Below are 72,089 nucleotides of genomic sequence, written 5' to 3'. Positions count from 1 at the left end.
CTACTGGTAGACAAGTGTCAGGGAACTACGCGCCTACTGGTGACACGTGTCCGAAAATAGCTCAACTACAGGTAGGCACGAGTCTTAGAACAACTCGGTAAATGAATGTCATGTGTCTGAGAACTACATCCTACTGGTTGGCACTCGTCTAAGAACTTCCCATTTATTGAAAGGCAATTGTTCGAGAACTTCTCGCCTACGGGTTGGCACATGTGAGAAAACTACACACCTACTGGTAGGCAAGTGTCCGAGAAATACTCGCATACTATTAATCATATTTCGAATAATTATTCGCCTTCCGGTTGGCACGTGCACGAGAACTAATCCCCTACCGGAAGACACGTGTCCAAGAAATACTCGCTTACTTGTAGGTACTCACTGGCAGAAACGTGTTCAAAAACAACTCGCCTACTGGTAGGTACATGTCCGAGAACAACTCGCCTACTGATAGGTTCATGTACAAAAACAACCCGCCTTCAGGTAGGTTCATGTCCGAGAACTACTCGCCTACTGGTAGACACGTGTTCAAAAACAACTCGCTTACTGACATGCACTTGTCCGAGAACTACTCACCTGCAGGGTATTAAGTATCCGATCAATTCTCGCCTTCTGGAAATCACGTGTCCGTGAACGATTCGCCTACTGTTAGGCACGTGATCTACTAACTTACTTCCTGTCGCGTGTCCGAAATTATTCAATTACTGGTAGGTTAGTGTCCGAAAGGTTATCGACTACTGGAAGTCGCGTGTCTGAGAACTACCCACTTATCACTCGTATTAGTATTACTCGTCTACAGGTATGTACATATCCGAGAACTACTCACCTACTTGCAGACACGTGTCGGAGAACTACAGGCCTACTGGCAGGCACGTGTCGGAGAACTTCTCACCCACTGGCAGACACGTGTTGGGGAACTACTCGCCCACTGGCAGACACGTGCCGTAGAACTACTCGACTACTGTCAGGCACGTGTCGGAGAACTACTTGACTACTGGCAATTGCAGAGAGTTGTGGCTTTGTTAGATACAGCTTTATGCTTATATTGCAACTATCAACACTATGAAGATGGAGCTGTACACGCTTGGTTCATTTTTACAGAGAATTGTTGCCTTGTTTGATACAGATTTATGCTTGTATTACAGCTATCAACACCATGATATTTGAGCTGCGCACGCTTGGTTCATTTAGAATTGTGGCCTTGTAAGAAACAGTTTTATGCTCTTCATTCACCTTTCAACACCCTACGGATGGGAGAGCGTTAATTTGGTTCAGTTTAATAGAGAGTTGTGAAATTGCTATAGAGAGCTTTATGTTTATTCTATATTACATTAACTCCATGCATGGTAACATACCAAACCGCTTTTGCCACTATGACCTGTCCAAATAAAACGTAGTTTTTTGTCATAAGATGAGCCAGTTGACCGGCGACCTGACTTCCATACTTTCAAACCAAATACGTTAGCACAACCATGAAGATTTCGCAACAATTTTCTTAATTTTATATTGGAGAAAACCAAATAAATGCAACTAGAAAGTACTACATAAGGTCAAATGCCCATTAAGTCGCGCTTTATAAGAAATGTAAATTTACAAAACAGATCATTCACAGACATTTATTCAATCTATCATAGCAATGTATATTAAATACACACATTGACTCAATCTCAAGTAGCAAAACACACTATATAAACACATTTGTTCAATCTCTTAAAACAATATATATATATATATATATATATATATATATATATATATATATATCATACACTCATCTATTCAATTATTGGCTGAAATTTTAATCAAAATATAGTTATTTATGAACAGCACTAGATATGTTCATTTTACAGTAAAAATACGACTCCACTGTATTGCCATATTAGTACACACACTCCATGAATAGTTACTACACATCGTCCTTACATATACTTATTACACACACTCCATACATAGTTACTTCACATCGTCCATACACATACTTATTACAAACACTCCATACATAGTTACTACACATGGTCCGTACATATACTTATTACACAAACTCCCTACATAGTTACTACACATCGTCCTTACATATACTTATTACACAAACTCCCTTCATAGTTACTACAGATCGTCCGTACATATACTTATTACACACATTCCATACATAGTTACTACACATCGTCCGTACATATACTTATTACACACACTCCATACATAGTTACTACACATCGTCCATACATATACTTATTACACACACTCCATACATAGTCACTACAGATCGTCCTTACATATACTTATTACACACACTCCATACATAGTTGCTACACATCGTCCGTACATATACTTATTACACACACTCCATACATAGTTACTACACACCGTCCGTAAATATACTTATTACACACACTCCATACATAGTTACTTCACATCGTCCGTACATATACTTATTACACACAATCCATACATAGTTACTACACATCGTCCTTACATATACTTATTACACACACTCCATACATAGTTACCTCACATCGTCCGTACATATACTTATTACACACACTCCATACATAGTTACTACACATCGTCCTTACATATACTTATTACACACACTCCATACATAGTTACTACTGATCGTTCTTACATATACTTATTACACACACTCCATACATAGTTACTACAGATCGTTCTTACATATACTTATTACACACACGCCCTACATAGTTACGACACATCGTCCGTACATATACTTATTACACACACTCCATACATAGTTACTACACATCGTCCATACATATACTTATTACACCCACTCCATTAATAGTTACTACACATCGTCTGTACATATACTTATTACACACAATCCATACATAGTTACTACACATCGTCCATACATATACTTATTTCACACACTCCATACATAGTTACTACACATCGTCCGTACATATACTTATTACACACAATCCATACATAGTTACTACACGTCGTCCGTACATATACTTATTACACACAATCCATACATAGTTACTACACATCGTCCATACATATACTTATTTCACACACTCCATACATAGTTACTACACATCGTCCGTACATATACTTATTACACACAATCCATACATAGTTACTACACATCGTCCATACATATACTTATTACACACAATCCATACATAGTTACTACACATCGTCCGTACATATACTTATTACACACACTCCATACATAGTTACTACACATCGTCCTTACATATACTTATTACACACACTCCATACATAGTTACTACACATCGTCCGTACATATACTTATTACACACAATCCATACATAGTTACTACACATCATCCATACATATGATTATTACAAACAATCCATACATAAAGTACGAATGCATCATCCATACACATAGTTCTTACACACTATACAAACATTGAGTTAATGTTAACTATCCATACATACATAGTTACTACACATGGTCCATACATATACTTATTACAAACAATCCATACTTTTAGTTCGAATGCATCATCCATATAAATTGTTCTTACACACAATATAAACATAAAGGTAATGTTAACTATCCATACATATAGTTATTACACATATTCCAAACATATAGTAAGAATGTAATATACATACATATAGTTATATTACACACCATACACACATAGAGCTATTACCCAGCACCCACGCATAACATTATTACACATCATCCATTTAAAAGCGTTATTACACACCATAAAATATGATTATTACAATGATTCCATGCAAGTTATTACACACGGTCAATACATAGAGTGATGAAACATAATCCCTTATATAGAGTTAGAACTCACCATCCACACATATAGTTTTACACACCATGCAAATATAGAGTTACCAATCACGATTTTAATAGAGATATTATAAACCATCCATACATATTACACGCCACCCAAACCGAGAGTTTATACACACCATCACACTAATAGTAAATACACACTATCAATACACAGATTTAAAACTCACTATTCCACTCAATACAAAACGGAATAATTACACATCGTCCATACATAGACTTCAAATTCTTCATCCATGAATTGTGTCTATATCAGAGATTGAAAGCTTCCAAAGCATGGATATTTAATTCACTATTGGGAATATTTGACTTTATCCAATAAAGTTATAGCTTTCTTTTATAAACTGTATAAGACTAAATAAAAAAGCACTTACATCATTCTGAAACTTGAAAACGATTGCGACCTAGACAGTTAAAATTTGGTCATATTTCGAAATAAAAAACCTTTGCCTTTTTTTAAAACACCCTCAAGTCGAAACGCAATAATTATGAAAAGTAAATAAATTGCAGATACAATAGCCTTACGTTAATAATACGTCTTCGTAGTTAAATAAGTAAACAATATCGTTGTTTACTTATAAAAAGTTAATAAATTGCAGACACCATAAGCCTACGTTAATATTACGTCTACTTATTTCAATAAGTGAACAATATCGTAATTGATATGCGAATAGTTAATAAATTGCAGACACCATTAACTTACGTTAATGTTCCATCTACTACGTTCAGTAATTGAACAATAGAGTAATTAACTTATAAAAGTTAATAAATTGCAGACACCATAAGCCTACGTTAATATTACGTCTTCTTATTTCAATAATTGAACAATATCGTAATTATTATGCGAATAGTTAATAAATTGCAGACACCATTAACATACGTTATTGTTCCATCTGCTAAGCTTATAAACTTAACACTATAGTAATTAACCATTGAAAAGTAAATGAATTGCAGACACCATAAATGGACGGTAATGTTATATCTACTAAGTTCAACAAGTTGAACAAAATAGAAATGAACGTGTAAAAGGTAAATGAAATGCATACACCATTACCTTACGTCCATGTTCCGTCTATTTAGCTCAGTAATTGAAAAATACAATAATTACAATTTGGGAAAGCAAATACATGTCAGTCACCATATTGTGTCAATCAATATACATTGATGTAACGTCGACTGCGTTCAGTAATTGAACAATAGTAATCAACTTACGAAATGTAAATGAATTACAGACACCATTAACCTTCTTTCATGTGATTTTTACTTTTTTCAATACATCAACACTATACTCATTACAATGGAAAAGCAAAAATATTTAAAGCACGTTCTTTTACCGTCAACTTCATTTGTTAAGGTGTCTTTCCCTTTAACAAAACAATAACTCATCCAATAACTATGTTCAAAACTTGTACAAAGCAAAATACAAAATATCATACAATGATCAGTACGTACAAGTACCGTCTAATCAGAATAAATAAACAATGTACGATAAACATGGGCATACTACAACTGATATGAATAACCAAGGTTTAAAATAATATGCAGAAATTTCCATAAAAGGAAATTTTAGGAAACTTTCACATATTGATTCCTTTGAGTTTTTTGTTATAAATTCAATTCTTTATCAATACAACAATACGACTTTCCCTTAAAGAAAACAATAACTCATCCAATAACTATATACACAAGTTATCCAAAGCAAAATACAAAACATCATACAATGATCAGTTCGTACATGTAACGTCTAATCATGTGAATAAATGAACAATGTACTTATTTACATGGGCATACTACAACTGCAATGAATAACATAGGTTAATGTATATACAGAGATATACTTAATAAGTTAATTTCAATGAAACATGTATATATTGATTTCTTTCAGTTTTGCATAAAGTTTTTCGTAATGAATTCATTTATGTACACAAACAAGATTTTCACAGGTTATTCAAAGCTAAAAAAATAATCATACAATGATCTTTCATTTCACGTACCGGTTCTTATTACTATTATTTACTTACAAAGGAATACTACAATTGATAGAAATTAAAAATATATGGTTAAAATTCTTGTAAGTAATAGATTTAACACAAAGGTGTACAGAAGTACGAACTATTTTTCATTTCTTCGTGTTTTTCAATTCAAAATATGGTATGTTCATTCAAAAAACATATTTACAAAAAGTACAAAGCAAACATGAAACTATCATTTATTATGTTCAGAACTTATAAATAGGAACATATTGACACAATTATTTCTGTATACATAGATTCTGATTGATAAAGGATATTGAAACAATGTTCATGAATGCATAAATAAAAGAGAAAAAATGAATCATGGCAAAGGGTATTTAACAGACAGTATGTTATACATGTACACGCTTTTGCTTTTCTTTTCCTCCAATGTTACATACTGTATAAGTTATCTTAAAGCACACTATTTTATTTTATGCTATCCGAATGAAGTTAGGAAAGAGAGGTTTTTCAATCGTTCGATTATTCATATCTCTTTCTGAAAGCTTTGTATTATTATAAACGGCCCATGTCAGCCTCGGGATGTTATTGAAACCAATGGTGTATACCAACGTGGATATCCAAAACCCATACATTATTAATTGGTTATTCTGTTGTTCATGCAGCAGGTCAACCAATTCACAATAAATACGTTAAAATCATATCAATAACTAAAGATATGTATTAAACATCGTACCTTCAAATCAACAAACATACTTTTACAAGCATTATGGTTAATACCAAATCAATTATACACATACATCTTACAGTCAATTACTTAAATAAACATATCAATATCAAAAATAAGTATGGCAAATGACTTCTTTGTTACATCAGAGTGATTCATATATAAGATAATCAAAGTAAAATGTATGGCTGTTCCACCGATCGTTTTACTCTTGACAAATGGACAATTGCACTCTTGAAAGGGGCGGGGGCATAGGATAAAGATACCTCTTGATGAAGGGGGAGGCTAAATGAACGGTTAATTTTGAAAAGGGGCCAACTAGAAAAGATAACTCTGATGAAGGGGACCAAATGGAAAAGACAACTATTGATAAAGATGGGGAGGGGGGTGCAAAATGGAAAAGATCATTCCTGATAAAGGATACCAAACAAATTAATTGATTAATGGGTCAAAATAGAAAATATATCTCTTTGTAAAGGGGGCCCAAATTGAAAAGATAATTCTTGATACAAACGGTATTATGTAAAAGATAACTCTTGAAAAAGAGGGCCAACTATAAGAGATACCTCTTGATAAAAAGGGCCAAATTGAAACGATAACTCTTAATAAAGGGGGGCAAATAAAAAAAGACAACTTTTGATAAAGGGGCCGAATGGTAAAGATAACAGTTCATAAAGGGGTCATTGGAAAGGATAACTGTTGATCAAGGGGAACAAAATACACAATATAACTCTTGATAAAGGGGGCAAAATGCAGAAGGTGACTTTTAATAAAGGAGTGGGGGCAAATGGAAAAAAATAACTATGGTTGTTTTCACCGTATGTGCCTGAGTTGTTATAATTTATAACACATATTTGCATCATTCTATCAACAAGAAACTAAGCAATTATCTTTCAAACGTTCTTTTAAAAAAACGATACATATGCTTCAAATAAAGGGACTAGTCTATACCTTGTGAAAAAACTATCAAATGACGAGAATTTATTTACAGAAATTTATGCTCAAATGAATTTGTAATTAAAGTATCTACAAAAGCAATTCCAAATACTTTTCAGTCTCACAAATTGTGTACATTGTTTTTCTTGCACTTTGCATGAGTGTACTCTAGTATCCCCATTGTTGCCAAATCTTTTATTACACTTTGCATGAATGTACTCTAGTATCCCCATTGCAGGCAGCAATTATGCCAAATCTTTTGTTACACTTTGCATGAATGTACTCTAGTATCCCCATTGCAGGCAACATTAATGCCAAATCTTTTGTTACACTTTGCAATAGTGTACTCTAGTATCCCCATTGCAGGCAGCAATTATGCCAAATCTTTTGTTACACTTTGCATGAATGTACTCTAGTTCCCCCACTGCAGGCAACAATTATGCCAAATCTTTTGTTACACTTTGCCATATTAAACTCTAAATCTCCAAAATGAAGGCACAAATTGTGTAAAACATTCTAATAACACTTAGCATGAATGAATTATTCGTGGTGATCTCACGTTGTCAAACATTCCGACGTCCGTTCTACAAGCGTGTACATTCCGTTACTTTGGGCTTCTCTGCTGTAGACTCAGCGAGTGCAGACCTGAATCGAGAGAAACATTTCAGCTAGGTTAGAATTTGATATCCGTTTTATTTTTAAAGAATAGTTATTTTTTCTTCAAACAAACAAGTTATATCATTATTAGCTTATTAAGTCGTTTCAGATCAGTGTGTATCTAAACTATGAAACATCTGATCTGGTATTCATTATTTTTCTAATTGGATTTAAGAACGATGTAGCTAATCGGATTACTTGTTATTTATAACTGCCCAATACAGTGAATGAAGTAAATGATGTATGACCCTAAGATTTACTTAAGTTGCAAATTGAATACCACCCCAGAAGTTAAACTGAGTTTCATCCTTAAAATAAAACATAGTTTTAAACGACATTTTGGTGTTTGGCTGTTTTGAATAATTTTATTTATTTTTAAATCCGCCCGACGCATTCGCATATTCATAACCAGTAGGGCATCAGGCTTACAGACAACGATTGCGTCACTTTCTCTGTCATCATCATGTGTTTCCGGCCCGGATTTAAATATCCGATCAGAGTGCACGCGCTTAAGTCGCGAACGAGGCTTGTCGGAAAAATCATGATTATTTTAGGTTGCATACCTACAGTTATTATTTTACTGAAATGTTGATGTAGAAACTGCATTTTTGCACAATTTACCAAAACGCGCGTGCGGCGTTTCTTACTGAAATCAATACCCGTAGTCAATTAAGATCACTGTTTCTATCAAGTAGATCCTTCCATACTTATTCGTCTGTTTGCGCTTTATTGAAATGACACAATTTCCTTTTTATTAACAAAACATTGAAATCAATAAGAACTTGGGTTGCGCGTAACTCATATGGCATGGGGTGCCAGATGGGATATTCCAGCATGGCTAAATTAACCAGAAATGCCTATCCGGTGTGCAATAAAAACTATATTATAAATGAAATACATTGGTTCGTCAATATTTCACGCGTTTAGGATTTGTACTAAAAATAGATGATACATCGTCATGGTCGTATGTATAATATTTGGCATTTTTTTTCAAAACTGTATCTATTATGTTGTTTTATTTTTTATTGGTGAGACTCTAATGAAGTATTGAAACTCACAAAGATACTCAATACGCTAATGTATTTCACACCTTTTAAAAGGTTTTGCATTAATATTTAAAAATATACCTGCACAAGTTTTATTTGAAAATTGCAAACTCCGAACAGACTTAAAGCGTTGGCTCGATATTGCATGGCTCGTTATACTCGTTGGCTCGATTTTGCATGGCTCGATATACTCGCTGGCTCGATATTGCATGGCTCGATATACTCGTTGGCTCGATATTGCATGGCTCGATAAACACGTTGGCTCGATATTGCATGACTCGATATACTCGTTGGCTCGATATTGCATGGCTCGATATACTCGTTGGCTCGATATTGCATGGTTCGATATACTCGTTGGCTCGATATTGCATGACTCGATATACTCGTTGGCTCGATATTGCATGGCTCGATATACTCGTTGGCTCGATATTGTATGACTCGATATACTCGTTGGCTCGATATTGCATGACTCGATATACACGTTGGCTCGATATTGTATGACTCGATATACTCGTTGGCTCGATATTGCATGACTCGATATACACGTTGGCTCGATATACACGTTGGCTCGATATTGCATGGCTCGATATACTCGTTGGCTCGATATTGCATGGCTCGATATACTCGTTGGCTCGATATTGTATGACTCGATATTCTCATTGGCTCGATATTTCATGGCTCAATATATGCGTTGGCTCGATATTGCATGGCTCGATATACAAGTTGGCTCGATATTGCATGGCTCGATATACTCGTTGGCTCGATATTGCATGGCTCGATATACTCGTTGGCTCGATATTGTATGACTCGATATTCTCATTGGCTCGATATTTCATGGCTCGATATATGCGTTGGCTCGATATTGCATGCCTCGATATACAAGTTGGCTCGATATTGCATGGCTCGATATACGCGTTGGCTCGATATTGCATGGCTCGATATACACGTTGGCTCGATATTGCATGGCTCGATATACACGTTGGCTCGATATTGCATGGCTCGATATATGAGTTGGCTCAATTGCATGGCTCGATATATGAGTTGGCTCGATATTGCATGGCTCGATATACTCGTTGGCTCGATATTGCATGGCTCGTTATACTCGTTGGCTCGATATTGCATGGCTCGTTAACTCGTTGGCTCGATATTGTATGACTCGATATACACGTTGGCTCGATATTGCATGGCTCGTTATACTCGTTGGCTCGATATTGCATGGCTCGATATACGCGTTGGCTCGATATTGTATGACTCGATATACTCGTTGGCTCGATATTGCTTGGCTCGTTATACTCGTTGGCTCGATATTGCATGGCTCGTTATACGCGTTGGCTCGATATTGCATGGTTCGATATACTCGTTGGCTCGATATTGCATGGCTCGATATACTCGTTGGCTCGATATTGCATGGCTCGATATACTCGTTGGCTCGATATTGTATGGCTCGTTATACTCGTTGGCTCGATATTGCATGGCTCGTTATACGCGTTGGCTCGATATTGCATGGCTCGATATACGCGTTGGCTCGATATTGCATGGCTCGATATACTCGTTGGCTCGATATTGCATGGCTCGTTATACTTGTTGGCTCGATATTGCATGGCTCGATATACTCGTTGGCTCGATATTGCATGGCTCGATATACTCGTTGGCTTGATATTGCATGGCTCGATATACTCGTTGGCTCGATATTGCATGGCTCGATATACTCGTTGGCTCGATATTGCATAGCTCGATATTGCATGGCTCGATATACTCATTGGCTCGATATTGCATGGCTCGATATTGCATAGCTTAATATACTCGTTGACTCGATATTGCATGGCTCGATAAACTCGTTGGCTCGATATTTCATAGCTCGATATTGCATGACTCGATATACTCGTTGGCTCCATATTGCATGGCTCGATATAATCGTTGGCTCCATATTGCAAGGCTCGATAAAATCATATATATGGCATAAAACAGTTTAAGAGGACCATTTTTCTACTATGTGTTCATATTAAATTCAATCGGATGGCTCGATATCGTGATATCTTTACACGCTCGGTGTCATTTTCGCGGTACCTACTATGAATTTACATTATGTTTTGTTTATTTGGCTCGATGTCATTTTCGCGGGCTCATGTAAGAATTTCACACCTTAACTTGTTTCCTTGGCTTCATTTAGCACAATGCCATAATTGATTAGAATTACTTGAGGGGAATAATCATTATTATCAAATTTGTGCAAACATGCTAATAATCCAATTTCTGCCAATGATTGGCATAAGTACAAACATCTAAATTTTGTCATTGCATCTGTAAATCTCAATGTATTTTGATAAGGCGTTTTTCACATATAATATAGCTCGGAATGTTTCTACAAATATTAGAATTCACACAAATGTCAAATGCTGAGCAATCTAGAGAATGACCTGGTACAACTTAAGCTATGTTAAGGTGTTTCTCACTGAATAAATATTGCGTCTTTATTGCATAGAGGTATTTATAGTTTAACTGCTATTGCTTAAAAATAAATAAATGCTATTTTCATAATATCGAATGCGTCATATTACGAACTGTACGATAAATATTTCCAGTAAATACTCTTCTCTTGCGGACATAACGTAGCAAGTAACAAACGAGTTAAACAAGACGTTCGCTAATGTACCAAAGACAAATACACATTCAGTAAGAAATTCCGCTTGGCTCGATATTCTCGGGGCTCGAAGTATTTTGACCGATTCTGGGAATAGACACTGAGTTTCGACATTATTTCAATATAGTCTTTGAATGGCTATTGCAAAACGTGACCGTTATATGTGCTTAAACAAAGCATAGAATGGCTATATAAAACATAATTAAAATATATAAAACGTAAACTAACTTACTTTTTTTGCGGTTGCTTTAAAACGGATGTCCCATATTTGGTCCGCTTTATAACGTTTGGGCCATTTCCAGACGTGCCACCAAATTACAGGCTTGAATTTCTCGATCTGAATGGCAGGGTCTTCCTCCATCTTTTCCTTCAATAACCAGACTTCCGGATGAGGCCATACATAACACTTATCTAACACACACTCAACCAAATGTTGAGAAATTTTCGCTTGGCAGGCGAGACGCTCAACTACGTGTTGTGGTATTGATGCCTCATGAAATCTGAGTTTTGCTGTTTGAGCAGGTGAGTGGATGGCAGCCATCTGAGGAAAGTAAAGGTTGTCTGCATGCGGCACTTCACTGGTCAGTATATCACATTCTGATATCTCACACGTGTATCCATAATAAATTGCACTGGAAGCAACATACAAACACAATGTTTCCGATATGGGTTTCATGCGTTTGATCTTAATAAGTTTGGTATAGTTTAGTGACGTGTTTGGAGGAGGCACCATCTTATTCCTCAACGGATTGTACTCGTCTGATATTTCGGTACAACCAAACAATGTTAATGTTACTGAATGGTTGAGTTGATTAATCCTACCGACGATTTGACAAATTAGTTCTGTTGACATCTCAATACCAAATAGTTCCAACTTTGTGGTATAATCAGCTGAGATAGGCTGTGGACCCAACATCGGTAAGACTGGTTGTTCAACAGCAGAGTTTGATTTCAGGGTTGTTGAGTACAAGTCACATTCCACGGAATGACCGCAACTGGTCACGTAGTCAATAAGTCGAATAAACCCCTCTACTGTGATGGTAACATCCCCAAGATAAATGCGTGTTGTACACTCAGATGATACTACCTGCTGCTCGCATTCATTCTGAAGCTGCGGTTCACCATCCCCCGGTTCTATGGAACACCGCCACAACTTCAATGACGTACCTCCCGCTTTTATGAAAGACTGTGATAGTCGTATGAACTGTTCCTCTGACATGCGAATATCTCCCAGGGATAAGTCTTTCAGGTGAGAGAAAAGTCCTTCCCGTTCATTCTGTGGAATAATGTTTTGTTATAATTATGACATGTATCTTGAAGAAGTATAAACATTAGTATTAGTAGTAGTCATAGTAGGTTGTAATAATAATAATAATAATAATAATAATAATAATAATAATAATATAATAATAATAATAATAATAATAATAAATGAAATAAATAATAATAATAATAATAATAATAATAATAATAATAATAATAATAATGATAATAATAATAACAATAATAACAATAATAATAATATTTCTAATTAGAAAAATAATAATATAATAATCAAAATAATAATAATGAAAATAATAATGATAATAATAATACAGTCGAAACTCGTTGGCTCTATATCTCATGGCTCAATATCCTCGTTGGCTCGAACCAGATTAAAAGGACCGATTTTTTATACTCTCTGTTCATATAAAATTCGATCGGATGGCTCGATATCTTGAGGGACGATATTTCTCCACGCTCGAAGTCATTTTCGTGGTCCCAAGTTAGAATTTCACACTTTGTTTTGTATGCTTCGGTCGATGTCATTTTCGCGGGTTCAGTTAAGAATCTCACACCCTAATATGTTTGCTTGGCTTCATTTAGCACAAGGCGCTAATCGATTAAAATTGCTTGACTGGTATTATAATTATTATCAAATTTAAATGGTTAAACATGTTGATTTAACATGCCATCACTTTAAGTTCTGTCTCTAATTGTTATCCATCTATAAATTTCTATGCATTCTGATATACCTTATGAGCTATAGTTGTGTTACCCACTGTTTAAAATTGCTTGTTTGTTGTTTTCGCATAAATGTATTTTTATCATAATTAAAAAAAAATCAAAATATATTTTATAAGTATCGAATAAATCATGCTACGAACTTCACGATTGTAATTATGTCCAATAAATACTCGTCGCTTTTCTTGCGGTGATGGCGTAGCCAATAACAAACGATGTAAACAATACTTTTTGTAACGAATAAAAAAATAAGATTCTGTAAGCAATCCCGCTTGGCTCGATATTCTCGAGGCTCGAAGTATTTTGGCCGGTCCCTAGAATATCGAGCCATCGAGTTTCGACTGTAATAATTGTTTTAAAACAACAGGGTATTCTTTACGTATTAACAAATATAAACAGGGCATATTATTTTTTTTCAAATTCCAAGACACTTAGTCGTACTTTTATAATTCAAATTTTTATTTTATGTTTATCCAGTGTTGCTTGCTTTTCAAAACCCTCTCACTATTGGTATATCAATCATAAAAATATTAGTTCGTGGTCTTCGGATGGCTGTTTGATCATACACTCATTTAAATAGTGTCATCGGAATGTCTGGAAAAATCAATTTTAAAACAATACTGAGCCTGTACATGTACCACACATTACCGCCGTGATACAGCAAGATATTGAGCGTGTTTATTCGACTATTTGCTGGCATTCAGACCGTTGTTTTTAATGTTTCGGCATCCGTTAAAATGGCATAAATGTACCACACATAATTCTGCAAGTTAATGCAAAAGCTTAAATTGGGTTACCACATTGGAACAGTCAACAGAAAGCGTTTTTCCGCTATAATAAACAACGCAAATCGTAATAATATTGCACACACATGCACGCACGCACGTACACACACAAACACACACACACACACACACACACACACACACACACGCGCGCGCGCGCGCACGCACGCGCGAACGCACACAAGCGCACACACACACACACACACACACACACACACACACACTTGAACAAATAACCAATTATCCGCTTCGAAACAGACATAATTATGTAACTATGCCTAGACGTTTAAGTATTTACTCGAAATCAACAATCCCATCTTCCATTGCTTTGTGGAACCGGCTTGATGTTCACCTTCGTAACAGTAACACGCTTAATGAATTTAAGGCATCTTTAAAATATACATGCAAATGCTCAATGGTTCCGAAATAATATCTTGTCAGAGAGAGACTTTCAAATCTCCACCATACAAGAATCAGAAATGCGTGCAGCAACCTTTATGCACATCTCCACATAAACTATCTTCGTGATAATCCTATTTGTGACTGTGGACAAGGCACAGAAGATGCAGAACATTATTTTTTAAAGTGACACTCTTATTCAAAATTAAAACATACACATGTATAACAAGCATAAACTTTGAATGATAAACCTTTGACTTATTACTTAATAATGCATTTATGGAAAATATTAATTACTGATAACACGAGTGATATATAAATATAAATACTATATAAAAATATATAAATATTAAATGATTGGTAAATGCTAAAAGTTTTAAGTAAGTACTGCAATCTTCTATCGTGTCATAAGGTAGAAATACCGTATTTTCTGTACCTTTCTTTCAAATTAAACTCGGCATCCTTCATAAGAATAATTGTTTTTGACATATAATCCATTTTTGGGGGAAAATTAAACAATTGTTTTAATTGCGGTAAATCGTATTTGGGAGTAAGAGTGCATCTTAAAATGTAGTTGATACGGTGAAAAACGCGTGTTATTTTTTTTAAAAATACTCGAATGTTTCATCCTTTAAGTAAATTATTATTTTACAAAGAAAATAGCACAGTCGATGAAAACAGTGTACTTTTTATTGAAGTTTTTAAATACATACAATTAACGAAACGTTTCTTTTGATATCATCCTCAATAACGATATAAATGGTCTGGGATGTTATTATATTTTTTTCTCTTTTGTGGTAACCAATTCTTTTCTTTTCTAAAGTAAATAACATTTTTTCATTGTTCTAGTAACTTTTAATCATGGATTTTACACGACATTGACGCTATATTGACGCCTGGGAAGGGCTGAAACTAATGTTGTTATAACTTGTAGCCCAACCATTTTGTTCTTTTTGTTCGATTTGATTATAAGTGTTTGTGTAAATAACGTGTAAATTGCATGTAATTTATACTGTTTACAAAAGAGCAATACAATATTATAAAACTAACACACACTCACACGCACACACGAACGCACGCACGTAAGCACGCACGCACGCACACACTCTTACGCACGCACTAACGCACGCAGGCACGCACGTACTCACACACGCACACATGCACTCACAAACCTACATAAGCACTTACGCACACAGGCACGCACTCAACCAAGCACGCACTCGCTCACGCACGCACTCACACAAGCACGTACTCACACACGCACTCACGCACGCTCTTACGCACGCAGACAGCACGCAAACACACACACCGTTCGTATATCAATAAAGGGCTTTATACTTTAACGAATTATATAATTTTCCTGTATTATATTACTACACATTTAACTGGGTTGATAATGCATTAATCTTCTTGTACTTCGTTTTGGAAAGTCTACTTTAGTTCAAAAGGTGCTAAAATTTGAGTCTTCGAGAGTTCATTAAAGACAATTTCTAACATTGGTTTCTTGTCTGTTTTATCGTTTTTCGATCCCTGTCGTTCCTTACGAAATTAACAACTTACAATAAATATATCACTGCTGTTCACACCTGTTAATTTGATGCTGTATTATAATTTCAAAATACGGACCTGTGGCTCCATAAGTAAACACACTAATCAAAAATTTCACGGATGTAAACAAAATATAAAGATACTTCATTAAACTTGTTCTTTATCTGTTTTCATTTTGGAATTCTCCTGGAAAAAGGCAAATGACAAAACTTATAAATATATATATACATATCATAATTTATATGTAAAAAACATTTTTATTATTATTTGACATAATATGAATTGACAAAACACTTGAAAAAATTTATTTTATGTCCATACCGACTGAAGATTTGACAAATACCCAAAACAAACAAACAAAATGTATGACTACAAAGTTATCAATGAAATACACATTTGTTACATTATTGTAAAGGAATATATCATCTGATCTACATCTATATTGCTAATTGTAATTCAATTGCATATAAACATCGGTATCTTGTACAGTTTTTGCTTTCAAATTTTGATGCTGATGTTATGGCGTTGCAGTGCTAATGCCACTTGACACGACTTAACCACACGACTTAACCACACGACTTAACCACAGGATTTAACCACATGACCTGACCACACGACTTAACCACACAACTTAACCACACGAGCTCACCACACGACTTAACCACACGACTTAACCACACGATTTAACCACATGACCTAACCACACGAGCTAACCACACAATTTAACCACACGACTTAACCACACGACTAAATCACACGACTTAACCACACGAGCTTACCACACAACTTAACCACACGAGCTAACCACACGACTTAAACACACGACTTAACCACACGATTTAACCACATGACCTAACCACACGAGCTAACCACACGACTTAACCACACGACTAAACCACACGACTAAACCACACGACTTAACCACACGACTTAACCACACGACCAAACCAAACGACCTAACCACACGACTTAACCACACGAGCTAACCACACGACTTAACCACACGAATAAACCACACGAGCTAACCACACGACTAAACCACACGACTTAACCACACGAGCTAACCACACGACTTAACCACACGACTTAACCACACGACTAAACCACACGACTTAACCACACGACCAAACCAAACGACTTAACCACACGAGCTAACCACACGACTTAACCACACGAATAAACCACACGAGCTAACCACACGACTAAACCACACGACTTAACCACACGAGCTAACCACACGACTTAACCACACGACTTAACCACTCGACTTAACCACTCGACTTAACCACACGACTAAACCACACGACCTAACCACACGACTTAACCACACGACCTAACCACACGACTTAACCACACCACTTAACCACACGAGCTAACCACACGAGCTAACCACACGACTTAACACCATGAGCTAACCACACGACTTAACCACACGACTAAACCACACGAGCTAACCACACGACTTAACCACACGACCTAACCACACAACTTAACCACACGAGCTAACCACACGAGCTAACCACACGACTTAACCACACGAGCTAACCACACGACTAAACCACACGAGCAAACCACACGACTTAACCACACGACTTAACCACACGACTTAACCACACGACTAAACCACACGACTTAACCACACGACCTAACCACAAGTCTAAACCACACGAGCTAACCACACGACTTAACCACACAACTAAACCACACGACTTAACCACACGACTTAACCACACGACCTAACCACACGACTTAACCACACAACTTAACCACACGACTTAACCACACGACCTAACCACACGACTTAACCACACGACCTAACCACACGATTTAACGACTCGATCTAACCACACGATTTAACCATACGACTAAACCAGACGACTAAACCACATGGCTTAACAACACGACCTAACATCACGACTTAACCACACGACTTAATCATTTATTCATTCCATTATTCAATCGGTCATTCACTCCCAGGCCGCAACATTGTATGTTTTATCATTCATGTTTACTTTAATGATATGAATTCAACGTTGATTAAAAATTACAATGTGCTTGTAATGTTTTTATGTTTATTCCAATACAAACTTCCCAGGGGAAGGTAGAAATCTACAACAAACAAAAATTATATTCAAACAAGCAAAATTACAGAAAAAATATAGTTACTGTAACATACCGGCTGTATGTTCAATCGGTGTCGTAGAGCCTATATGGATCGCTCTTATATAAATTTTCCTCAGGCTACGTTGCCTTATGATTTAAACAAATTCGAAAAATGATTGGTGGGCTAAAACAAAATCAACCTTACGGGAGCTTGTTTATTTGCGATGCAAAACATCTTAACCTTTGTCAGCGCGCAGATCGCAATGCCCTGTGGCCAATGCAGGTGTCAGGTATGAGGCTTACTAGAGTTTCTAGCCACCAGCTCCGTTCACCAGACTAGATCGCAATGCTCTATGTAACTGGCTACTTGAACTGGAACGCTAGATAACCCTATAGATGTCAAGTTCCTGGTGCCTTTTTATACCACAGGTCACAATGCTCTGTGTTCAATAATAAACAGCCAGAAGGTCAAGACTCTAATTATTTGCCTTCAAAAGACCATTTCTGGTTTACTGTTTGATGTTACCTCGACGGCGGTCAAACACAGAATGAATCTTTCAGCCGAGCAACGCGCTTATATACTCACCGGGCGGACGAGTTCATTATTAAGATGGGAAAAACGGGTATATTCCACTTTCCGAAAACATTAAGGGAGACAGCTTTATTTTTACTTATACTTTTTATGAAAACAACTCCCGGTTAATTAATAATGTTTAACATGATTTCTTTAAAAATTATTGTCGCTAATAAAATATTTGTATGGAATAAATAAGTATAAAATGTAAAACTAACCTTTGAAATACACCGCCAGACATTTAACTTTGTATGCGCAAATGGCTAATTTATAACAAAGGGCGGTAATCGTGCAACTATGCGGTTACGCTACACAAATGGCTAATTTATAACAAAGGGCGGTAATCGTGCAACTATGCGGTTACGCTACTTTACTAAGACAAGCTTACTTAGTTTAAATTAGGTACCGCAAGTAATAGTACTTTATCGATCATAGATCTGTCACCATTGTAAACAGACCCAGTTTAAGTGCTTATAATTCGTCTTTTTGAATGGTCAATATAGTTTTTATCCACAACATTACTAACATAAATGTTTATATTTCGTAATTACATCAAGTTCAAACAAAATACAAATCGTAATAAAGACAATCTGACCGGTTAAGAATTGCAGACGCCCGAGTTAAACATCACTTTACGTCCGCCATTTTGACAAAAGTGGAAGATCACATGCGCCAAATATGGTCTATTTTTTGTCGCATTCTAAGAATATAACTTGATGACGAAGGGTGTTTTCCAAAGTTAAGAGGGGCCTCAATTGGGGAAACTATTGTTTTTTGTTGTTTTTAAAACGATTCCTTCTTAAAAACAAGCAATTAAAAAAAGGGAAATTTTCAAATAGTTTTTACTTCTGATCGGCACATTAGGCATGGCATGGCATAGTACATAACTGATCTAACAGCATTATTCTTTACGACTAAATCACAAACACTGCCCCCCGTTTTGCCGCAGGCTGCCGATTTACACTTAAAATCACCCACCGATAGCCTCAGCAGGTGCGCACAGCCTATGCCATAATGAATTACGTCCCTTGTCTCAATTCGTTATTCACTTCCGGTTTATCCGAAAACGCATGGAAAACTCATTTCTACTGAATTTATTGACTAATTGAGAATTTCTCAGTGAGTATATTATATCTACGTTTTTCTATACATACAAATACATCCGTTCACGCAATGTTTTAAATAATTTGCGTCTTCTGGACGCTTAAAATCGCAATCGATCGGTGTTCTTGTTGTTACATGACAAGCAAAAATTACTTTCACTTTCGTTTTTTCTAAATAAACATCTCAAGCGGATTAGCGATAAATTAAAGCAATTAACAACTTGATACTAGACGAATACTTGATTAAGAAATGCCGATATACTTAGAAAAGAACATATATTGAAGAAAAAAACAGGAAATAAACAAATTAAAAGAAAGTGGGTCACTAAATTTAATGGGGTTTCACATTGTATATTACCTACAAATTCAGCAATAAAAGTCATAATGACTCATATTTGTCATTTAACTGAAGATTGTGTTAGTCTAAGTGCATTGAAAGTGTGTTTATAATAGAAAGGGTCAATTAATTACTCACCATTGACCCATATCAGCATTTGTAACTCTTTTCAGTCTACTGACCTTACTTTTTTGTACTTTCAGTTACTGAATTATCCGTTATGTCAGATGATGACATAAATTGTTCACCAATTCTAATAAATAAATATTATAAGGTTAGACATATCACTTGTCATTTATAATAAGGACATTCCAACAGAAAAGACATATTTAAGAATGCCACATTTGGACTTTTGTATGGTATATACACATGGAATTAGAACTGGCCGCTCTCAACTAGTAATTTTTGTTCTACTTTTTATAATCAAATACATGACACAGTGGTTTTTATATTGAAATGCACTGTGAAAATGGTATATATACAACATGTGCACATTTGTTTTAATCTAAAGGAGAAATGTGAACCAGAAACTTGTTATATATACAATTTGTAATAGAATGTAATATCTGACAGACGAATAACTCGTGTTAGTGTTATTCAAATGCTTGTAAGTTTAGTTACAATTGTGATAGAATCAAATGGATTACACCATTGTTTTTCTCTCATAATTCCCTTTAAATGGTGTATAACATAAATGCATATTTGTTAAAGTTTCAAAAATCACTTATTTTACCTATTTAAATGCCTATTTTTCCTTTAAAAGTCTAAATCTGGACTGCTAGATTAATGCAGTTAATGCCTAGAAACTTCAAATATACTTAAATGATATAGCAAACACTTATTAATAGTTTAAATGAAAAACGAGAATTTACAAGTATGACCCCTGCATACAAACAAACATGAAAAATACATAATAACAGAAAATGTAGAAAATATCAGCGTAAGGAAATGATTTATCAAATAATAATGGAATGAATTAAATAGGAACTTACTCTGTGGGTAACCCAAAATTATCCTTAATTATAAAGAAAATACAAGTTTCGCAGTAACACATATTCATTGCAGAAATGGCCTAATTCTAACTAAGGGAGATAAACGCGCAAAACGAAAAAGTACCCTCACTGGCTTAATTGCCCATTACATGACAACAACGTGCTATATTTGCAAAAACAAGAAAAAAATCTCAGTTTGAATTGAAAAAAACAACAACATTTATTACGAGGAGATTATGTGAAAATTAATATGAGTTCTTAGATTATATAACCTTAACTTGTATAAACAACAATGTACTATATTTGCATAACCCATGTTAGCTAAAGTTCTATATGTCAGAGTCTTTTAGTTTATAATATAATATAAGATCGCTGACAAAAAATCATATCATAGATTTTCATATTTCCGTTCGAAAATTATTTTTTTATGACTTAACCGTTACTAACGGTTTAAACCTTTACTAACGGTTTAAGAAAAATGCATAAAACATCAATTTTTTAACTTAAATATAAACATCCGCGATCTACCTGTTTTGTCAGCTGTTATATTACTGGTTTCCATGGATTTTCGCACAAATTGGCTCGTTCCAAGACAGAAAAAATAAAAAAAGTTGTCAAAACGTTCAATCTGTGAAAGTGCAGCTTTAAAGTGCAAATGAGTCAAACAAATACATTTTTTCCTTCATGTTTTAGTCATATTTCTTAATACAACTGTCAAACACATGAATATCACCTTCTGTTCTTGTAGCCAGTTCAAGAGCTTGCTGGGGAGTATTAAAATGTATGTTGCATTCTCATAAATTCCTTGAGGACAATATATGTTTTGTTTTAATTTAAGTACTTTAAACACTTGAAATTCTCTCAATCAAGGACTTCGCTGTCGCTATGTTTCACTTTGTATTTGTCATTTTCCGTTAGAGTAGGTTGAGGCTCTTCGTACAACTTTTCAGTTACCTAATCAGTGTTGAGCCAAATACAAACACTGTGCTTATAGAATTATCACATAAATTAAACAGCTCCTTTATGGAATCTGAAAATAAATAACTAATGAGTACTTATCAATTGTAAATATAAAATATCATATACATATCGACAGAGGTATAATATCATGGGAGAGGGTCGTATCTAATAATGTTATGTTTATGTCAATGTACGAAATTATTCTGGTAATTAGTATTTAGTAATGTAGAAGATAAAAAATAGTTATTGGTATGTTTTTATTAGCGTACTGTGTGTAGTTTTCATACATTTTGTGTTTAATTATTTGCATCAATAGCGCAACCAATTTATACAAATTATATAAACAAGAAATCGTGCAACATGAAGATAAAGTATTACTTTTGGTTTAAATTAAGAATCATATCATACACGTATAACCTGTTTTGTAAACTTCTGGCGCAAATTCTTATTAGATTATAACGTTAACATCGTTTGTATTTATACGCTTGAAGAATCGTGGAGATTCTGATTGCAAAGAAAGTGTTACCAAGCGTGAGAAAAACATGGGGAGTATACAGTGATGTGACGAAAATATCGTACAGATATGTTTGTTTTGTAGGAATGAATAAAAATAATATTTTAGAGATAATTGCAAATATTTCTTACATTAAAGGGGTATTAACCAAATATGTACGGCCGCAAGTTGATGGAGAGGCCTATTAACTCCATGTACGATATAAAGCAGCATGCATGAAGTTGTGAATCAGAAGTTAGATCGTTGTGGTAAGATTATTTAAAGTTTTGACTTTAAAACAGTTCAAGGAAATTGCAATTGGCAGAAGAGAGAAAGCTGAAAACACGTGAAAGATATATGCCGTTTTGTTAACATTAACATGTATATATTAGTACAGTCTGCAAGTGATTTGCTTTGGTAAGCACGCCGCTGTTCTCATCAAGATTTTATTTTTTATCTTAGAAGTGAATTTCGGTTCTAATGGATTGAATATCTCACCTAGCGTTGTTAAGTTGCTAAAAGACAACCAAGACACAAACGAAGTCCACAATATAAAAAAACAGAATATTAACCAACAGTCTTAAAGTCCATACATGACTCCACTGTGGCCTGGAAAACGTCCGTAGTTATGGATAAAGGCTGCAATTTCGTTATGGTCGATATGTTCACAGCTGATCGTTTCGTCATATCTCGTCATTGCACGAGGAAAGCTTAAAAATTCGTCACTGTACCAAGTTTCAGACGGGGCGGTCTTCCGAAACCGTCTCTGCTTATGTTGGAGTTGGATTTCATCACGAAATACGTCATAAAACGACAAAAAATTTCGCCATGTCGGATATTCTTCCGTGTTCTTGTGGTCACTGACATAGTCCTTTAAGCGAAATAATATTTGTATGTAATTTAACTGACTCGGACTTTACAGCATGCAAAACAGCTTTCCTCGTGATGAACATGTCCTTTAGATGCCGTAGCCATTATCGTGACTCGGGACTGTCAAAAAAGCCCATATTCACTCCCCTTATCTTCATTCAGTCCAATCTCAGTCTAAAATAAATAAGAAAGATCTCTAAAATGCATATAGCGGATAACAACATCTAAGCGTTGAATATTATTTAAGTTAAGTTATGCTAAAGTGTTGTTTTATTGTTTATGAATGCCAAAATAAGTACAGTAACAAGCCAACTAGCAAAACCATGCACTTGTCTCATCTTAACTTGAAATAGTATAATCAACATATATGTAGTTGAACAATTTGCATATGTAATTTTGTTTATAAGTCTTATGAAGAATTTTGATTATTATTGAATACAATCAGATTTCATACTAACTATTAACAAAAGATTGAACTGGCGGTGTATTAATGTTCAAGAGTTGTTCTATACCACATAACAGCGTCTCCTGTATAATTGTTTCACATATATTGTTTTATGGAAAACTTTAAATATGTGATAACATTTGCGTTTTAATTTCTATAATAATAATGATAATTTACACAAAGGTAACAACACATATAAGTAAACATTCAGAAGAGGTGTTTTACATCCTGATGTAAAAGACATCGACAATAGAATAAAGTTTGTTTTACTTTTATCGAGAAGTACATAAAAAATCTGATTTGCTGGTTATAAGAAAATCAAACACAACTACTGGGCTTGTCAAAATACTTAATCTTTTTAGATGTACAATGGTGAGATTACTGCCTTAGAATGATCAATGGACAATGATTACTAGGAGTAAAGACTTACAAAGTTGACTCAACAAAGCCATTATTAACTTATTAACTATAACAAATAAGTAAAACTATCATATGCACTGACATTTATAAGGTCTCAATGAACTGATACTGTTGTTACTTGCAAGCGTATTATCAACTATTAAATTTAAATCGTCATAAATACTATTAATGAAATATGATTTATCGGAAATTGGATTGAGATAACAGTATTACAACAGCCTCAGCCAAAATAACCTCTCTGTTTCATAAAACGTTGTGATACTGTACATTAAGTGCACTACTAAAGAAATATTACACATCGCAAAAGGGTCATATGACATTATAAGGACCGGCCAGTCAACCCCAGAAGGTGTACATGGACCGAGGCGTTAGTTGTTTTTTGTTATATTTCTTATATTTTACCGAACACTTTATATTACCATTTATTACTTTTAAAGCGACTTTGATGTTTCATTGAACAAAACTTATAATGTTATTTCTGAATTGTTTTTTGCCTTTGTGAAAATCGCGCACTCACCAGAATTAATACGTCAGTGGTTAGGGTTACGGTTAGGGTTAACCCTGACTGATCAACTTGATATAATAAAAGAAGGAACGCATTTATGTAAGGTATAATATTATTATTTAACATAATAATTAACGTATTGTATATTGTTTTGCTAATTTTCTCTATAATCATTAACATTATTAAGTTTGTATTGAATATTAATTTTGTTTTTTGACGTCATTTTGTTCAGACCACCAAACGCAAAAGGTAAACGGAAACAAGCAACACACTTTAAACAACAGCATAATGAATTTACTTACAGTTTTACAAAGGTAAGTTCAAAAAAATAATAATGAAATTATTTTTAAATTTAAAAATAACGAAACAACGTTTAAAAGGTCACAATAAGTATATACTGCTCCTGGAATATTTGAAGGTCAAGAGAAATAAATACACATGTTACATCGAGCAACCTAATTTCTCACTTTTATAGTCAATCTACACTTTAAGGATTTATTTTGTAATAGTCAAGTTTCATTGTTAGGTTTAATAAATTCATTAACATAAGTGTTTCTCTATGATATTCAAAAAACTTTATCAGGATTTGTTAAGAATGCTCAAGAATCTTCTAGTTATTTCATGAATAAGTAAATAATATAACATAAGATTCTGCTTAAATTTTTGGGAAAGGGCATACGGATTTCAGTAGTATGTTCACGGTATATAAGGGCAAACTTCTCTGATCATTTTCCTTTAGTGAAATGGAAGGTACAATATGAAACGTAGTATTGATTTAAGTTTACCCATTCTTAAACATGTTTTTTAATAAATTACTCTGTGAATATTACATATCAACCTTTTGTGGAAATTATTATGAAAGTATTGTTTGATGTAAATGGACTTCATATCGTGTATTATACTTTTTGGCGACTTAATTATGGTGGCATTGAAATCAATTACAATATGCAGTGAATTTAAATCGGAGCCTATGAAGGGCATATATTCTTAAACCGACAAAATTTATATCAGCAGAACAATTTATTTTGTTATTCAGTCAACGGTTATTTCTGTGACAAGATTAGCGTCTAATAAGACGGGTTTTATCCATAGTTTATCAGCGCCTTGTGCGTCCAGGCAAATGATAACGCAAGAAATATATCAAATTTAACTGCAAGTGGGTAAATAACTTAGAGCTTATTCATGAGACATAACGGAATGACTATTAATGATCATAGTTAATAATACGAAGGCTACATCCCGTGTATTAGAAGAAATTAGTAGTTTATGTTTGAAAATTGCGGACTTTCACCAAACAATCGACTATAAGAGATACATGTGGAATAGCGCCAAATAAAAATATATAGGTTAAATGAACATTACTTTTAACATTTGAGTTATACATAAGAAAACTGACGAGCAAAGCAATCTATTATAAATAGCATTGATTATACAAACAGTTAGGATTAAAAAAAAAATATTTGAATATTGATAACGTAATAAATTAAGTTGCTATATAAACGTTATGACGACACGAACTTGCTGTTAGACTTGAACAACACCAAAACGAGTTTATCCTTACACTTCACCCTTGCCTCTTTAATCATCTTTAATCATACAAACTTTACAGAGATGTTGACTCGATGAACAAATAAATAAAGATTTTATGGCATTGGAACAGATGTGAGAGTCGTTATGTTTAGCTATCAATGCATACATATATGCAAAAAGACATTTAGATACTTTCCGCATCGGTCCATGAAAGTTCTTATATTGCCCAAACTAATGGAACTATAGTTTTTCTTTATTTCAAATATCTGTCCAATATACTCAATATTTTAATTAGATTTGCCCAGTTGTGTAATTTGTGTTACATTAACTCGTATCTAGCGTTTGTTTATGTCACGTTTATCATGGGGTAAATATTGGTTTCCTGCTGTTTGTGCACACCCATAAACACGTGTCAAGTTGTTAGAGTATAATGGAATCCTCACACTGATATACATGATGCGATGCGACACGATTAGATCCCAACATAGTCCATAGATCCATAACCACGTACTTAGACAGAGTCTTTGACTACAAGAAGGTGATGGAAGGCAAGCATGATCTCATTGAAGGCATTTCATTACGTTATTTAAGCGCCACATAATTTCGTTTTATTTTGGAGGTTGGCGAATGTGTGGTATGCAATACAGAAAACACCTCCAAAAAACACTTTTCAGTTGGCATTTAATTTGACACGTTAATCAATTGACAACCAGTTACATACTTTAGTTGTAATATTAGTAGAAAACGAACATCAATTGCAATTTTACAGTTATTTGGTTCCTCATTTGCAATAATGCAATAATTTGAATATACACGAAACGAAACATGGCAGCAGAGATTTTCAGTATAAGTCAAATGTTTATTTAATATTCAATAACAGATTTAAAAAATACACTTACTTCAATAATTCACCTAGAAATTTTCCTTAATTGGAAAAGCGATTTCATAAAAACAACAACATGGTTTGTAACTTTTGTCTGAATTGTTAGTGTTGTTTACTAATCTTCTAGTATAAAATACATTTACTGAAAATGTTTACTATATACTATGCAAACTCACATTGTGTCACTGTCGACGTTTGTGTCACAAAATAAATAAAACAGTGTGCAAATAAACCGGATTTGCAAACTAAAACCGGATGCTATTTGTATATTTACAAATATTTTTGGTCTGTATTCATGTTCAACAATTATTTGCAATAAAATATCATTAAATTGCAAATAATAATACCATTTATGCTCCAAATTTTAATAACATTAAAGTTAATCATCAAACATTCCTGTCACATAATTTAGTTGATGACGGGTGTCCGTAAGACACCACTAAATACATGTCATAATTATTGTTTTGTCAATAAATCAAGGCAATGAATGCAAGATTAAATTTATTTATAGTGCTTTACCACCCCCAATCACCATTTTGGTGGGAGAGAGTCACACTTGGGTACTAAACATTTAACAAGGTTAGACAAAAATTATTATTTTTCCTAATAACAAAAATATTGCTTGATGGAATTGTGTGTATTTGGTAAACTGACAATGTCTGATATACAAGAAGCAGGCACTAATAAGAAGAACAGTCTGTTTTTATGCCCCCGAAGGTTGGCATATTAAAATCGCACCGTCCATCCGTCTGTCCGTCCGTCCGTCCGTCCGTGTGTCCGGCTCAATAACTCGTGTCCGGGCTGTAACTTTCCCTTGTATGGACAGATTTTTAAATAACTTGCCACATGTGTTCCACATACCAAGACGACATGTCGCGTGCAAGACCCGTGTCCCTACCTCTAAGGTCAAGGTCACAATTAGTGTTTATTCACAATGGAGTGCTGCTAATAAGGACATAACAGTGAAGGTTGTCAAGCATGAGTGTTATTTTTTATGTTTAGAGGCAGTTTAAAATAACTTTCCATATGTATTTGACACGTAAAGGCAAGATCAAGTTTTCATGTAATGACCTTGTTCATAGGTCAATGTCACATTCGGGGGCATTCGTCACATACTGTGACAGCTCTTTTTGAAATAACAAACCAGTCAGCTTCAAAACCCATTTATAAAGTAGGTAGCCAATTGTCGGAGATGGTAAAACCTTCAGTTCACGGCCATGTGTTAATAAAATACATAAGGCATGCAACAATGAGTAGAGACTTCCGAATTGGTGTTATTATCCTATATACAATAACAATTTCTAGCTGCCATCCTTTAATATTTACATTCACACTTCATTCCTTAACGATGGTTGTTGTTTATCAATTGCACTTTATTTCTGTATAAAGTGCAATGGCATTTCCCATCGATATCACGTGCGTTTGATCGATACTTCTGTCCTGTCGTTGGGCGCAATAATACCAAGGGGCGGGGCATATTTACTACGGAACTATTTTTTTTATGAAATCGTAGTACAATTATTGGCAACATGCAAAACTGAAATCTGCAGTAAAGCAGTTAAAACAAAATAAGCAACGATTATTTGATTGATTTTAAGGTAGATAATTTCATGATGGATGGAAAGTTGAAGAAACGTTTGTGTTTAAAAATGCTGTTTAATGTCACGAAAAAGCAAAAACAGTTAGTTCAAAATAACCTCTATAACGGGTGCTTGTATGACGTCATGAGTGATGTCATTGAAAAAGTTTTACATTAAGCTCGATTCGGGCCGCAACATAACTCGCCAGCTACATTTTGTTTCGACGCCATTTTTTGCAGTGTTCATTCGTTTTGAAAGTGTTGTTTTTCGAAAAGTGACTGGATTACTGGGATTATTTACACACAATACCTATTGGGTAATCAATTATTTACCTATTCAGTCCTACTTTAACCATTATTTGTTTTGATAACTAATGTAAGCCTGAAAATTTTGTAAACATGTTCTTGATAAAATGTACAGCATCTTCAGCATCAGAGAAAAAATATTTGAAATTTCTATGTTCATTGCATACGACATAGTGGAATCATGTCCATATAAGTCGTATGTTCTGAATAAAATCGACAGAAATAACTTAAAGTTCGGAGGAGTTTTAGACATAATTTAGTGCTTTTAATAGTCAAAACAACTGCAGAAAAAACTATTTGGTAAACACATCAGCTTCCCAGGAAAAGACAACTCAGCAGAAAATATGTAAGTTATATGACTTTTGTGGTTTATTTCCTGTTTTGGTATTTGTATGCAGCTACATTATATATTCTAAAATATGTTTTTGTGCAAAAGTTTGCATCGTTGACCAACTTTCGGTCAGAAACCAGGTCGCTCAGCCTTCATTGTTATGATGCGGGCCCTTAAAGCGCATATGTAAAACAAAAAACCGGGCATAAACGGCACGTGAATTTACTGCATAATGACCGTTTTCTACCGATAACGCCCGGGTTTTTGCGTTTTAATACACCACTATAACGGACCGAAAACACACATTGTATGCAAAAATACGTATTCATAATATTCTTGACCTTGAGAAGATAGAAAATAAACATATAAATAAGGAACTATTTTATCTGTGCATTCATTGTCGTATACAATTAGGTTACGATAGCTGTTCTAATTTACCCACCGTTGAGAACAACGTGAGAAAGAAAAGAGAAAATGCTCTTGAATAATCAATGTAGGAATGTAAGAAATGTAGATTTAAATGAATGTAAATATAAGTATTAAAATTCGACATGTTGCATTTTATCGGGGTATGGTATGCAATGGCGCAGTTCAAAATGTTGGTGGAGTCCTTCGGACTCCACCCATTTTGAACAGCCCCATTGCATACCATACCCCGATAAAATGCAACATGTCGAATTTTAATCCTTAATTAATACACACTAACACACTCACACACGTACACGTACACACGGTATACTTACTTCCGTAAAATTACGTATTTTCCCTACATGTGTGTATAGCTGAGCACAAATGTTTAATATTTAGAGTTGTGCACTTGGATAAGTGTACTTCAAATTTATTTGTCCACAAATCCGAACTCTAGTGAATATGTTAAAAGCGGCTATATCTAGAAGTCTTTCAAATATTAAAACACTGGTCTTTCGGTGTATGCTTTGTAAATCTTGCTCCTTAGAATATGTCTTAACATTTTTCGAATCAACGTTTAAGGATAAAACAACCAATCTTGAAAATATGTTCCCAATGTTGATACAATCATCGTGTAATCATAAAACGCTTATTCGTTGTGGAGTCATGTATACGACACAATATTAATTGTGCAGCGTTTGGTCAAGTTTGCTAAAGTGTTTATTGTGTATTTTTATTTCAATTAAATCATGAAGTATTTAATATTTTGAAGTGTTCGAATAACAACACATTTGTTCTTTGTTGGAAAACTGTCCAGAATATACACAAATAGGTACAAAGCATCGTTCAAAATAATCGTAAACAATTTAATTGAAATAACTCCTTTTTACTGCCTATATACAACTTTTATTTGGTTTTAGATATATGTCAAAATCAATCTTATACACAACGTTAAACAAAATAGTTACCTGGAATGTTCCATGTGTTAATAACGTTGCCATAAGCAGTGGTGCTCGCTGTTCCTCATTGAATCCTAATTGTAACGAGTGTAATCCCAACTCTTGTAGATTCACCACGTCTGAGTAAGCCAGATTGTGTAATACAAGTTCGGTTAGGTTTTCAAGGCCTCTTAAATCAAGATGTCCATTTCGTTCTGGACTTTGACGTAACAAGGCCAACCCCCCTGTCACATATGGCAATTTAAGTGATTTCATTTGTTTAAAACTATCAATATCACAGTGGTAAAATGTATCTATGAGGTGCTGTGGTGTTGGACTTTCCTGCCAACAGTCTAATTTTATATATAAATCTATATCGCATTCTCTTAAATTACTAAGATTCAAACCAATGACATCTTTATAGTGTAAATTTTCCAGGTGTAAGTACTTAAGACTTGTGAAATTCTCGAAATCAAGGGCATTGCTGTCGATACTATTTGCAAAATGGGATGCATGGTAGGTGTCCCCAAATATATTCAGTGATACTATGGATGATTTATTTGTCTTTATCAGTTGTTCTAAGACGGTTGCCTCCTTATCATTTACGGCTCTGTTTGTACTTATACGGATGTGTTGCAAGCACAGTTTACTGCCGGAGTTATCGCTCATGTCTAGCTCTATTTGGCCTTTTATGATCATGCCCTGGAAAATTTCCAATTCCCATTTAGAACAACCATATAAATCGCAAAAATTAGTGAACAGTTGGTTAATTGTTTTTGCCAGTTCTTCGGCAGCTTCTGAATTCAAACCACAAAGGAAAAGTAAGACATTTGACAAGCTTATTCCACTTTCTCTCCTGTGGTTTTTGTATGTTTGTTTGATATGCAAACAACATTTCCCAATGCATTCCGATAAAAACAGCGCCGCTAGGTATTCTTGAACTGATTTGTGAAAGAAGTAATACAGCCCAGAATATTCACCATGAACGTTTTTACAGGATATGATGCCAGACTTTAGCAATGCCTCTTCTAGATTTTTCAAGGTCGTCTTCTCCTGCTCATTTATTTCAAAAACAATTGTCTTTTTTTCATCTTCAGCAAATAACTTTTCAAAAGCTATTTTGCTCAGGGCACGTATGACGTCATTGAATTCGATTTTATATCCCATAGCTGGCCACCTCACATAGAATTCTTCCCATCGTTCACCCAGCATGGTTCTGTAAAGAACAGAGAGGTTTATATCTGCCAAAAGCTTTCCCTTGTACCATAGCCAAACGATGTGAGCTAACAAGATTGGACATTCACTGAAATGCCACATTTTTTTATGGCGAATGTCATCAATGCATTGATCACTTGATTTTTCTTTGGCGTGAAAGTTGTTCAAACTAGATACTATTTTCGCAACAAGTTTTTTAGGATACGTGACTCCTTCAAGCAAAATGTGATTCTCAATCTTAGAGCAGCCTATTTTTAGCTGAGCCAGTTTGTACGGTCTAGTTGTGATGCATAATATACATTTCTTCCAACTTGTATCAACATGGGGAGTTTTCTCACTCAGAGTGCACTTTTCAGGATGCTGCCATTCGTCTAGACCATCAAGCAATAGTAGACAGGTGTTGGTTTCCAAAATGTCTTCAAGCAATATCTTTTCGCTTTCTTGTTCTAATTTGCTCCTGGCAATAATATATTTCAATATCATATTCGTTATATTGCATTCATTCTTTGCCTCTCGGAGAATAACGTAAAATACGAATTCAAACTGACTTAACATTTTACACCATTCATCCGTTGACTGCCCCTCAAGTCGCTGTTTTATTTCACACCAATCATGAACGATCTTCTTGCATAGCGAGGACTTTCCAGAGCCAGGCTCTCCTTCAACAAATATCGTTTTAGCCATCGTGCCCGCTTTGCCTTGAAAAATGTTATTTAATTTTATAGGCCTTTTGACCTCTTTTCTTTCTTTTTTTTCCCTTAAAGTAAGTTTAGGCTCTTCGTATACTTTTTCAAGTGCATCATCAATGTCAAAGCGAACACTCATTATACTTGTATCTTTGTACTGATCAAATAGCTTATTTCTCAATCCTGAAAATAAAATTATTTGCGTTAGGGCAGATCTCCTTCCTAAATACTAAGTATACATATATACAGATATCCATATATAAAGATATCCTTCCAAAATACTATTAATATATATATTAAAATATTTGTCAACATAGAAATAAATGCCATGTTAGGTAGCTTTTTGGAAAATTCGATTGTCGACATTGATTACATTTGTAGTTTAAAGTATGATTAATGGAGCAATTTGTATTTATCGTGTAGCAGTCATGTTATTGTTTTAAATGTTATGTTTATTAGTTTATACCACCGGTGCAACCAGTTTTTAACTGATTATACATTAAGAACATATAGTCGCGTCGAATAAACATTTACTCTTTCTCTTACGCTCTTTATAAATTGTGATCTGTTTTGTAAACCTACCGATTACCATACCGATTACAACCGCGACAGACATGACACTGTAGCAAGACATTATGACGTCACATATCGTTCTGATCCCATATTTACTAAATAACCAAGGAATTTAAATAGGCTTTACAAACTGGGAACCGCAGTTCTTTTGTGAAAAGTAAGACACAGTGACGCCACATAGTCTTATTTCCCAAAAATAACTTTTAGACGCAGTTCAGCTTGTCGCGGTTAATGTTATCGAGTCGTAGGAAATTAGCAATTTAAAGGTTTTTCGTCTATTTCCTAGCCATTTCGCATTATCGATTTAGAAGAAATACTCAAAAATATGTTTACTTTGCAATGGGCTGCTTTCTAATGATTCTTCCAACTTGTTCAACCATCTAGGGTCAACTGGTCTAAACATAAGAATGTGGTCAATGTCCCCTTCTGTGTATGCTTGCTGTGACGGTGTTTTCGACTCATTGTAAGGGTGCTTGTTGAAATACTTGTGCATGTCATAATCTCTTATTAAAGGTGTATTTCCGCAACACCTACATTCCCAGGGATTTGTCAATACCTTGACAATGTCATTTACAAACTGGCTACCTGTTGGTTCACTGATAGCTTTTTGTTGGCTTGTTACGGCATTAAACTGTAATACCGCTTTTTCGCCCAGATTAAGCTTCTTTGGGTGACAGCAATCTAGAAATAAAATAACTTTCGTCACATGTTTAAGACAGATGATTTTCTTCTCAAGCTCACTGTCCGTCAGCGTATGAGTGTCTAATTGAAATCCTTCATCCCCATGATGGCCTGAATAAACTAATACCAGCGTGTTGATCTCTGAAGTATCAAAATTGCTGAATGCCTTCATCAATTGTTCACCGTACGTTTTCTTAGATTTCTTCACTGTGACTACATTGTCCCTGGAAAGAAAGCATATGTGCGTCAAAGGAAAATTTTGGATTATACACCGCATTCATTTTGGATAAAATACTGAATTATGCAAGTAGTTACTCAGTCTTATCATTGCTTTAAAGCCTGTTGTGACGGCTATTAACATGTGTTTACTAACTACAGTTATTCTTCCCTGCACATTAACCTTCACGTCACAAGATAAATTAATGTTTGACGTGATATTTTACTACATTGTCCCTGGAAAAGAATCATATGTATGTATTAAACACATTAACTTTGAATACAACGCTAAATTTTTCGAGTAGTTACTCGATCTGATCATTACTGTATACCCTGTTGAGATCATCATACACATGTCTTTACTTATAACCGTTGACTACCATCTTAAAACAAGCAAGCGACACTATGTACACGCCATAAATAAACTACTGACTATCATACCGTTTGATTAAATATATTACGTATATTAAAAACATTGAAACATACCTTACACCCATCAAAGTTGCTTTTGTAATGACTCTATCTTTCAGCTTTTCTATATCGTCTTCAAATCTTTTTGTTATGTCCTCCTTCTTATCTGTGCCCGCTATGAGAATGGCACCCCAGCGATCACCTGAAATACCCATACCTATCTTTAGTGCTATGCAAGATTAAGGCAATGACAATGTCGTCAACACAACGCGAGGCTAATAATCAACGATTGAGACAGCGGAAAAGTTATCAATATCAAAGGGGGGCCTATTATATAGTTATCAAGGCATCTAATGTGTATGTCATTTACACGGGTAAGGAGGCTACTTTTCAGTCATTAAGACCCTTCCATTATTAACATAACGTAAGAGGAGACTACAATAGAGTCACCAAGCAAATGTCATCAACACTTAAGGAAAATCCACTTTACAATGATCATTGCAAACCCTATGCTATCAACACGCACGGGAAGGCCAACATGCAGTGATCAAACCAAAGCAAATGTAATCAACACATGAGAGAAGGCCGCTTTACGGTGATCAAGCCAAAGTAAATGTTATCAACACGTAAGGGAGGCCACTATACAGTGATCAAGCAAATACCAAAAGCATCAACATGTAGGCCACTATACAGAGGTCAAGCCGAAGCAAATATCATAAACACGTTAGAGAATGCAACTATAAAGTGATCAAGCCAGAGCAAATGTTATCAACAAGTACGAAAATGCCAATTTACAGTGATTAAGCCAGAGCCAGAATACAACACCAATAAACGTTTACAATAATATAATATGTGCCACCCTGTGCTTTATGATTTATCTATTATCTACTGCAGTCATAATTTGATAGAAAACATATGCAACATGTTTAACAACAAAGATATCGTTACTGCTCATTAAACAATTAAATGAAAATTGATTTCTCTGACCGCTATACCAGTTATATAAATGGTTTATTCGTTTTTATTTATTTCCTCATATTTTTTGCACTCGAAAAAGGCGTGGTATTCATTTCCAATTACCTGGATGTTTAAATACCTGAAACAGTGTAAACAAATTCGATTTTCACGTTGAAAAATTATTGTGTCTACCTATTTCAATGTTTAACTTGTGGATTGTGCATTTAAAACGCGCGAGTACTAATCTGATTTTAAAAGGTATGTCCATTGTTAGATATTTCTCAGGAGTTAACAGTTGTTGTTAGCCGTTTGGATTAAGGACGTTTTGTCTTAAATATTCCTCCTTTAGTTTTATTGTTGAAGAGTATTCATGGTGTTCCACCATTTTTGAAGTCCCATCGAAGACTTTTCAAAGATTTTAAAGGCACGCGTTGTATGTATTATGCAAATATTGAAGTATTTTGATAGTTTCTTTAACTAATTAATGAATTCCTAATTGTTATTGTTTACAATATTGTTAATCAACATAAATTTCGGTTCTAAAGTGTTTAGATCTTATAGAGAACTTCATTTTACATGCTATTTTTTATATTTTAGTATTTCTGTTCTTTACAATCAGCTTTATTGTTAATTTCAGCTATTTACCACACTCGCACTACATGATACAAATAAATAAAAGTGTTCACGGTTATACTGCTGTCTGTTCATTTAATAGTGATGGGCAATCGGTTGAATTTACAATCGATAATCGGTTACAATCGGAGACCATCAACCGATTAGACATCGGCTATAATCGGATATTATAGAGCAGTGGTTGCTAGTGATATACTTGAAGGTAATGGGTATCACTTCGTCTCTGTATCTGAATTAAATATATAAACCAAACAATAGAACTTACATATTCATTTTTCAGGAAACTAACAAACATAAAACAGAAAAAAAATATATTTTTAAGTCAAAAAGAAAAAAAAACATTCAACTGAAATGTATACATCAGAAATTTCGAAGTCACCAGTATGAAAATACAAGTAAATGTTTGTTTAGAAATATTGTCTGGTCAATGAGATATGGGTTCATTCTACATCTCTTCTTGCTCATCACCTGTGATCTAGTTACTGTATACCTATTTTGCGTAAGCCTTTTTGCAAAGGCAACAATACGCCTTGCTTATGTCATGGTTTTTATTGGTTGGAGGTCCTGGTTTGATTTTTCTAAATGCAAAAAAGAGCCAGACTTTAGATTTTGCTTTTCCACCAGGATAATTGTACAGCATATCGTCATTGTCGTCTTCCATTCTTACGAATTGTACCCAAAGAAAAATGAGCCGAAATGCCGGCAAGATAAAAAAATCGTAAATGAATACTGAGTAACCTCCCTTGATAAATTTGTTTGATGTTCCGCGATAATCGATTATGATAATTTACAATCGATTATCGCCGATTTTGAAGCTTTCCGATCAATTTTCGATTATAATCGATTATCGGCCCATCACTATCATTTAATAAAACAATACATAACAAACAGTGATTTAAAACACTGATAAGTGTCGCATCGCGATGAAGTAGTAACATCATTGTGCCAAGTTTGGGACATGCAATCGTTTAAACGCTGCTTGAATGTATATGAAAGTAAATGTATATCCCCAACGTCCTGCAAGATCCAAACATAACCAAAGCCAAACCTAAACAGCAGACTTTTAACACCAGTCTACCCACCTTATCCGGCGATTTTATCATTTTATTGCAATTCACTGGATATCTTTGATTTGGCATTTGCAACGATTTGCACCAAAAATTGATACATTTTGAATTATATACAATGCAAAGTGGAATTAGACCGCATTCCCAAAGTACTATATACTTGTATTTACAGTCGAATTTACTCCAAGAAAATATCTACAAAATTATGCTTGAGCCCTTTCTATTGCCTCACTATGTTCAAAGCCCCATATTTTAGACCCGAAGGTGAGAATTGGAGTTACCATACTGTCAAATAGTTTAAATATATCAGAATGCGAAAAATAGCCTAACGGCTTTTGTTATTGTTGTATGGAAAAGGCTGCTTTGCGTGCATGTGACACCAATTTAGTTTTAGCCGTTATCCAGGAAAGTTTCGGGGTAAACAATAATCCCATATATTTGTATATGGATACGGTGTTAATTTGATTTCCATTTAGAAACCATTTCTCATAGTTACGTAATGGGCCACCGTTCCGAAAAACTATTATTTCTGTCTTGTTTAAATTCACTTGCATACTCGTATCATGACAAAATCTAGAAACAGCATTACGCTGCATCTGGAGATTGTTTGCCGTATCTGCAAAGTTCGCTACATCGTCAGTACACATAAGACAAACAATATCAAGCATATCATTAGTTATAAATATGCTATTTTTGCATGTGTCTCTTAAATGTGCTACTAAGTCATTGATGTAAAGAGAAAATATTTTTGGTGAATTCAAATCCCCCTGTCTGGTGCCTACGTTACATAAAAATGATTGGGTAATGTTATTTCCCTCAATTTTTACATGGGCGTTTAATTTTGAATACATTGACTTAAGAATTTTTAAGATATTTCAATTAATGCCCTTTTCTGAAAGGCTAGTGAATAATTTAAAGTGTATAAGGGAACCAAACGCTTTCTGAAAGTCTACGTAAAAGACATAGAAGCGGCCCCCCAAATACAACATTTGACAAAACCGGTAGATATATCATTATGAATATTGAAATCAATGAGACTATCTATACCTTAATAAATCTTTATGCTCCAAACGATAAAAAAGAACGTAATATGTTCTTTGAAAAAATATTAAAATTAGTGCAAGAGTTATCTCAGGGGTTAAACGTCATAGGTGGAGACTTTAATGATACACTAGAAATCCAAGATAGGGTATCACGTACACACGGAAATCACAAGTCAAACGAAAATCTTCAAAAAATTATTAAATCAAACCATTTAGACGATATTTGGAGGTCATTAAATAAAACTAATTTACAATATACGTGGAGAAGAAAGGGTAACGTTGAAAGAAGCAGAATTGACTTCTGGTTAATTGACAAAAACATAACTCCATTGGTGTACTCTACGGATATTAGGCCTGACTTGATTAAATATACAGATCATTTAGCAATTTCATTGAAACTTAGGTCACCAAGTACACGGGGTCCTGGTTACTGGAAATTAAACAATTCTCTTTTAAAAGACCTTCATTATTGTAAAAAATATAGAGGCCATTATTGAACGCTCAAAAACATTAAATATCAACTCTCTGCAGACTAAATGGGAAATATGTAAACATGAAATACGAGAATATTCAATCAGTTTTTCTAAACAAATGGCAAGAAACAGAAATAATCATTTACAAAAACTTGAAAAACAACTAAGGGAATTGCATGCAAATGACAATATCAATCACCAATCAAATGATGATGTAATACAACAGCTAGAAAATGAAATTCAAAATATTTATAATGAAAAAGCAAAAGGTGCTCAAATTCGATCTAGAGTAGAATATCTTGAAGAAGGTGAAACTAATTCAAGTTATTTTCTTAATTTAGAAAAGTCTCGTCAAAGCAGGAAAACGGTCACTTCATTAAATATAAACGGTAAAACAATTACTGGTATAAATGAAATTCTTAAAGCAGAGGTTAATTTTTATAAAAATCTATACTCGGCTCAAGCAGTGTCGACAAACATAGAACATTATTTTGAAAATATTGAAATAAGGCCAAAACTCACAGAGACTGATGCCGACTTATGTGAAGGCCATGTTACTCTGAACGAGTGTACAGACGCCCTTAATGATATGAAATTAAACAAAAGTCCTGGCCTCGACGGACTTACTGCGGAATTTTATAAACATTTCTGGTATACAATTGGTAATTTTTTAACGGATACTTTTAATGAATGTTTTGAGAAAGAAGAACTTACATACTCCCAAAAACAATCTATATTTTCACTTCTGTACAAAAAGGGAGACCCGGGGAGTATGGAAAATTGGAGACCAATATCATTATTAAATATCGACTATAAAATTCTTGCAAAAACATTAGCAGCCCGACTTCAAAAAGTCTTACAAAAAATTATCAGCCAAGACCAACAAGGGTACATTAAAAATAGATTTATTGGAAACAACATCAGACAAATACAGGATATCATAGAGTATGCTGAACAGACAGATTTGGAAGGGGCAATAATATTTCTAGATTTTAAAAAAGCATTTGATACGGTTGAATGGCCTTTCATGATGATTTGTTTGGATAAATTTGGGTTTAAAGAAAATTTTAAACAATGGGTAAAACTTATCTATAAAAACATTAATTCACGCGTTACTAATAACGGATGGCAATCTAAATCTTTTAAGGTAAGTAGAGGCATTAAACAGGGATGTCCAATCTCTGTTATTCATAATTGTTGTCGAAATTCTCTCGTTAAAAATCAAGGCTAGCGAAAATATAAAAGACATTAAAGTGTCAAAGAATGCATACATTAAGATAACACAACTTGCAGATGACACTACAGTATTTGCAAAAAATGAAAATGAAATCTCTGTTATTTTAAACATAATTAATGATTTTAGTCGCGTTTCCGGTTTGTATTTGAATAAATCCAAAACCGAGGCAATATGGATAGGTAAACTTAGAGGATGTAAAACTGAAAACGTTTCTGGTATCCAATTTAAAAGATATATCAAAGCACTAGGTGTTTACTTCGGTACGAATCTAAGCCAGATGCAAGAACTGAATTGGAATGACAAGATAGAAAAAATCAAAGTAAAAATTAATCATTGGAATAAAAGAACACTGACATTTTATAGTAAATTAACGGTAATAAAATCAATTCTTATATCTAAAATATCATATATAATGCAATCCCTTTTCACACCAAAGAAGGTACTTGAAGAATTAAACACATTATTTTTTAAATTTCTCTGGTCCAATAAAAGTGAGAAAATCAAAAGAACAACACTAATCGGTAATAAATTAGATGGGGGACTAGAAATGGTTGATATTTTTACATTCTACAAAACCCTTCAAATTAAATGGGTTAAAACACTTAAGAAACCAGAAATAGCAACCTGGAAAATAATACCGCAATTATATCTAAATCAATACGGCAAGAACTTAATCATATTTAATATGAATATAGACAGCCTAAAATCTCTGCCAAAAGTAAAATTAGAACTACCACTTTTTATAAACGTGTTTTGGACGCTTTTATTGAACTAAAAAATCCTGCTCTTGTTACTTTTCCAACATCCTTTACAGAAATAAGAAAGCAAATCGTATGGGGTAATCGCTTTGTTAAAGAGAAGGGGAAATCCCTTGTATTTAATAACTGGATCGAATCTAATTTTATATATGTTGACGATATATTCAAAGATGGAAAGATCAATAAAGCATTTATATTAAATAGATTAAAATCAAAATCTAATTGGATATCGGAAATACACCGCTTAAAAAAAGCTATTCCAACAACTTGGAAACAAACATTAAACACGCATCATTCAATAAGAGCAAACGTTAGAACAGACTGTACTATAGTATTACCGAACAAAATTAAGTTCATGAATAGCACTAATAAATGCATAAAACAACTCTTAATTGGCAAGAAATTCACAAAACCATACACACACAGGTCATGGGAAACAGAATTTGATGATACTCATATTGCATGGAATTCGGTTTATTTTGTGTTGAATAAAAAAATATTTGATAATCGAATCAAACAATTTAAGTTCAAATTGATTCATAGAATAACAGCTACTAATAAAAACCTATACACCTGGAAAATAAGATCTAATCCAATGTGTTCCGTGTGTAATGAAATGGAAGATTTCGACCACTTTTTTATTCAATGTAGATATGTAGAACATTTCTGGAATGTTATAATTGGTATATTCAAGAGTTGTAATTTTGAACATTCATTTAAATCACTTAAATATATTGGTATAGGATACAAAGTATACAGTAAAGAATACAATGATATCAATATACTGCTAGCCTACATTGGATTTGCAATATATAAATCATATATGATGAGTAATAGACGCAGAACAAATATAAGCATAATTAACATTCTTAAGGCGAGTTTAGAGACGCTTGTTTTATACTTGCGCAAAAATAATAAAAATCATGATATGATATTTATTTTTTTCGAAAAGCTTAAACGTTTGTAGTAAAATAGTGTTGTCGTTTTTATTGTTGTTTTTTTCTTAATTATCTTCTGTTGTTGTTTTTTTTTCTTTTCGATTGTTTCTACTATTTCGCTTTTGTAAGTAGACATCGTGAGAACTCCCATATTTTCAGTAGATATCATACTCATTAAGGACTTCTATGTTGATATAGATTTCCTTCTAAAATGAGAATTTGTTTTGTTGGTATTGTGTTTTTTTGTTGTTGTTTTTTTTTTGTTTCTTTGGTTTTGCCTTATTTTGATACCTTAAAAATTTCCTTAATCAATCGATTTAAATAGCAATATATTGTTAAATAATATAAACGACAGTATGTTTTATTTCAAGACACAAACACAAACAGTTTTGATACTTACTGTCTTAAATATACTCCGATTTGATATCCATAACCTTTGTGTTTCAATGTATATATATATATATATATATATATATATATATATATATATATATATATATATATATATATATATATATATATATATATATATATATATATATATATTATTTTAACCAATAAACGGGCCATCGGAAATGGTTCCAAAAAAAAAAAAAATTTGGTCCGAGCATTAAAATACCCAAAAAGGAATCTGGATAATTATTATGTTGTTTTCCAGTAATAATATAACATTAGTTTCTCCCATCGTATTGTAAATGGTAGATCCCTCTGGGGACACATATGCACAGAACATAATAATATCGTTCATATTTTCATATACACTAGATTTCATACATAGCATCAACATGCTAGCGGTTGCAACTATACAGTTGTCAAGCCAAAGCAAATGTCATCAACAGGTAAGGGTAGGCCACTATACAGTGGTAAAGTAAAAGTCAATAGCATCAACTTTTAGGAGAAGGCTACTGAACAGTGATCACGAAAATGCCAACGACACTTACACGTAACGGGAAACTGCTATACAGTTATCATGGCAATGTGTATGTACCTCATAGGCAAAAGGAGTTCTTATGCAGTGATCAAGGCAATGCAAATGCTACAAACACGTCAGCAGAAATTTCTCTACAGTATCATGGGAAAGTGTATGCTATGCGCACGTAAGGTATTGTAACTACAGAGTAGCCATTGCACATCAAATGTTACCAAGATGTAAGTGGTATCTACTATGCATTGATCAAGCCAATACCAATGTTGTCATCATGTAAAGGGGGGGGGGGGGCTACTTAAGGGTGATCGTTGCAAGCTCAATTTTTGCATCTCTATAAAAATTATACATTCAGAAGGATATATATATATACGTTTAAATAGCATACGAACGTATTTCTTTAAAACATAATTTATAGTCTGAATTCAATTTTACTTTATTCACATCAGATCAATAGTCAGCAATTGGTCAGGTCTTCATTTTCATTGATGCTTTACAGTATGATAGGTATGAAATACATGTTTATGCTCTCTGTATATTGCTCACCAACTGGGGACTGTATTTTCTCTTGATCACACGAGTGGCACTTGACGGGATTGTATCGCAAGTTCCACAGACAACCAACGCACATCTTTATTTTTGAACGACAACTTATTCCATGTTGAAGTTTGACGAAAGTCTTCTCTGAAATAAATATTCTTTATAAATATATTACATTTTAAAGTTTCATTTTCCCGCTTACATGTGATATACGATTGCAGCATTTAATGAAGAAAATATGTTTTTATAAAATGTGTACATAACTATTTGTCCTTTGTATAAAAGTTCCAGAGCAATCCACGTACAATACTTTAAAAACATCCCTGGTTTGCTAGTTATAATTAAGCAATGTAAAATACGAAACTGTTTTCCTTTGTTTGGTATCAACCGACGATGTATAAAACGTTACTTTCTATCTGATTGCTTGTTATAAACCACCATAGTTAAACAGATTCAACGGTACTTTCTTTCTGTTTGCTTGTTATAAACCACCATAGTTAAAAAGATTCAACGGTACCTTCTTTTTGTTTACTTGCTATTATCATAACATGCATAATACGTTACTTTTTTGTTTGCTTGCTATTCACATAAAATGCATAATACGTTACTGGTTTGCGTGTTACTAACCAGAATTGTAAAAATATCCACGTTTCTTTCATTTTGCTTGCTTGTTTCTTACCGACCATGTTTAACACATTTATGTCCTTCTTAATATCAACGAGCCATGTAAAATACGTAACTTTATTTTGTTTTCAACAATCCGCGCAATAAACGTTATTTTTGTTGAGTAATTATTAATCATCCATATCAAATACGTTACTATTCTTTCCTGGTTTGCCAATACGATACATGTAAAATACATTAGAAGAACCCCGCCTCTAAGATACGCGGTATCTAGGAGTTTTGTTAATGTGGTACACCAGACTGAAGTAAATTGTATGCAGTACGCAGAACCTCACAAACTGGCATCTGTGATGCGCAGACTTTCAATACAATTTGTATAACTTGACACGAAGTATCTTGAAAAATACAAAAGGTGTAATTGAGACGCATTGGGAATTGGGCTAGACTCTCTATGCTCCATTCAAAGTTATCATTTAACATTTTAAACTATTTTCCGAGTTGTTTTTGTATAAGCTAATGCATATTTAACAAAACTCCCTTCAAACTTTGTTAAGAATGTTTATTTTATTGAAGTATTGCGGTCTGTTTTACTTTTTATTTTAAAACTCTTAAAGTTAGGTTACAAGTCGCAAATGCATGGAAAATGAGGCGTTATTAAAAATAGCACACTTTATTGTGAATAATAACACTTTATCATGAATGAAAACGTAACTATACCATACCGGGCTTATTTACGCAGCAAATATCACACTTGTCTTTCTTTTTTCCATCTGCGTCTTTCTTTTTTCCATCTGCGTCTTTCTTTTTTCCATCTGCGTCTTTCTTTTTTCCATCGTCGTCTTTCTTTTTTCCATCGTCGTCTTTCTTTCTTCCATCGTCGTCTTTCTTTTTTCCATCGTCTTGCGATGGAGTCCAGTACTTGATATCCTCTCTTCTGAGATCCGACTGATAATGAAATTATTAATATTACATGTATTATTATTATTATTATTATTATTATTACATGTTCTATTATTATTATTATTATTATTATTATTATTATTATTATTATTATTATTATTATTATTATTATTATTATTATTATATAAACGTATCGAAGATTCATCAGTAAATGACATTTAATATTTACTGAGTGATGATATTGCTGCAGAAAAGGAATGCTGTCAGATTTTTACATTCACGAACTTACGATGATTCTATGTAAATTAACGAAAAGTCGTGGTAATTTGAAATTCACTATTTTCTTGCAAACCAGATACAACAAAGCGTGTTTAAAGCAATCAAATGACTAAATATTTAAGTTTTTTTGTTCGTTTTATGTAGTTATCAAATCAGTTTAAATCACTACTACCTATTACAGAGTTTGGCTATGAACATATAGCATGCCAATTTCCTCTATAACCCACCCATCGGATCGAATCTAATATGAATAAAAAGGATATCGAAGCACCATTCGAATTTGTACATGATTCAAGACAAATATTCTTACCTCTAATTTTGTTTTTATATCTGTCATCGTAACAGCCTGAAAAAGTCAAAATAAAAACTTTCCAAATGTCTGGAACCTTGTTAATAATACACACAATCCTACGGGACGATGCCAATTTCGATTAACAAAACTCTGTTAAGATTCAAATGGATAAAATTTTATCAATACTTTTACGAGAGTTAAAGTAGAACACAATTACCGAAAAAGACAGAACACATATTTATCAACATATGCTTATATTAAAGGGGCTGCACTCCGTATGATGAAAAAAGCGAAAAAAGAAAATTGTCGAAAACTGACATTAATTTGGTATCGATGTGTACAATGCATTGACACTTACTAACTGCAGTAGCACATAGTTTACAATTAATTTCTTTTCGCTGTTTTTTCATATTTTTCCATTAAAGAAAAAAAATACGTATGTCTAACTAGTAGAATTTATTCCTTTTGCGTGATTGGCTAGTCGATGTTATCGCGAGATATTACCAAGTTAGGTGTAAAGCTTAAATTTTCAGCGTTTAGTGTAAACTTTCGTAGCAGAGTGAATACAACACTGGACTGCAATTATGGCGATACCGGTTCGAACCCGGTCTCCGACTCGACTTTTTTTAACATTTTGGTATTTTTGTTTACAATTATGATATCAAAGAGTAAAACATTTATTAAATAATCGTCTTGAGATTCGTCACAGAAAAAAAAAACATTTTGGTGCCAATCTGGTGTATAGTCCCTTTAAACATTCGATTACCGCGATGGGATGATCAGGGTGTTTGATGCTGTTTTAAACTATATTCTAAATACTCAAGCTGACACATGTCCGAACCCTTATCAGCAACATGACAATATTAGCCTTATCTAAAACCACCCACCCTCTTGTGTCAACATTTTCTCTTCAATTTCTCGTTTCATGTCCGTTGATTAAATTGAATTAAAAGCGTACGGATAGAGAGCTATATTTGTATCATCAATTAATCAACGAAAATAAGGATGAGAGGAGTTCATATTTACCCTTTTTATATGTGCAAGAACATCTGGTGTTGCTTCCTTCCCACTTTGTATAAGGACGTCGTGTGCCACTACAGATAAAAGCAAAACATATTCAAGACAGACGAATATATCATTTACATGCGATGTCGTAGTAGTAGTCGCGATTGCAGTAGAGTGGCTGCAGTAATGTTTATGGTGTTTTAAAAGTATATATACTAGGATAAAAAGCAGAAAAAATACCCTAGCAATAGTAACATTAATAGTAGACGTGGTAGTAGTAGCAGTAGTAGTAGTAGTAGTAGTAGTAATGTTGGTAGTGGAGGTCGTGGGGTGGTGTTGTTGTTGGTGTTGGTGGTGTTGGTGGGGGTGGTTAAAGTTGTAGTAGTAGTAGCAGTAGCAGCATCGGCAGCAACAGCAGTAGCATCAACAGAAGTAGCAGCGGTAGTAGTAGTAGCAGCGGTAGTAGTAGTAGTAATAGTGGTGGTGGTGGTGGTGGTGGTGGTAGTAGTAGTAGTACAGGTAGTAGTTGTAGTAGTAGTAGTAGAAGAAGTAGTAGTAGCAGTAGGGGTAGTGAATGAAGAAGTAGTAGTAGTAGTAGTAGAAGCAGTAGTAGCAGAATAATGAGTAATTGCAGCAGTAGCAACATCAGCAGCAAAAGCAGTAGTAGTAGTAGTAGTAGTAGTAGTAGTAGTAGTAGTAGAAGTAGTAGTAGCAGTAGTAGTAGTAGTAGTAGTAGTAGTAGTAGCAGTAGCAGCAGCAGCAGCAGCAGCAGTTCACGTACAATTTTTTTACTTATAAAACTCTAAATTTAATCGAAAGGTAGAATGTTTATATTTGTAAGCGGTTCATACTTTCTTTGAAGGTTTGAACATCGTATTTTTTGTCCTCTTGAAACTGTTCCTCCCCCACTCCTCCTTCGACGGATTTTGGTGCAAGGAATAACAATCGGGCGTTCTTATTCTTATCCAATAGAACGTTTTGCATGCAAATGTTGCCGTGAGATACAGGTTTTCTGAATAATTAAACATATTTATAGATGTATTTTTGAGACGTTCACTCGATTCTAAATTGTTACCACGGCAAGTCATTTTAGTGCGCTTACATTCTGCAGTTCATAAAAAAGCGACACACTCTTGTATGATGGTTGTCACAATTATTTGCAAAAAAGCCATTGTTGAATAACCTTAACGCTTTAAGTTTTTGTTATCTTGATTAGACGCGGCCTGGAGGCAGCCTCTATAGGGATACATGTTTGTAATTGTCAATGGGGAAGTGTATACGGATAAATTTTAGTTATGAAAAAAAAAGACTTCTTAATGATATCAACTTTTATTCAACTTTACTTATAATTTGTCATCAATAACTGTTTTAATGCGTGTAAAATTTCCAAAACCTCATATAAAACGAATAAGCCTAATGTTTAAAACAAGAAATAAAAAAAAGTTATTATCTGCGTTTTTGTATTGGGAAGCAGGACTTTTCAACCCAAAGATTTTTCAACCCATTCTCAAAACGCAGACTTTTCAACCCCTATTTTAAAGACTTTTAAATCCCTACCTGTTTTGACTTTTCAACCCCTTTATCAAAGACTTTCCAACCCCTAGTTGAACTATTTTAATAGCCATATTGAAGACTTTTCAACTCTTATATTAAATACTTTTCAACCCCTATTTTAAAGAATTTCAACCACTACCTGTTTGGAATTTTCAACCCCTAGTTGAAATATTTTAATAGCCATATTGAGGACTGTTAAACCCTTATATTAAATACTTTTCAATCCCTATTATTTCTGTAAGCCAAGTGTTTTGAAAGTCTTGGGGTTGAAAAGTCTGACAGCCTTTGTATTGACTGGTCGCCGGTCATACGAGTACGTTATTTTAGAAATTTACTTTCTGTGAACGATTTATATACAAGCTGTGGTAGTAAATAAGCATGTGAGAAATTACGGGCATATCGTGAATAATAGTTTTAATTATGCATTTGACAACAAATATAAGTGCCTTAATACGACATTAATTGACTATTTTAAATTTCAGTGATATGAAATGGAAGTACAAAGCTTAATTTACACGATTTTACTAACACATATAAGTCGCAATAACGAAATTAACACAATATAAATTTAACTGATATGAAATGAAAGTTCAAAGCGTAATTCACACGATTTGAAACAAACATTAATGAATAAAAGTAGGCCGAAAAGGATAAGGCCGAAATGATATCTCGGTCGAATCGATTCGACACCAATAATTGTATCGGTGATAATGCAAGGTACCAGTCTAAATAATGTACGCATGCCGAAGACTACCGAATAACTTCGATCTAGAAAGTTGATTAAACCGTCATAGTTCGGATATGTCCATGTTTATTCGGAATGTTAACAATTGTATATATTGTCACATGACTTTATGATCGACCGTTTGTAAAGGTTGGTCACATGGGGTCAAAAACTAAGTGACTAAGTCCAATCTGGAACACACTAGAAGCATTGTGTTTGGTATAATATTCATGAAACTTAATCAGAATGTTTCATGAACATTAAAAGATAGATATTAATATTCAATAAAACCTATTCAGCCGCGTCTTTGATGCTTAGCATCAACAATCGTCTTGTGTAAATTCACATCTCAGATAAAAAAAAATGATTGAGTCGAACTATTGCATGTATGATAAGACAATATTAAGAATGCATAAATCAATGTATTTTAGTACAGCTATTTAGTTTTACTTTTGTAAAGTATAAACACGTTATTAAAGTTTTTAATGATGTTACATGCATAAGTGTGTCACTGACCTTTCACATTTTGGTGGCTGATGAAGATATTCAATGGCACGGCATATTTGGTAAAGTATTCGTAACTTATCCTTCCATTCTAACGTTTGTAGTCTTTCCGCTGCTATTTCCTGTTTTCTCTCAGATGGTCTTTCCGTTGCTATTTCCGGTTTTATCTCAGATTGTCTTTCCGCTGCTATTTCCCGTTTTCTCTCAGATGGTCTTTCCGCTTCTATTTTCGCTTTTCTCTTAGATGGTCTTTTCGTTTCGATCTTTGCTGTTTTATCTCTTTCTTTCGGTATTAATTCATCTAAGGTCCCCCCTCCGAATAATGGTGCGACGAAGCTTACCGTCCTAACAATAACAAATATAAATGTTTAGGTTTAATTGTCTACGAATAGAAAGTAATCTTCCAGATCATTACACTTTTTAGACGAAAAGTCATGGACTTACTTCTGAATGTTTAAGTTATTCTTTACAATTTCTCTCTCTTTAATTTGACAAAGAACTTGTCAAGTTCTCAAGTTTGAGAAGTATGTACCACTTATAAACCAGTTTCATTTTTACGTACGATAGCAGAGATGTGTATTCGTGCGTTTTGAAATGAGTTTAATCAATATAGTAAACACAGCCATTTGATACCACTTGGGGATGCAGTGAGCCTGTTATCAAGTTATATATTGGTCATGTATGTTTTTCAATATTCCTCAAATGATTTCGTGTTTGACTGTTTTTGAGACAGATTCCGTCGAAAGATGTTCAAGATAGCAAATAGTATTAATCATTTCTGTTGTAGGCCACTTGGGGAACTATTTACAAGTTTAACCATAACAACATTACTGTTCATTTCTGCTGTAGGCCATTTGGGGAGCTACTTACGAAATAAAGTATAGCAAATATATTAGTGCATTTCTGTAATAGGTCACTTTGGGAATTATTGAAAGTAAAAGTAAAGTATAACATATATAACTGTTTATTTCTCTACAATGCCACTTGGGGAACTATATACATTATAAAGTATATAATCTATTACTGTTCATTTCTGCAGTAGGTCACTTTGGGAATTTTTACATGATAAAGTATAGCAATTATGACTGTTCATTTATGTAGTACTGGCCCCATTGCGAGTGAAAGGCAAAGTAAAGATTAGCAAATATTACTGTCTATTTCTATAGTAGGTGTCTTAGGGAACGAATAACAATATAAAGTAAAGCAAACATTACTGTTCATTTCTGTAGTAGGCAACTTGGGGAACGATTGCATAATGTAGAATTGTCTGCTCCAGGTTATTCTGAAACACATGTTAGTATTTATGTACATCACACATGTTTATTTAGATCATTCCAGTTGTTAATATTCCAAAATACATCGCTAGTGTTGGTTAATGTAAGATTGATCAAATTCTAGTGCAGATTTATCTTGAATATAAATACGTAAACATTCGTATCTCTAGACCTAGGAAAATCTGAGAGCACGAAAAGCTGCCATGTTTCAGTGAGATATTAGATTATTCTATAAATTTCATGTGTTGTACCTTATTGTGAATACAGGCGAAAACAAATGGTGAATCTACTAAATATTGTGCGGTATACTAAGCTTGACGTATACCAATCAAGGGAATCTACTTTCAGCTCGATCAGTGGCTTGTAAAATCGGACAAACGGACAAATGGCAAACTATATCACTGTACTGTACAAAACCCTTGAAATTAAAATATTGTAAACATTACGCCATGTTTGATGTTAGGTTAAATAGCTGATACCTCTATTTCTTCCTCAGAGAGATCACCCGCCCAAGGTGTTTCCACCGTGCGTATAACAAGACGTGTGTCGTACAAAGGAACATCACCTTTTGCTGCACGTAAAAATATGGGAATATGCGTTGGTAACATTGTCTGTTTAACACTCTGGTAACTATGTTTATTTAATGCGTGGGTATATTCATGTATTTAACACAGAAAACCTTTTTGGTAAAAAAAATATTGCATCTTGTTAATCATATGCCAAACAATCAACATGTACATCTCCCTCATGCTTTACTAATACAAACAAGAACTTGTTTACTTAACTCTACTATGTGTACTTACACACAAGCGTTGTTTCATTGCCTTGTTGTGTGTGTCCTTCATTTGCTTTCTCATGGTGGCATAGTAATTTCAACTTTGTAAATACACCTTCATTGAGCTTCCCAGCTTTTCCGTTGAATGCTAGAAGCTCATCCATTATCACTCACTTCAAAAGTGAAATATATTTATTTACTATTCAGTTTTTTTTTTAATTTAAGCAATGAATGACATCATTACAATTCAATTAAAAGCTGAAATACAAATACATATGCTGTTCATTATATAAGAAGATCACTGTCATTTCAAATTAGCTCATTCATACGCGACAGCAAAATAAAGCCTATATTTATCAATAAGCGCTAAATTAAAGATATAAGCCCTAACAGAGCCAGCAATTTTAGGACGATAAAGAATAAAGTTAAACAAAGTATACACAAAACATATAAACCCATTCATGTGTGCACGAAATGCAACGGAAACATTTTTTCCAAAGCTGTTTATTTTCTTCACGAGTATTTATATGCATGCTAAAGAATAACATCATAACATAACAAAAACAGTCGTATTGGTAGAAATCAATTCACAACAAATAACATGTTTTAACATTTTCATGAGCATGACAAATTTATAAGCTATTCTAGAGTACGCATCTTATACATGGTGACTTACTATTTACATTTTACTGACCGTTCCAAGGCGGTACCTAACAATTCTTGATAAACATACCAATTATTTATATATAGTATTTATGCACTGTGCTGTTTGTAGAGTTGTGTGCTGTTCTATGTTTCTTGTTTGTGAATTTGTGTTCTATGTATTTGGTGTTCGCCCATTGCCACTAAACCGGGTTTATTTTTAATTTTTTTGCTACTGAGCATGTTTCTGTAGCTTTTTGCATATATATTACTATGTAACCGTTATTGTATTTCACTATGAACTGTGTTAAGATACATAAATACAACATAAAGGAAATGGTACTCTTCGCCATCCTTGAAAATATTACTTCTTTTCATTTTGAACCGTAATCCAAAAATCCGCTTTAGTTTGAACATAAGTCCAAAATTTCATATTGTATGAATATGAGATAAAACGTCCCAATATTGCTTAATTTGCGTTTCTGGAATAATTAATACGAGTTGTAACATATTCATGATATTGTATGCCTAGAATCCTGCATTGAAATAATCCAGTGCAAGCAAGAACTTATACTTATGATATAATTTACCTGTTCGGAAGACATAGATGATATTGTTGAATCTAACCTTTCATTGATAGGACTTTAGAGTGTTCGGCATGTCATGTTAATAAGGCGGGAACATTTGTTTTTCATTTCGGCAATAAATGTTGGTAATCCGAACTCAACAGGAAACGCCACTAGGAGCTGCAATCAACCTGCAATAAGAGCCACATGTTTAACCCTTTACCAGGATTTGGTTTAATACAAAATACTGAAACTAAATGCCACGTCTGTTAATAACATATTTTCAGCTTAGCCGTATACTCAAATTTAAAGTCATATCCAACCCATTTTCATATAACATAACCATGTTACGTCTGATATAGATGTAAACATGCTTTCAAGCTTAAAACATAATTTCAAAGACATTAAATGCATGATTGAACTTAATTGTCTTCTATTTGAGAATTTAAACATACAAATAATAAACTTTTTCTGACTGTTGTCCGCTACCAAAAGAGAAGATAAAACATCAAATATTAATCAGTTTGAAGAAACCAAAGTAGAAATAAATAGGTGTTATAAAAAAGTTAGCACATAGCGGTTTTATGCAGCTTGTAAGAGCAAACTATTTAAAGCTGAAAACATTGTGAGCGCAGAAAAGTAAAACGTATGAACAAGAATCGGTTCTTGCCAACAACAAGTTAAAACAAGCTATAATTAAAGCAGCACAAACACGATACACGCACGACATACACATATAGTTCTAAAAAAGGGTGATGAAGTTGCTAGGAAAGAAACCTAAAATGGAATTTAGACAAGGTAGAAAAGTCGAAGGATGAATACACGGTTGAGTCCATGCAAGAATATACTTCTGCAATAGTGGAAATAAAACACAAAACCTAAAGTCGACTATAACCTACCTTCTTAACGAATATAAAGAGAAGATGACACGACTTATATTTTTAACAAGATATGGTTCCGGACGGAATGACGAACGGACGGACAACGCCAAAACAAAAACATTCATTGATTTCCTTTTTTCAAACAGGAACATGCAAACAGCATAAACAGTGTTTATAGTTTTACAATTAATTAGGCAATTCGGAACAGATGAGTAATAAAACAATTATCTGTACAATCTAATTCTAACTAAAATATTAGAAAATAAAATTGATATATTTTATAAAGATGGGTTTCCGAAGGGTTACAGGACCGAAACATATGATGTTTTACGTAAATATACATTTAAAACCATTTCGTAGGAAGCAAGATTGAATTGCATAACTTTGCTGGAAACATAGGTAATTATTATTTATGAGAACCGCATACTAATGTGTTTAACAGAATATCATTTCATAACGAAAGCCATCCTTGAGTAATGATCACTTGCTAAGTAACAATATTAAACATGTTTTTGATTCTAATGTCGTAACTGTACGGCTTCAACTAAAGTACAGTCCGGTACACTGGTTATAGTACACTTGGTAAAATTGATAATTTGTATGTAAGAAGTTAGGAAGGAATTTTCATGTTGACATGGATTTAGTAATGGTAAGTAAACGGCAAAGTTTTGAAGAAAATAAGCAATATGGTATGTTTTTGAATAATAGCTTGATCAATTGATCTGATTTGGTATACAGGTTAATAGTTATGTGGCAAGGTGTACATTGTATTTGTTTAAAACACGGACTACCTTTTCATTATTAATAGGCAACATTGTGCTTGTATATGCATTTAAAGTATTGATAATAACATTTATTTTAATCGAAATATAATGACATTCTGGATCGTGGTATGAAAAGGAAAGTTAGTATATCGAATTCGACAACGGAAATGTCCTGTGGTGTGTTTGTTTAATAACATTTGACATCAACCAGCAGAATTGGGTACTTTCTGAAACTTGGACATTTTGGAAGGTATGTGTATACAGTGAAACATATTTTTTATTACTGCTATATGTTTGTAAACAAGCTTTGCTGTTCATACTATATATAGATTCCATGTAGTAGTAACACCTTGATAATTTAACACCTGTTTTAAACGAGATGAAATTACGTCATTTGCATTTAGCCCCCGTAAGGCGATATCATGTTTTTTCCGAGCATGGTAACAGCAAACCGTGTACTAAACAGACTTTGACATTGTATTAATTTCGTCTCGAATTCGATACTTTCAATAAAACACTCCTTTGACCTATGGTGAAATAATCTCATTTGCATTTAGCTACATGATGTGCTTCCGTAAGACGTGTGTTGTTAATGTAATGGATACAAATTATATTCACGTATTGAAGTTTGTTTTTCAATTTTCTAGAAAATTAATGTGCATTTTAATGGCTCAACACAACAATGTCGTAACTCAATTAATGATATTTTTGCATTTTTCACATGCTTTAACAGATTTCCATCTGTCATAGAAATATTTTTGCAAAATATTGATTTTTAATTACTTAAGATGAAAAGTTGTCCAAAAGTCGTATCTTAATTTTACTTTTTCCATTTGTGCAAAACTGTCGTAACTTGAGATACATACAGTGTTGCAATAAAAACTATGCCAAATTCGATTAAAAAAAATATGCAACACTATAGTAACTCAATGAATTTCAACAAAATGATGTCATAAAAATGATGTCATAGTGCTGTGATTTCACTTTTCTCAGAAAAGAAAACAGCAACAGTAAACATATACATGTGCATGTTAAAAAATATGAAATCCAAAGAATTTTGAAGATTTATTTACGCAACATTTGAAGATAACAGTTTTTTGGTGTTTTTAATTAGTTGTTTTTTTATTCTTATGAAATATTCCCTATCCAAGTTATGTTTTGAAATTGTGCTTAAAAAGTTAAATGATAATCTTAAGTGAATGAAGTCTTATCCTAATACAACTGACTTGTTCCATAACTTACTTATCAAAATTATTGGATATTTGTGGTAGCATTTTAATAAATAAATGAGTCTTACTTATACTTTCATACCATAGTAGTTAAAATAGCTTATTGTATATAATAGTGGTATTGGAAATGAAATATTTGTAGAAAAAAGAGACTAAAGGCAGAATATTTTGATTTGGATAAGAATTTTTGCTCCCTGAAGGTGATAAGTCAAAATGGTTGGGAATGAAGAAACGATGGATGAAATTTTATTAAGGGGTGACAATCTTATAGCGATGTCAATTTGAAAAGGCCATACTGGTCAACAAATTACATTCCTGATGTTCTGGACTTCGTTAACATATAGTAAAGGAACATCCACTGCATGGAACTTAAGATAGAAAAGTACCGAAGTTCCTGTTTGCTATCTTAAGGATGCCCTTGCAGATGCATTAGAATTGGATTCCTCCAAATATATAATTTCCACGGGGTGTTCCAGTCCTGTATACACATGCACAATCATGAAAAACAGAGAAAGCATCTTCATTTTTGATCCCCACAGTAGGTCAAATAAGGGAATGCCAGTGTGTGATGGGTCGGCTGCCCTGATAGGTCATGAAGATATTGAGAGCATGACATAGTTTAATGATTACGATATATCATCGGATACCTTAAAGCTTGCGAGTGTACATAATATACCTTAAAGTTTGCGAAAGAACATAAAATAGCTTAAAGCTTGCGATAAAACATAGGATACATGAAAGCTAACAATAATATATTAGATAACTTAAAGATTACGATAGTATATCAAATACCTTAAAGCTTGCGATAGTACATCAGACACCCTAAAGCGTGCGACAGAATATAGGATACATGAAAGCTTACGATATAATATAAAATACCTTAAAGCTTAAAATAGTATAACGGATACCGTAAAGCTTACGATAGTACATAGGTTAATTGAAATCTTGCCATAGTATGTCGTACATCTTAAAGCCTGTGATATATCATCAGATACCACGAAGCCAGCGATAAAACATCAGATACCTTAAATCGTGCGAAAGTACATCGGACAACTAAATATTTGCGACAGTACATCAGATACCTTTAAAGATGTGATAGTACATCGGATAACCTTACAGCTTGCGATAGAAAATCGGATAACCTTAAAGTGTGCGATAGTACATCGGATAACTAAAAGCTTGCGACAGTACATCAGATACCTTAAAGATTGCGACAGTACATCAGATACCTTAAAACTTGCAATAGTGCATCTGATAATCTTTAGGCTTGCAAGAGTACATCGGATAACTAATAGATTTTGACAGTACATCAGATAGCCTAAAGCTGGCCATAGTACATCAGATACCTTAAAGCTTGCGAAAGTATATCAGATACCTTAAAGCTTGCGACAGTACTTCAGATACCTTAAAGCTTGCGACAGTACATCATGTACCGTAAAGCTTGCGATAGTACATCAGAAACCTTAAAGCTTGCGATAGTACATCAGATACACTAAAGCTTGCGATAGTACATCAGATACACTAAAGCTTGCGACAATACATCAGATACCTTAAAATTTGCGACAGTACATCGGATACCTTAAAGCTTGCTACAGTAAATCAGATATCTTAAAGCTTGCAACAGTACACCAGATACATTAAAGCTTGCGATAGTACATCAGATACCTTAAAGCTTGCGATAGTACATCAGATACCTTAAAGCGTGTGATAGTACATTGAATAAGTATAATCTTCCGATAGAAAATCGAGATACCTTAAAGCTTGCGACAGTACATCAGATACATTAAAGCTTGCGACAGTACATCAGATACCTTAAAGCTTGCGACAGTACATCAGATACACTAAAGCTTGCGACAGTACATCAGATACCTTAAAGCTTGCGATAGTACATCAGATACACTAAAGCTTGCGATAGTACATCAGATACACTAAAGCTTGCGACAATACATCAGATACCTTAAAGTTTGCGATAGTACATCAGATACACTAAAGCTTGCGACAATACATCAGATGCCTTAAAGTTTGCGACAGTACATCGGATAACTAAAAGCTTGCGACAGTACATCAGATACCTTAAAACTTGCAATAGTGCATCAGATAATCTTTAAGCTTGCAAGAGTACATCGGATAACTAATAGATTTCGACAGTACATCAGATACCCTAAAGCTTGCCGTAGTACATCAGATACCTTAAAGCTTGCGAAAGTATATCAGATACCTTAAAGCTTGCGACTGTACTTCAGATACCTTAAAGCTTGCGACAGTACATCATGTACCGTAAAGCTTGCGATAGTACATCAGAAACCTACAAGCTTGCGATAGTACATCAGATACATTAAAGCTTGCGATAGTACACCAGATACATTAAAGCTTGCGACAGTACATCAGCTACCTTAGAGCTTGCGATAGTACATCAGATACCTTAAAGCTTGCGACAGTACATCAGATACCTTAGAGCTTGCGATAGTACATCAGATACACTAAAGCTTGCGACAATACATCAGATACCTTAAAGTTTGCGACAGTACATCGGATACCTTAAAGCTTGCAACAGTACACCAGATACATTATAGCTTGCGACAGTACATCAGATACATTAAAGCTTGCGACAGTACATCAGATACCTTAAAGCTTGTGACAGTACATCAGATACCTTAAAGCTTGCGATAGTACATCAGATACACTAAAGCTTGCGATAGTACATCAGATACACTAATGCTTGCGACAATACATCAGATGCCTTAAAGTTTGCGACAGTACATCGGATACCTTAAAGCTTGCTACAGTAAATCAAATATCTTAAAGCTTGCAACAGTACACCAGATACCTTAAAGCTTGCGATAGTACATCAGATACCTTAAAGCTTGCGATAGTACATCAGATACCTTAAAGCGTGTGATAGTACATTGAATAAGTATAAGCTTCCGATAGAAAATCGAGATACCTTAAAGCTTGCGACAGTACATCAGATACATTAAAGCTTGCGACAGTACATCAGATACCTTAAAGCTTGCGACAGTACATCAGATACCTTAAAGCTTGCGATAGTACATCAGATACACTAAAGCTTGCGATAGTACCTCAGATACATTAAAGCTTGCGACAGTACATCAGATACCTTAAAGCTTGCGATAGTACATCAGATACCTTAAAGCTTGTGACAGTACCTTAGGAACATTTAACTTGCGAAAGTACAAGCGATACCTGAAAGCTTTTGACAGTACATCAGATACTTTAAAGCACATCGGATAACTAAATATTTGCGATAGTACATCAGATACCTTAAAGCTTGCGATAGTGTATCAGATAACCTTAAAGCTTGCCATAGTACTTCAGATAATCTTAAATCTTGCGGAAGTATATCGGATAACTAAAAGCTCGCGACAATATATCAGACACCTTCATGCATGCGACAGTACATCAGATAAATTAAAGTTTGCGATAGTACATCAGATAATCTTTAAGCTTGCGATATTACATCGGATAACTAATAGGTTGCGACAATACATCAGATACCTTAAAGCTGGCGATCGTACATCAGCTTCCTAAAGCTTTCGACAGTACATCAAATACCTTAAAGATTGCGACATTACAACAGATAGCGTAATGATTGCGATATTACATCAGATAATCTTTAAACCTGCGAAAGTACATCGGATTACTAAAAGCTTGCGACAGTACTTCATATACCTCGCGGCTGGGGACAGTACATCAGATTTCTTAAATTTGACGACAGTACAACAGGTACCTTAAAGCTTGTGATAGTACATCAAATACCTTAACGCTTACGACAGTACATCAGATACCTTAAAGCTTGCGACAGTACATCAGATAACCTAAAGCTTGCGACAGTACATCAGATACCTTTCAGCTTGCGACAGTACATCAGATACCTTAAAGCTTTCGACAGTACATCAGATAACTTAACGCTTGCGACAGTACATCAGATAACTTAACGCTTGCGACAGTACATCAGATAACTTAACGCTTGCGACAGTACATCATATACTTTAAAGCTTGCAAAAGTTCATTAGATACCATAAAGCTTGTGATAGTGCATCAGATACCTTAAAGCTTGCGACAGTGCATCAGATACCTTAAAGCTTGCGACAGAATATAGGATACATTGAAGCTTACGATATAACATAGGATGCCTTAAAGCTGACAATAGTATATCGGATACGGTAAAGCTTACGATATTACCCTAAAGCTTGCATGTCGGATATCTTAAAGCATGTGATACATCACCAGATACCTTAAAGCCTGCGATAAACCATCAGATACCTTAAATCTGCGAAAGTACATCGGATAACTAAATATTTGCGAAGGTACATCAGATACCTTAAAGCTTGCGATAGTACATCAGATAATCTTAAACCTTGCGGAAGTACATCGGATAACTAAAAGCTCGCGACATTATATCAGATACCTTAAAGATTGCGACAGTACATCAGATACCTTAAAACTTGCAATAGTGCTTCAGATAATCTTTAAGCTTGCAAGAGTACATCGGATAACTAAAAGATTGCGACAAAACATCAGATATCTTAAAGCTGGCGATCGTACATCAGATACCTTAAAGATTGCGACATGAGTGAATGAGTATGTTATGTTGTGCTTGTGTGTATGTATAGACGAGCTGGAGTGAGTGAATGAGTATGCCATGTAGTGGCTGTGTGTATGTATAGACGAGCGGGAGAGAGTGAATGAGTATACCATGTTGATATTGTGTGTATGTATAGACGAGCGGGAGGGAGTGAATGAGTATGCCATGTTGATATTGTGTGTATGTATAGACGAGCGGGAGGGAGTGAATGAGTATTCCATGTTGATATTGTGTGTATGTATAGACGAGCGGGATGGAGTGAATGAGTATGCCATGTTGATATTGTGTATATGTATAGACGAGCGGGAGGGAGTGAATGAGTATGCCAGGTTGATATTGTGTGTATGATTAGTCGACAGGGAGTGAGTGATTGAGTATGCCATGTTGGTATTGTGTGTATGATAAGTCGACCGGGAGTGAGTTATTGAATATGTCATGTTTTGGCTGGGTATAGGTATAGACGGGCGGGAGTGAATGAACGAGTATGCCATGTTGAGTTTGTGTGTATTAATCATGAACATAATGCTTCATTGGAAAAGCCTATCAATATCAACTTTAGCTGCGAAATCCTTATTTAAGATTTTTTTTTTTTATTTATGCTAAATTGTAGTTCCGAATTCCAAAACATTTTTTTTCAGATTATATGCGATGATATAAAACATAATGAGATCAATTTATCACCTTGATTCTACGTGAAATACATGCATTTTCGAATTTTGGCGAAATTACTTTTTTAATCTTAATTATATCAGCCATAACTAAGTAGCCATTTCGTTTGTGTTTCAGTCATTGAATGTGGATGGCCCTTACGAGTACCATTTCTAAAGCTATCAGTACAAAAAACAAGAACTTATAATTTAGCTTACGGATTATTTATAAACGTGTTGAATCTATTGAAGTAAACCATTTCAATGTCAGTTGTATAGCGATTCAATTGGACACAAACAGGTTCATATCTTATTCTGCTAAATGTTAACTTGTTCTTGGTTTCAAAATAAAACTGGTTCATGTTTTAGTCGTAAAACAAAGTCGGATGAATAAGTTTATCAACACAAATGTATGTTTTAACGTATGATCACTGTGTTTGGACTGTGGACTTGTTCCTGTTGCAAACAGCTAAGAGCAAAAAATATGTCAAAATATGTTTTACCGAAATATTTTTAACAAAACGGGAGGTATCATTAAGACAACGGGATTATGGATTAACAAATACGTACACATACAATTAACAAATGTCAAATTTGTCTATCCTTTCGTTAATTAGTACGAATAAAACTTCGGCACCAAAACCACATTTATGGTTTTTGAAAAGTACACAGTCAGTATTACAATTAAAGTATCATTCTATATTGATTCGTGTCTTTCCTCAATTTAGAATATTGATTATTGTAATGTACAGTAATTATATTGTCTTCTATTGATGCATTCTGTTCATGAAAGTTTTGTTTAAACTTTTCAAGTTCTGATCAGATCAAAAGTACATTACACGAATTAAAAAACAACCATATCTGCTTATCATAGTATCGAGTACTTCATAGATCGAAGATAAATTTCCATTTGCAATGAAATGCCCGTTGAAGCAGAGATGTATCAGTTGTTGTCTTAATGATAGCATTTGTTACCCGATCTCATACGTTATATATGAAAAACGTTTTGCTTACATTCTTCAATAGAAGTACCGCAGAGCTATAATCGACAAGTACGATTAGTACATAATCAATCATGTTGTTGAAATAGTACAAATATCTTATCACTTATATCACTGAAATAGATACTTGTTATACAAAAACTTTTGTTTGGAGTGTTTATTATGACGCAAGGATGTGTCGATATGAATCGAACTTGCCTGAACTTACCTGTTATAAATGTGTAAGCAGAATATATTCTAAAGAAGTTCAAAAGAAAACAAAATCAGAAAGTATATGACAAACAGATACAAACTAATGGTTAAATCCCAAACATTAATGTATAGTATTAAAAGTAATATAGTGATAACCCGAAGCCCCAATATTTGAGCATGTCATTAGGTTCGCTCGTACACAAAGGTCATTAGGTCAAATCTTAGACTCAAGCCAATATATCTGGTCCAATATTTATAAAACATAAAATATAATCAGAATGTTATCGTTGATAAAATTGTTATACAGATTTAAACTAGGTCACCTGATGTCAGAAACAAGGTCAGATTGTTAAATCGTTGTGTTACTTGTGCTTATTATAATTAAACTTGGTCCATTTCATCTACTTTACGTAATCAGATAAGAGATGTCAATGCAACAAATAAGCATGTTCTTTCTTCACAACTTCATTTAATTGCAGCATTTTGAAATCATTGTTAACTTATTTTGTTCTAGGTCCACCATTGCACCAGCCAATTTTTAAATAAAAGATCTGGAATTCACAGTTAGCCTGCCACAGTCAGAAACACACAAGAGAAGTCTAAAGAGTTGAGATCAACACCTCACTCGTGCCTCAGGATGAAGGTTCTCCGTTTAAGTCAGAAATGTCAGATATTGAGAAAACAAAAGAAGGATGGTGAATTGCATTGCTTGTAATCCCGTTTCCATGCACCCGAAAAAAGTTGACTCAAAATATAACTCTTACAGATGCAAGTGAAATAAGGCAGTTGCAAGATGCTATAAGGAAAGTTGTACAAGAAAACCACAGTTTGAAGAGAGAAATAGAAAATGTTGAAGAGTGTATGATTAGTTTCTTTATAATAAAATCTCGAAACAAACATAAGTCATAAATAAAATTTAGAAAAAAACAACAACGATGCACACCATTCATTTTCAACTCTTGTCTAATATAAAGCAGCTAGTTCACTATTTCTTTCATATTAACCATATTTAACCAGACAATGAATACACAGTCATTAATTGTCAATGAGTTAAACATCATAATGCATATACAAAAGTGGATGTGCAAATATGTTCTGTATGTTTGCATATTCTAATGCAGCGGCGGCTATTTTGTCCGCCAGATTGGATTTTTAGCATGTTATTATTTTTCCCAAGGTATGCCGTATGCCAATACCTTTCGGAACATATACTTTCGTATCAAGTCGTCAAAGTTATTTATTTTAAATGAAAGTCCAATGTAGGTTGCTATTATCTTACCATCGGCGGCCATTTTGTCCGCCATACTAGTTTTTTGCATTTTTTTTTTTTTAAATTTTCTGAAATATAAAAAATGTATCATAATCTTTCAAAATGTATGTTCTAAGCAAATTCTCTGATTGCACAATGATATTTTATTTTAATGAAATGTAAATATTTTATACAAACGGTGTCATTTTTAAACTGACTTCATAATGAGCTTCTTATTCCCAAAACGTGCCATTAATCAGGGAGTTAAATGCTTATAACTTTGCTTCTACTGGGATGTGTTTCAAGAAGTAAAATTGTTCATGTATTTTTGTAAATGTCCTTTTTTTACAGTATTAAAAATTGAAACAGTTTTGATATAATATATGTTTTTAATTTTCACTACAACCACTTATATTGTAAGCACAATGCTAATCACATTGGATTTATCAAGATGTTCGCCCCACGTATGTCGTAGTGTACTTACGATACACTTCATTGGGTATGTGGCCAGTATGTTATAGTTAAATAACCATGTATGTCGCAGTGGATATATACCATGCATATCATAGTGTAAGTACCATGCGTGTTATAGTGTACGTAACATGTTTGTTAAAGATTACCTACAATGTGTGTCATACTGTACGTACCATGTATTTCATAGTGCAATTACCATGTATGCCAGCCTTTAAGAATCAATTGTGTCATGTTGTAAGTATCATAATTATCAAAAATACGTGCCATATATGTCATAGTGTCCGTACCATGTATTGAATAGTGCACGTAGCATATATTTTACAGTGCACGTATTTTGTATGTCAAAGTGTACCTATAGAGTATATATATATATGTATAAAGAATGTGATACTGTAAGTACCGGGCCGTACCATGTTTGTCATATTGTACGTATAGTGTTGTGTAAGTATTCTAATGTTAAACATAACGTACCATGTATGGCAGAGTGTACGTACCATGAATGTCATACTGCAAGTGTCATGTGTGTCATATTGCAGTACCATGTATGTCATAGTGTATGTACTATGTATACCATACTGTATGTCATAGTGTTCGTATAATGTATGTCATAACGTACGTACCGTGAATGTCATAGTGTACGCATCATGTATGTTATAATGTTCGTATCATGTCTGTCATACTGTACGTACCATGTATGTCAAAGAGTACGTATTATGTATAGCAGATTGTACATACCATGAATGTAATAGTGTACGTACCATATATGTTATACTGTACGTATCATGTATGTCATAGTGTACGTACCATGTATGTCATAGTGTACGTACCATGTATGTCATAGTGTACGTACCATGTATAATATAGTGTCCGTACCATGTATGCCAAAGTGTACGTAAAATGTATTAAAATGTGCACGTACCACGTATACCATAGTGTACTAACAATATACAAATACAAATACAAATACATTTGTATAGCGCAAAAAGTATTGCTCAATATTCGATTGCGCTTCACACAGTTCATGCGCTATTTCACACAAGGCTATATACAGTCATTTACACATAAAATCTGGTAGGCTCCTAATTTTAAAACAGTCCAAACAAATAAGTTTTCCGTTCCTTTCTAAAAGTAGGTTCACTTTTAGTGTGTTTTATGTCTCTAGGAAGAGCATTCCACCATTTTGGCCTAACCACAACAAGTGATCTGTCAGCAATTCTGGTTCTGGTTCTTGGAACAATAAATTGAATGTCATCAGAAGATCGTAGTCTGTATTTTCCCTGAACACGGTTTAACAAAGACCTCAAATAAGAAGGAGCTGTTCCCTGCACAATACGGAACACAATGACAAGAATTTTAAACATAATTCTTGCCCTCACAGGTAGCCAGTGAAGGGATTTGAGGACTTCGGTAGTTGGATGACCATATGGTGTGTTGGTCACAACTCTTGCTGCTTGGTTCTGAACTTTCTGAAGTCTGTTAATCTGATAGGCAGGTATTTCCGTAAATAATCCATTGCAAAAGTCAATATGAGAATGAATAAGGCCGTTCACCATTATCTCTGTTGATTTTTGTGAAAGGTGTTTACGAATTTCTTTCAGATTTCTAAGCTGAGCATGCGCAATCTGACATTTTTTCTGATATGAATGTCAAAATTGGACAATGCATGTAATATTGTACATGTCAAAGTGCACTAACCATGTTTGTCCTTCTAAATGTACCATGCATGTCATACGGTACGTACCATGACTGTTATAGCGTACGTATCATGTATATATGTGTACTAACCATGTATGTCATAGTGCACGTACGATGTATGTCATAGTGTACTTACCATGTGTGTACGTATCACGTATGCAATAGTGTATTAGTTATGTATGTAATAGTGTAACTACGATGCCATTCACGTCATATTGATTTTACCATGCATTTCATAGTTGTCGTACCATGCATGTCATGCATGTCATAGTGTATGCACCATGTTAATGTGTTCTAACCAATTATGACGTACTGTATTGTACGTACCAAAAATGTCAAAGTGTTCGTACTAAGTACGTCTTATTGTTCATAAAATGCATTTCATTATGTTTGAACCATGTACGTAATAGTATACGTATCATGTATTTTATAGTGTACGTACCAAATATGTCATAGTAAACGTATCATGTATGCCAGATTGTACGTACTATGTATGTCATATTGAACGTACCATGTATGTCGTAGTGTACGTACCATGTATGTCATAAAGTACGTAACATGTATGTCATATTGAACGTACCATGTATTTCGTAATGCACATACTATGTATGTCATATTGCACTTTCCATGTATGTTATATAATACGTACCAGGTATGCCATAGTGTACCTATCATATAAGCCACAGTGTTCGTACCAAAAACGTCATCCTGTTCGTACCTGCATTTCATTATGTTCGCTCCATGTATATCAAAGTGTACGTACCATGTTTTTCATATTGTAAGTACCATGTAGATCATAAAGTACGTACAAAGTGTGTTATATTGAATGTACCATGTATGTCATTGTGTTTATACCCTGTATGTCATATTGTACATACCATGTACGTCATAAAGTACGTACAAAGTATGTCATAGTGAACATATTATGTATGTCATTGTGTTGATACCCTGTATGTCATATTGCACGTATCATATAAGTTATATAATACGTACCATGTATGTCATAGTTTACTAACAATGTATGCCAAAGTGAATGTATCATGTATGTTATAATGTACTCATTATGTATGTCATTGTGTATGTACCATGTACATCATAGTGTTCGGACGAAGCAGGTCATATTGTTCATACCATGCATTTCATTATGTACGATGTATGTCATCGTGCTCGTACCATGTATATCATAGTATTCGTATCATTTATGTTAAAGTGTACGTACCATGTTTGTCATATTGTGCGTATCATGTATGTGATAGCGTAGGTACCATGTCTGTCAAACTGTACGTACCATGTATTTCATAGCGTACGTACAATGTATGTCATATTGAACGCACCATGTATGTCATAGTGTACGTACCATGTTTGTCATATTGTAAGTATCATGTATGTCAGAGTGTAGGTACCATGTCTGTCAAACTGTACGTACCATGTATTCAATAGTGTACGTACAATGTATGTCATATTGAACGCACCATGTATATCATAGTGTACGTACCATGTTTGTCATATTGAACGCATCATGTGTGTCATAGTGTACGTACAATGTATGTTATATTGAACGCACTATGTATATCATAGTGTACGTACAATGTATGCCATATTGAACGCACCATGTATTTCATAGTGTACGTACAATGTATGTTATATTGAACGCAACATGTATGTCAAAGTGTACGTACCATGTTTGTCGTATTGTACGTATCATGTATGTCAGACTGTAGGTACCATGTCTGTCAAACTGTACGTACAATGTATTTCATAGTGTACGTACAATGTATGTCATAGTTTGCGCACCATGTATGTCATATTGAACGAACCCTGTACGTCATAGTGAATGGACCTTGTTTGATAAAAATTATATAATAGGTCCCATGTTTCACATAGTGTACCTACTATATATGTCATAGTGTACGTACCTAGTATGTCATTGTACATACCATGTATATCATGTTGCACCTGTAACGTATGTCGTATTGCACGTACCTTGTATGCCATAGTATACGTACCATGTATGCCATATTAAAGATACCATGTGACATGTTATGCTCTTTTTTTGTTGTTTTATATTTTCACCTTTGAATAATATGCTTTACTTTCTCCTTATTCGACGGCAATCAATAGCGAAGCTTTTTTGTGAAGTAATCCCGTTTAAACTTCTTTAATACCTTTGTTAGTGGTTGCAATTTAAAATATTCTTTAACACACCCAACTTTAGTCTATTATACATGCAACTCGCGTTAATTTATCAGCTTCTTTTCCCAAGTAGCCAAAACTCATTGTATTATCACGAGTTTAAAATCAATCAGAACAAGTAAGCATCTCAAATAAGAAAACTTCATGAATATTCGATTTTGCTGGGAATGGATTTTTGTTATTAGTAAATTTGCATGCTCAATTCATTTGATAATGTGTTTACCAGATCATAGATTGTATGTAAATCATTCACTCTTCGTTCACTTTTCACATTTTTAAAATGTATCCGCCTCCTTTTTAATCACTTATTTTCAAATGGTACAACACATGTCCCAATATTTTGAATCAAATGCAAATATTCAACAACAGTAGTTCTAGGCATATATTTAATGTATTAAACTTACATTTGAAATGAATATATCTCAATTTAAGAAACCATTGTTTTATTATGATGCTTATATCAATCTAGTCCGATAGTTCAGTCATGCGGTTTGTTATCAGGTAGTGTAACGATAACTTGTAAAGCTCGCGCATCAGGTAAGTCATATGAGGATTTCGTCCTAAGAAGCGTCTTCTAACCCTTATATCAGTGTTCATCGACTGTGTCTTGGCGGCTACCACAACATCCTCATAACGATATTTCTATTATGGGATATACATATGTTTCCTGTCTTGTGTTGTTGAGTGGCTTTAATGTGGTGTTTGTTTTGACTTAATTTAAGGTTAATCGGCCGAATTGTCCATTGCTTTAGTAAAATTAAATAAGCATTTTCGATTCAAGAAATCTATACCAAACCAACGAGTAGCTACATATAAATGTCAATGTACCTGTCAGATAAATAGATACATCGCCATGTATGCTATGGATCGCTTTCGACATGTAGGGAATCGATGTATAGGCTATATAATTCCATAAACTTGTACGCCATATAAGTGCATATACATATTGTTTTGGGCTATATAGGTCCATAATAGTGTGTGTGTTTTTCGGTCAATGATCTAAATGTCGATAAATACGTAGGCTATCTAGGTTCATAGAAATGTATGCTATATAGGTCCATGTGACAAAAAGTCGACTTAATGTAGATATAATGTGTGTGCATGCAATCATATATGTAACCCACTTTTAAGTATCCGCCCCCTTCTTAATCGTAAGTAGCCGCGATCCACTCTCACTTCTATCTCGCATATCAGAAATAAATAATTGCATCTAAGTTAATGCATTAATAAAACAAACTGATTGCAAAGCTTATATTAGCTTTAAATGGGTCGTTGTGTATAATAGCATTGTGTATTACAGTCATATAATAAGAGAATGTTTTTACAATATAATTTTGAGTAATATATTCTTCTAACTTCTTTTGTTTTCATTATGTGTTCAATGTGTATCCGCCCCCTTTTTAATCTCGTTTTATTAAAGTGCATTTCAATACTTACCCCTAAGTCAAGACCTTATTAATACAAACTGCATGCAAAACTTGCTTTATCTCTAAATGGGTTCACGTTATAATAGCTTTGCCTATAATGGTCATATTAGAGAATGCTTTTACGAGATCAATGAAAGTTATATATACCTTTTAACTACTTTCGTTTTCATAATGTATTTAAGACGTATCCGCCCCCTTTTTAATCTCGTATTTAAAAGTTCATTTAAACACTTATCACTAAGTTAAGTACCTATTAATATAACCTGCTTGCAAAACTTATCTCTAAAAGAATTCATGTTACTATAGCTTTGCCTATAATAATCATATAAGAGAATGCTTTTACGAGATCATTGAAAGTTATATATTCCTTTTAACTAATTTCGTTTTCATTATGTATTTAAGGAGTATCCGCCCCCTTGTCAATCTCGTTCTCAAATTAGCATTTAAAAATAACCACTGTTTAAAAATTCGAATGATCATCATCACTATTGACATAAATATATATAAAGTTTATTAAACTCACTTTTGCACTGAATATATCCGCGTTTAACAATCTTCTGTATGTCATATTTATGTTTCAATTCAGATTGTCCCAGTTCAGTCACGTAGTTTGATACCAGGTTGAGTGTCGTGATAAGCTATCATCTATAAATACACATTTGTGTTTATACTATGTAGCCATAAAAGCATTCTAATAGAAGCTAAAAAATTAATGGTAGGTACCCTTGGATTAATGTGCTGTACATGTTATTCCCGTGAATATCAGTTGTGTCTTAATATAATTTTAAAACTGAAATCTCAAAATTTAGTCTGGCTCCATTTACGCGTCTTCCAGTGAAATAAATGGTGTGCTATGCAAAACGTCATTGTTAAGTAAACGTGCTGTACATGTTATTCTCATGACAGAGATCGTGAGCTAGGCGGTAATCGTCATTTTTAAGTAAACCTGCCGTACATGTTTTTCCCGTGACAGAAATGGTGAGCTAGGTAGAACGTTAGTGTTAGGTAAACGTGCTGTACATGTTATTCCCGTGACAGAAATGGTGAGATAGGCAAAACCTCATTGTTAAGTAAACGTGCTGTACATGTTATTCCCATGACAGAACGTAGAACGTCATTGTTAAATAACGTGCTGTACATGTTATTCCCATGACAAAAGTGGTCAGCTAGCTAGAACGTCATTGTTAAATAACGTGCTGTATATTTTATTCCCGTGAAAGAAATGGTGACCTAGGCAGTTAACGTCATTGTAAATTTAACGTGCTGTGCATGTTATTCCCATGACAGAAGTGGTGAGCTAGGCTGAACGGCATTGTTAAGTAAACGTGCTATACATGTCATTCCCGTCAAATAAATGGTGAGCTAGGTAAGACGTCATTGTTATGTAAATGGTGAGCTAGGTAGATTCTCATTAATAAGTAAACGTGCTGTACATGTTATTTCCGTGAATGAAATAATGAGCTAGGTAGAACGTTATTGTTAAGTAAACGTGCTGTACATGTTATTCCCGTGACAACTATGGTGAGCTAGGTAGATTCTCATTAATAAGTAAACGTGCTGTACATGCTATTCCCGTGACAACTATGGTGAGCTAGGTAGATTCTCATTAATAAGTAAACGTGCTGTACATGTTATTTCCGTGACAGAAATGGTGAGCTAGGGAGAACCTCATTAATAAGTAAACGTGCTGTACATGTTATTCCCGTGACAGAAATGGTGAGCTAGGCAGAACCTCATTGTTAAGTAAACGTGCTGTACATGTTATTCCCGTGACAGAAATGGTGAGCTAGGTAGAATAATAAGTAAACGTGCTGTACATGCTATTTCCGTGAATGAAATGGTGAGCTAGGTAGATTCTCATTAATAAGTAAACGTGCTGTACATGTTATTTCCGTGGATGAAATGGTGAGCTAGGTAGAACCTCATTGTTAAGTAAACGTGCTGAACATGTTATTCCCGTGACAGAAATGGTGAGCTAGGCAGAACCTCATTGTTAAGTAAACGTGCTGTACATGTTATTCCCGTGACAGAAATGGTGAGCTAGGTAGAACGTTATTGTTAAGTAACTGTGCTTTACATGTTATTCCCGTGACAGAAATGGTGAGCTAGGTAGAACGTTATTGTTAAGTAAACGTGCTGTACATGTTTTTCCTGTGACAGAAATGGTGAGCTAGGTAGAACGTTATTGTTAAGTAAACGTGCTGTACATGTTATTCCCGTGACAGAAATGGTGAGCTAGGTAGAACGTTATTGTTAAGTAACTGTGCTTTACATGTTATTCCCGTGACAGAAATGGTGAGCTAGGTAGAACGTCATTGTTAAGTAAACGTGCTGTACATGTTATTCCCGTCAAAGAAATAATGAGCTAGGTAGAACGTTATTGTTAAGTAAACGTGCTGTACATGTTATTCCCGTGACAACTATGGTGAGCTAGGTAGATTCTCATTAATAAGTAAACGTGCTGTACATGCTATTCCCGTGACAACTATGGTGAGCTAGGTAGATTCTCATTAATAAGTAAACGTGCTGTACATGTTATTTCCGTGACAGAAATGGTGAGCTAGGGAGAACCTCATTAATAAGTAAACGTGCTGTACATGTTATTTCCGTGACAGAAATGGTGAGCTAGGGAGAACCTCATTAATAAGTAAACGTGCTGTACATGATATTCCCGTGACAACTATGGTGAGCTAGGTAGATTCTCATTAATAAGTAAACGTGCTGTACATGTTATTTCCGTGAATGAAATGGTGAGCTAGGTAGATTCTCATTAATAAGTAAACGTGCTGTACATGTTATTTCCGTGAATGAAATGGTGAGCTAGGTAGAACCTCATTGTTAAGTAAACGTGCTGTACATGTTATTCCCGTGACAGAAATGGTGAGCTAGGCAGAACCTCATTGTTAAGTAAACGTGCTGTACATGTTATTCCCGTGACA

At 34.1% G+C, this 72,089-nt stretch overlaps 2 protein-coding genes across 2 annotated transcripts; both read right to left on the bottom strand.

Annotated features, from left to right (window-relative positions):
- Nucleotides 1-1,666: 1,666 nt before the first annotated feature.
- On the bottom strand, nt 1,667-21,705 carry LOC128222638 (uncharacterized). The gene is made up of 3 exons (XM_052931732.1): nt 21,633-21,705; nt 12,020-13,063; nt 1,667-8,088 (listed from the first exon to the last, which is right to left on the bottom strand). Exons 2-3 carry the CDS (start codon nt 13,004-13,006, stop codon nt 8,074-8,076), a joined length of 1,002 nt encoding a protein of 333 aa, XP_052787692.1. The 5' UTR covers nt 13,007-13,063; nt 21,633-21,705; the 3' UTR covers nt 1,667-8,073.
- A 10,253-nt stretch (nt 21,706-31,958) lies between these two features.
- LOC128222418 (uncharacterized) lies at nt 31,959-45,793 on the bottom strand. Its single transcript, XM_052931403.1, has 7 exons — nt 45,767-45,793; nt 45,000-45,222; nt 43,660-43,797; nt 35,158-35,284; nt 34,108-34,679; nt 32,191-33,384; nt 31,959-32,002 (listed from the first exon to the last, which is right to left on the bottom strand). Exons 1-7 carry the CDS (start codon nt 45,791-45,793, stop codon nt 31,959-31,961), a joined length of 2,325 nt encoding a protein of 774 aa, XP_052787363.1.
- Nucleotides 45,794-72,089: the final 26,296 nt, after the last annotated feature.

Source organism: Mya arenaria, chromosome 16 (assembly GCF_026914265.1).
Source record: "Mya arenaria isolate MELC-2E11 chromosome 16, ASM2691426v1".
Classification (NCBI taxonomy): Eukaryota; Metazoa; Mollusca; class Bivalvia; order Myida; family Myidae; genus Mya; species Mya arenaria.
This window is presented reverse-complemented; position numbering and strand designations above follow the sequence as displayed.

Excerpts from the sequence above, each read along its gene's own strand:
- LOC128222638 (XM_052931732.1), bottom strand. The coding sequence starts at position 13,006 with ATGTCAGAGGAACAGTTCATACGACTATCACAGTCTTTCATAAAAGCG.
- LOC128222418 (XM_052931403.1), bottom strand. The coding sequence starts at position 45,793 with ATGACAGATATAAAAACAAAATTAGAG. Across the intron at positions 45,223-45,766 it reads ATATAAAAACAAAATTAGAG|TCGGATCTCAGAAGAGAGGA; the intron begins GTAAGAATATTT and ends TTTCATTATCAG. Across the intron at positions 43,798-44,999 it reads TTGCTGCGTAAATAAGCCCG|AGAAGACTTTCGTCAAACTT; the intron begins GTATGGTATAGT and ends TATTTATTTCAG.